This window comes from Motacilla alba, chromosome 20 (assembly GCF_015832195.1).
Source record: "Motacilla alba alba isolate MOTALB_02 chromosome 20, Motacilla_alba_V1.0_pri, whole genome shotgun sequence".
Classification (NCBI taxonomy): domain Eukaryota; kingdom Metazoa; phylum Chordata; class Aves; order Passeriformes; family Motacillidae; genus Motacilla; species Motacilla alba.
Genome location: NC_052035.1, coordinates 5,683,569 through 5,755,460, shown reverse-complemented (window position 1 = coordinate 5,755,460; position 71,892 = coordinate 5,683,569). Strand labels below are relative to the sequence as shown.

At 45.4% G+C, this 71,892-nt stretch overlaps 1 long non-coding RNA gene across 1 annotated transcript; it reads left to right on the top strand.

The window, feature by feature from the left end:
- The first annotated feature begins 44,516 nt into the window (after positions 1-44,516).
- LOC119710362 lies at positions 44,517-62,296 on the top strand. Its single transcript, XR_005259542.1, has 3 exons — positions 44,517-44,598; positions 53,840-54,051; positions 62,211-62,296. It is a non-coding gene; the product is annotated as an uncharacterized LOC119710362 (long non-coding RNA).
- Positions 62,297-71,892: the final 9,596 nt, after the last annotated feature.

Below are 71,892 nucleotides of genomic sequence, written 5' to 3'. Positions count from 1 at the left end.
TTGTCAGGACTATTCTGAGAGCCCTCTCCCCACGGACAATGACTGTGTAGAACAGGAAGCAGAAGGGGTGTACAGATATTCCCACCAGGCTTTTCATGTCATTAACGGGTGATCTTCCGACTCTGAAATAATATTTTTTCCCCCTCACATTTCTTATTTCATTATCCCCAGTTCAATACACATCAGTGCAGGATGAGGCAAACTAGTTAGATATATCAGGAATTATTTAAATTAGGGAGAGATGTATGGCTAGTTAAATACTTGGTCTTCTATTCTACCCTAATTATGTATCAAATTACACTCAAATTATACCCAAAAATAGATGTAGGGAGGTAGTTCTGAACTCTCCAGGAGATATCAGTGTAGAAAGGTGAAATGAAGCAGGTGTTGCAAGTAGATCTGAACTAATGCAATATGAAAACTGTGCAGGACCATCATTTTCCATTGTGTCCTGTTATTACCAACATTTGCTCAAAATTTCTTTGCAAACAAGACCCGGTAATGAATGAGTGCTCTCTGGGCCTGGAGGAAGCATTTTATTTTACTAATGCAAGAGAATTTTGCTCTTGATTTTAATGCTGTTCTGATTCTCATTTGTCTTCGTGACAACAAGAGTGTTCCGGTAATGGAGCAGGTTTGTCAGACTGTCCAGCCACAGGGGAGGTGGTGGGGTGGTGCCTCTTGGACTGGAAAGAGCTCAGGCTGCTTTCATGGCAGTGAACATTGCTTTCATGGCAATGCTGTAAGTCTGCACTGGCCCTGGCACTTTACAGGGGTTAAGCTAAGCTGTTGTTACACCCGTGTCCTGATTCACTTGGTAAAATGGTTTTCAAACACTTAAACTGCTTCTTAGAGGATTATAAAACTAACTGAGCTCTGAAAGTATTGCCCAGCCTGGAATTTCTTCTTTGAAAATCCTTTTTAGGTGGTGGACAAAAGCAGGAGGTCTGCACAGCAGCACAGTGCCAGCTTGGTTTGGGGAGCCTCCAGAGCCCATGGCCCTACCCCCTCTCACCCAAAGGATTGAGTGTCCTCAGTTCTCTGGGAAAGGACAGAACTGGGCTCCTGCACACCAGCCAAAGATGTCACTGCAGCCAGCAGTTGTACCTGGCCCATGTCCTGGCTCTTTACCTGCAGGCTGAGCTCAGACACCCACCCACTTCTCAGCTGGAGAGAGATTTCTGGCATCAGCTTTGGAAAAAACAGCAGATGGTCCCTGGAACCAGGTGTCCATCCAGGAGAAACAAGCAGCAAACTCCACAGCTGAGGGGAACATCATGGTTCCGTTACTTCTGTAAGAGGAAAAGCCTTCTGCAACCTGAAATAAAAACCCAAACAACCTCCCAAACCTGCCAGCATATTTATAGCCTTTGCAGAGCTCAGCATCCAACGTGCCCACTGTTATGATGTTAGGAATATCTCAGAGCTGGGGAGCAGTAACAGCAGGTCTGTGAGTGAATTGAGCAGATTCTCACTTTGTGTCTGAGGTGTCCCTCCCCATCAGCTGCTGCTGGAGAGACACATGAAAATATATCAAAAACAGGGGGATGGCCCCTACTTCTTTATTTTCTGGATCCAACATCAGGAGGAAGTGGAGAGTGGCCTATAAATAACAGCTGCTCTTCACTCAGCTGAGGTTACTGCAAGCCAGACCTCAGCACACGGTGGAACGTGTCACAGACACTTGTTTGCCACCCTGACAGAAGCACAAACTGTTTTCTGGGTAGAGCCCACATCTGTGGACTGCGGGGCATTCCTCTGGAGCATCAACAGATGCAGAATTGATTTTAGACTGCACAAATGTCTGTTGAGAGCAACAGAGGCAGGACTGACAGTGTGGCACGGAGGAAAGGACTGCAGGACATTTGGTGATGCCTTCCAGGTTATTTTCTGTGACTCTGGGAGTCTGTTTAGCTTGCACCTATTAGTTAGGTTCAGTGCCAAACTCTGAGGAATAGGTGGTGAGGGACCAGCCTAGGGCCTGGGGTGCAAAGCTGCACCCTGGAGGGAGGGCAGGGAAGCTGGCTGGGGAGCATCTCCAGCACGCCACTCACCATGGCAGATTTGAAAAGATTTTTTTTTCCATGAAGAAGCCAAAATCCCATTTATGAAGCTATGTAGATAGCAAGGCTCAAGTTCTCCAGGGGATCTGACTACCTGTGAGAATGATATCCAAAATAAAAGCAGCTGATGACTTAGATCTCAGAAATATTCAGGAAGCAGAACTGCTGTTAATATTACTGAGGCTGATTCAGAGCTGGAAGCTCATCTGGGCACTCTGGATCTTCCTGAATCTGTTTTTTCTTCACTTGTGTAAGCACTCAGAGAGATCAGCCCCTTTGGTGATGGACCATGACCTGACCTCCCTGGAAGCCCCACAGAGAAGCCAGAGAGGAGGTCACAGTGGGCTGAAGTCCTCTGCCCCACATTGCCTCTGAAAAGAGAGCAGCAGAAAGGACACAGACACTTAAAGCAATCTAGAAAACCCATGCTCTATTTCCAGCATCTCTTTCATAGGATAATTGCCACTAATCAGAAGTAAACATGCATACATATATTTATACATTCCTGTGCAAATTATATATTTACATGGAACTGACGGACTTAGACATCACCATTTTTCATGTCATTATGGAGCAACTCAGTCAGCAAATGCTAATAAATATTTGGCTTTTGCAAATGAAACATTTTTTATGTGCTGCACCAACAGGCAGGGTAAGAAATGCCTGCTGGCAGGGACCATGCCCTGCCTTGGCTTTTTAATCTGGCTCCCATTGGGCTGCATGGCTGGTGGGATGCGCTGTGTGGGACAAGCAGCAGTGGTGGGGTATAAATATTCTCATCAAAGCCAGGTTTATTGGTGGTTCCAGTCTGCACTAACATGAAAAAGATCCCAGTGGCATGAACTTATTGATGGGCAGAGCAGTAGCCTTGGACAGTCTGGTATATAGAAATATGACCCTGAAATTGGACTGATCAGCTGTGTCACTCTTCTCTTGGTGGGGAGGTCTGCAATGAGCACAGTGAGGTCATGTTTCACTCTGAGTTGTAGAGCCTTTTTGTTTGTTTATTTTGCACATGGCTCCTGGTCCATCTGCAGCAGTTTGTGGCTTGACATTTGAAATTCAACCTCTAAGTGGCAATGGCTGGGTTGATTGGACACTTAGGTCACATATAACAGCCTTATTTTCTTGTTGGACACACTTGGCTCCTAGAATTAGAGGCTTGCTTGGTCCACATAGTTACATTTTTATTTTTAGCATTTAGCAGTAAAATTTTAGGATGGGAGCTCCAGCTTTTGTTGTGTTTGTGCAGAGCTCAGCAAAGAGTCCTCATATGGCTCAGACTAATTTTTTGTGCTATAGTTCTAAAAGGAAACAGTTAATATACTGGTTCATTGTATATTATTTTAAAATACTTGATTAAGAAGAAAAGGGATTTGAATTCAAGTTATAGCAAATATGTTTAAAATATAAATTTTTAATAAAACCCCAATTTCTTTCCTACTAGAGTATTTTTCTAGCCCCTGCTATTTGTCCTTCTGCTCTGCCTGTCTCTGTCACGTGAAGCAGCAGCAGGAACTGGACACGTACACCACGTCCTGACATGCCAGACCTGACTTTTCACACTGATGTCCCTTTGCACACCACAGAGGCACTGCTCTAGAGGGGAAGAAAAAAAATCTATTTGCATCCAATCGACTGAGCTCTTTAAGTGCTGAAACTAGTAGACCAAATGAGTTTATTAGATTATCATTGCGGAAGTTAATAAAGAATTAATTTCTCTTCATGTGACATCCAAAGGCAGTTATTTCAGTGGCCTGTCCATTTACACAAAGCCAAGTATTTGTCAAGTGTCAAACTCAATTCCCATGACCCAGGCCTCCTCAATAATTCTGGATTAGGAATACCCTTAAATGACATTACAAAAATTTTATTCCAAGATGCATTGAGCTCCTGGGACTACTCAGGAATTTCAGGTTAGTGAAGGTTATGCAGTCAGCAAAAGCTTGTTGGATATAAGATCTGGAATGGAAGGATAGGGTGTGCAATGTTTTTGTGACAGTGGAAAGCAGCATGAAATTTTTCCAAAAAGGTGTCTTTTATTCTCTTTCTCTCCCCTGGAAATAATGCAAAGAGGGTTTATCTGCATTGCAAAGTAAGTGGCCAGTGTGATCTCCAGCACGGGAAATGCTGCAGTGCTGCTGCAGAAAGAACAGCCTGGGTGCCATGAGGGGGAGGAGGAGGGGGCAGAATTGAGCCATCAGTTGCTGCTCTGGGAATTGAAGGCTGTAAAACATCTTCATTCAGAGAAGGAGTCGAGAGTTTTGCACATTCCCGACTACCAAGTCAGACATGACATCAAAGAAAGAGGAATCTCTTTTATGTTTTCCTGTTCTCATTAGATTTAGACTAGAGATAAACTAGATGGAGACTAGGAATAGGGATAGTCTGGCTGTAAGGATAATCAGAAGGTGGGGTGGAAGATATCCCAATAGATAGACTAGATACAAGGAAGTAATTTTTTACAGTGAGCTTGGTGGAACACTGGAACAGATTTCCCAGAGAGTTGTGGATGCCCCATCCCTGGGAACATTCAAGGTCAGGTTGAGTGGGGCTCTGAGCAGCCTGGTCTGGTGGGACAAGTTGCTGCTCACTGCAGGGGGGCTGGACTGGGTGACCCTCAAATGTCCCAACCCAAACTGTTCTATAATTCTGTGATTTACCTCTGATGACCAGATACACAGAGTGGACACACAGCCTCCTGTCTTCCTCTGAAAGGGTAATGGTGTAGGGTGGGACTAGGATTATAGGCAAAGCATGGTAAAGGGAAAAAAAATCCATTTGCATCACTTGAGCCATCAGAAAAAGAGAATCCCTGTGCATACATTGACTTTATTGTATCTCAAGGTTATATGAAAATAGGAAGCTAGATGGTAATGAGTAGGGAGAGGTGCTGAGCACTGGACCCCTCTGGTTGGGATAATTGCACCTATAAAATGTAAACAGACACTCTCAAGCATTGTTTTAATCATTAGTAATTTTTCATTTGAAGGAGTCACTCCATCATCCCCACAATTGAATTTCCCTCCCTCCCCTCCATCTCCTCCATTTCTCCTTATTGCTAGGACATTGGGAGTGTTTCCACCCAATCTTCTGATTAATGCTGGAATAAATCTGCTTGAGAGTTGGGGTACAGGACCTTCAGCTGGAAATCTGTCCCTGCAAGTTTTTGCCTGTGGGGGAAACAAGGACCTGACAGTGTATTTCTTCTAATTCCACAGCTGTGTCTTCTTTAGTGATGTGTAGATGGCTGTGAGCAGAGCTTGGCTACAAGGGTAGGCACTTCCCACCCTGGTATTTCTTGGGAAATAACTGCCTAATAACTCACTGCAAGGCTTGTGTGGCTCTGAGAGTGAGACCTGGACTCATTTCACATACCCTTATGGTCTGAAAAATGTTGAGAGTGCAATGTTTTTTGCTGCTGAGAAGTTCAGTGACTAATCCAAGCTTACAGTCTAGACTTCCTCAGCTGCCCTGGGAAAAAGGCAAGGTTCTCCACAAACTGATTCATCTGCCCTAAAATGCTTGCCCCAGACAGAAAGGATGAATCCTCCTTCAGAGGTGGCCATTTCTGATCCTGATTACAGAAGAAACTGGAGCTACCAACTTAGACGAAGTGCCCAGCCTGGACATGTTATGTAGGGTGAGTTGAACCTGCTCAAAGGAGCTTGGCCACGTGAGTAAGACTGCCTTGTCAAGACTGCCAAGTCTTCCTTGTCAAAAACTTGTGGTTATTGTCACACAATGGTCTTAAGTAAAACAAAAAAGACATACACAACATTAATAAACATTTGAAACATAGATTTAAGTGACCACTCAAGTCTCACTTATTCACTAGTGTTGGGCTTAACCAGGTGCATGTTTGTGATGAAAACTAAGCACGTGTTTGATTGCTTTGATGAATTGTGACACTTTGTAAATCCTCATGTTGGAGTGGTTTCACCTTTGAAATTCAACCTGCTTATATGACATAACCTCAAACTTCCCTCCCCCAGGTGAAATCCCAGGCCGTGAACCCTTTGGCAACCGCTGAGCTCCAGCCCCTCATCCTCAGCGCTTGTGACCCGCACAGGGCGGGTCACCCATGCAGAGGGAGGGACAAGGGTGCCCTGGAGTCCCTGCCCTGCCTGCTGTCCTTGGCACAGCCCTGGGGAGGCTGATGAAAGGTTTGCACGGCAGCAGCCCCTGGGCTGGGTGGTGAAAGGCTTGCACAGCAGCTGGGCCTGGGCTGAGTTCGACCAGCTCGGCTCTGCGTCCCGCGGCGCTGTGACGTGGCAGTGACACAAAGGGCAGAGTGAGGACACACGCATGACACGGAAACAAGGGTTGTGCAGGAGGAAATGGGTTTGGAATAGCAGTGCTTTATTTTCTATGGCTGATTGTCTCTGGAAATGCCACTGTTCTGTAGGCACATTTCCAAGACAGAAGTAGGGATCCGAGGTATAACCTTTTCCTTTCTCTCTGGAGAGTCTCAAGAGGTGACTTTGATTTAGAGCTTGGCCAGCCTCCTCCGATTGAAAGCCCTTTAATAATCTACTTTTCCTTCTTTTCTTAGCAGAAAACCTTCTTGTCTTTTAATAGCCAATGAAGATGTTCAGGCAGCACAAATTCTGAAATTCCTCCCAGCCAGGAGCCTTCAGGATGAAAGTGTGGCTTGGAGTCTCAGGGCTGGAGATTAGCCTCAGGGTTTGCTTTGTTGCTTTGGGCTACCAAAGCCCAGAGTCTGGGCAATAATTCTGGGCACTGTTTGCAAGGACATTTGCATTGCCCACTAATGGTCACTGTGAGGTTCAGGAACAGGACTCTGTTGGAGCATCTAAAACACTTGTCTGGATAACCAGAGACAAGGATACTTTTACAGCAGTTCACTTTTTGCTTCATTTTTCTTCCTTTTCACACTGCTTCCTGCTGGATTTGAGCACTGTGTCCCTTGTCACCCTTCTCCAGCCCGGCGGGGCAGCAGGGAGGGGGTGAGCTGGGAGCTGTCAGGAGAGTGATGCACACGGGAGAAGGAGGGGCAGCTCGTGTTCCCAAGGCACAGCAGAGGCTGACACAGCTGGGGAGATGTTAAACTTTAACCAGCTGGGCTCAAACCCTTCCCAGGGCCAGCGAGCGCCTGCAGTGCCAAAGTGGAGCCGAGCAGGGAAGATGCTGAGCTGCTGGATGGTGTGTGGGTGAGAACAAGAAGGAGATGCTTTTCTGTATCTCTCCCCCTATCCTGCTGTGATGTTGCCTGGTGAGACAGCAGGAGCCCCCGGGAGGGTTTCTGCCCCATCCTGCCTGCTTGGGTGTGGTGCAGAGCTTCCTTGGAGAATGGCTTTGTTCCTGGGTCGTTTCTCTCCCTCCTGTCTCTGGAAGCTGCAGGACCCTGATGAATGACTCCCATATCCTGATCAAAAAGTCTCCCTAACAGTTTTACTGTGTTTGTGTCCCCCTAGTTAAGATAAATTAGACAGGCTAATGAGACTGATTAGTCTTTAGCTGCGACCCTTGGCCTTTAGGATGTACTTTGAGCTAATAGAGAGAATGGGGATTATAGGCTGTGATAATGTGCTTGTGTTGGCCTTTTAAAGGAAAACACATTTATTGCTGCTTAGAGGAAATTGATCTAACTGTGCTGGAAGCATTTCTATGGACTGAATATGGAATTTTTATTAAGTAGGTGACTCAGGTTCAGCCAAGATTGCCAGCTTGGAAATGAGCAGGAGATATTTTAGGAAGATTCCACCTGCTGGCTGCCTCTCCAACTGATAACAAGTTTCACTCATCCCAACTGGGATCTGCTGCTCTGCATGTCAGCTGTGGAGCTCTAGGAACTTGGACTGCAATCCCAGGTCCCCTGGCTCAGGTCCAAGCTAACAAATCATCAAAGACAACCAGTTGTGTTTGCATGTTTACTAAGAGTTCAACTATTTGATTCCCTTCTCAGTCTGCAAAGCCAAATGGCTCCCTGAGTTATCCTGGGATCCTGAGGCAAACAATGAACCATCACACAGCCAGTTCAGAGCACAGCAGGGTGCTCAGGGGCCCAATCCTGCCCTAAGGATAAGGTTTGATTCCATAGCCTAAAGCCTCACATTTTCTGCTTCGTGCACAATAGAAGCAGTTGTGTTCCTGAAAGTGTTCTCTGATAATATCAGCTGGACTTATAAAAAATACTCCTTCTTCCTGCAAGCCCTTATGGGCTCATGCTCTGGGTGGGTTTGTTCCTCCCTTCCTATGCATTTGGAGAGTTTAACTGGTTTTCAGCAAGCTCTGACCAAGCACTGCTCCCACATCCCCTCTAACAAGTCCCCAGGTTTGGGTTTGGGTGGGTGAAACTGTAAAACACTTTGTGCATCCTCACAAAGGATGATGCAAAGTGCTGCTGCACCACCCCAGTGGTGTTCTGCCTCCACCTGGACCAGGTGCAAATGGAAAAGGGTGCAGGGAAACCAAGGCAAGGTCCACTCCAACATCACACCTCACTGGGGCTGGGGAGAGCAGCTCTGCAAATCTTCTGAGTGGGGAAGAGCCCAGGTGAGCTGCACTGCAGCCAGTGCCTGCCTGGGCTCCCAGCAGAAATGCCCTGCTTGCTTTGCCTCTGGACTGTCACAGCACAGCTGGACTGGAGCTGGGAAAATAAATTTGGCTATAAATAAGAAACTCAATTTGCCTAGCTTAGTTTGGTAAGCATTTTTTGATAAACAATGATAGGATAGATTTGCTCAAACAGAGACCTCAGCCAACCCTGTTCAACCATGGCTGCAAACACATCACTGGGTGGTACAGAGATCCCAACCAATGGGCTATCCAGGCCCGGGAAATTCAAACCCCCTCTAAAAAGAAGTTCTAAACAATGAAACACTGTTGGCTAATGACCCTCCCGCCTAATACTGGACCATAGCTGATTTTTGTGAAAGCTGTTTGACCTTACTCACATCTCATCTCCACCCTCCATTTGCTGACCCAGGCTGAGCTGGTTGCCTGGTTTTCCAAAGCTTCATCTCCCAGTCACTGGAAGGTGTTCTGTGTCCATCTGACTCTACAAGGAACCAGAGGGGATTAGGTGTGCAAACCCCTGTGCAGTCTCCTGCCACATCTGATGTCCTAATACATTTTTTCTCCATTTCAGTGGAGTAGTGACTGAGGACCTGCTCTGTAAAGCTCAGCAGCTCAACGTGCACTTCCAGTCATGTAAAATCACAAAAGGGCTCTGAGCAAGTTGCAGCTTGTAACCCAAGTGAACCCATGCAAAAAAATCTGATTTATTATAAGCAGTGATACCCCCTCTGACATCACCTTGTCATTAATCAGGTGATCCTTGACACTTTCCATATTCAAGCACCTTGCAGTAAATAGTCTTATCAGTCTTTTACAGCCATCACAACTGAGGTCTGACTCAGACAAGGTCAATGTGGACCCACGGGAGCACTGGAGCTGCCACCTTCCCCACCTCTGCACTAGTCCCTCTTTTCTGAGAAGTGATACAGCTGGTCAAAGGTTCCAGCCACAGCCCCGAAGTCCTGGAAGGGCTCCCCAGCAGCCACAAATCACTTTATAATGCTCTATCACATGTGATAAGTCCTGAACTTTGCCACCTTTCCATGCAATGCTTCAGGATGCTGAGAAACCAGGGAGCAGCTGTAGGAGCACACAGCAGCTGAGGTTTGGAGCAGAGCTCTGACCATTAACATCAGCTGTCCTGGTGTTGTCCAAATGAAACAGAGAGAGAAGCCAGCTTCCAAATGCAGCTCTTTCAGTGAGGACAATGCTGAGATTCCTCAAACAGGATGGAAAATTGCAGCACCACAGCCCCTGGTTGTTGTCTTTGTTACAGACACCCAAGGAAAATGAATCTTGCAAAATGTTTCTCAGGTTTACAAGGGGGAAAAAAGCAGGAACAATATTTAGCAACAAATCTGTATTACTTCAGCACTGATCCTGCCCCAAACCATTGGAAAATGGCTGTATGAACGTTTTGCTGGGAAGGGCTGATCATGAATAAGGTTACTTGTGAAAGGGAGTTTCAAGGAGCAAGCCTTTTAGCAGATAAGCCAGAGTATTTTAAGTGGAAACATTCTTGTCTTTAATGAAAGATTTTCATTTTCTCCCTCAAATTCAGACTTTTATATTTGGGTCAAAAATTATGCCAAGTTTCAGTAACTTTTACTAAATGGGTGCTTTTATTTACTGAAATCCAGCCCATGGTAAATGTGCCCAGTGTCCCTACTGTTTAAATTCAAGGGGAACTTTCTAGATTCTTCCTTCCTGGTGACTTGCTCTTGTGTTTAAAGGTCTCTACTACCTTTATTTTAACCTGAGATTTCTCAAGGCAGGAACAGAACCTTCATAACATCTGCCATTCAGATGATGGCAGGCAAAGAATAGCCTCCAGCTGCCAGTAAATCAAATGGGGTTGCACCAGGGTTGATGTTGCTTGAAATTCTTGCATCAGTGCTCAAAAGCCAGAGTGGGGGGAAAAAAAAAGGCAAAAATGGAGATGAGGAAAGAAAGGAAAAGATGTGCTGCTGATCTGAGTGAGAACAGGTCACTTCCCTGCCCCTCACCGTCAGGACTGAGATAGAGGCTATTTTGGGGTGAGATAAAGAAGGATACTTATTTGTTATAGAATCATAGAATGGTTGGAAAAGACCTCAAAGTTCATCCAGTCCCACCCCTGCCATGGGCAGGGACGTCTTTCCCTGTCCCATGTTGCTCCCAGCACCATCCAGCCTGGCCTTGGGCACTGCCAGGGATCCAGGGACAGCCCCAGCTGCTCTGGGCACCCTGCGCCAGGGCCTCCCCACCTCTCCCCCTGATAGGAAGGAATTCCTTCCCAATATCCCATCTAACCCTGCCCTCTGGCAGTTTAAAGTCACTGCCTCTTGTCCTGTCACTCCATGTCTTTGTCCCAAGTCCCTCTCCAGCTCTCTTGGAGCCCCTTTAGGCACTGGAAGGGGCTCTAAGGTCTCCCTGGAGACTTCTCTCTCCCAGGCTGAACAATTCCCACTCTCTCACCCTGTCTCCATAAGATAAGAAGCTTTTTCACTCCTGTTTCACTCTGAGCACTGAGGGAAAGGCAGTGGAAGCCCAGCAGCCTCTCCACCAGCAGAAGGTTCCCTTTAGGAGCCGTTTTCAGCTGCACACATTCAGATTCACTGCACTTTATTAAAGACTGGAGAAAGAAATGGCCAAATCCACATAAATAAATAAACCAGAATGGCTGCCATGACGGGCACTAATTTGGGTGGTTCTGTGTTGTTGTCTCTCTATATACAGTCACTGGAGGGAAAAGGAGATATTTTAAGTCAGAAACTGAGTGTCTGTGGCAGACAATTCGGGTTCAGGGAAGAGCAAAGCTCTCTGCTAAGGGGCTGGGGGAGAAAAAGCCATCCTGTGAAGAGATGAATATTTGAAAATGCCAACTGCTACAGCTACTGCAGGCTTATTTACCAGCACTCTGAGCCTGGCTGGAATTGATCTGTGGGGATAGGTTTGCTGCAAAGGAAACAAAAACAAATGGGGCTTCTGCTTCTGGGATGACACTGCTCACTTGTCAGGAACAACTGGTTGTGTCCTCCCTTGGCAGGGGCAGCGGGACAAGCTGTTAAACACAGACCCAGAGCCTGTGGCCCAAGGGCTCAGGAGAAAATGTGTGGCATTTCACTGGGATTCCTGGTGCAGGGACTAAAACAATATTAATTGTGGAGAACTGATTTATTCAGCACAAAGCCACACAGGGAATTTGAGTTTTGGGCGTCTGAGAGCAGAAAGCACTTACAAGAAAGTTTAGAAATAAACTTTCTAAATTTACTTTGCTCTCCTATGAACCTGTCATTTGTGCCTTCAGGTACCAAGGTGTATTTTCCCTTCATCACTCTTCCTAGTCCACTGGTGGGGAAACTACACAGAGAACAGCAATATCTCTGCAGAAGGACTGTGCACTTGCTCAAGCTTCCATCAGCCCATGGAGGCAGAACAAGAGCAGCCTGCAAAGCGGTTTTACTGACACACCTGTTCCTGTCCAGGTTTGCTTTACTCTTTTAAACAGTCCCAATTTTAAGGCAGAATGGTCAGAAACCACCCCTAAGGCACTTCTGTAATTGGCAGTTTGTTGTATTAAGATGCTGCTACCAATGCACTGTGTAGCTTTTCCTATGGAATTAGTGCCCAGTGTGAGGGATACACAGGGTTGCACTGGTGTAATCATAAAAAAAAAAAAAAAGAAAAAAAAGAAAAAAAAAATTTAAAATTGCACTTCTGAAAGCTCATTAGCAAACAGCCCCCACCTGAACCCAGGATCTGAGCCTGAATGAGGACTGGGGTGACATGGAAAGGTCACTGTGGAGAGCCCTGGCCATGAGCTGAGCTGAGCTTTGAGCAAGGATGTAGCTTTGAGTAATTCTGGCATCCTAAGGTCTCAAGCAATTCCCACTTGTGTTTGCTTGTATTTTTACTGTCTGTCTTTTGCACTTCTGCCTCTCAGATTACTAGGGCTGGTGACAAGGAAATATGGGAATAGCCACCCAATCAAATTAAAAAACATTAGAAAGGTCAAGCGCATACAGGTTGCTTTCACACCATGAGTGAGAATCAGATTTCCTGGTATCAGTAAAAGTGCCAGATAGTGTTAACCAGATAAGGAAATGGGAGCTTCTAAGTCTAAAACCAGGAGTAATTTGCCAGGGGATCTCTTTTCAAGGAAAAGTGTGTGGTGGTTAGGTTTCTTTGACATTTCTACCCCGCGGATGAAAACAGCCCGACTGTGCTTTTGTGTTTTTCCCTGCCCAGTGTGGTCCTGGTACCACAGGCATGAGAGTTCCTGCAGACCTGCTGATGCTGTAGGAAGTTGGAAGAGCAGCAGTAAATAAATTCCAGTATTTGTCCTGGAAAACATTACTGGTAAATACCTTTATCTGGGAGGGAATCAAGGTGCTGAAGCCTCATCTCACAGCTGAAGCCCCGACAGATGCTACCCTGATGGTCCCTTCCACACATAACTGAATCTCCAGCAGCCTGTAGACTTAATATCCACATAGTTTTATACAAGAGTTCTAGGTGTTGTAACTACCAGAACTATCTAATGAAAACTCCACAGAGCAGCATGTCCTCAGCAGACAGACACCTTCTCCTCTTGAAGCACCACCTAAGGACAATTTTAACATGGATTTTTGGAGACACAATTGGAAGTTTAGACATTTTAAGGTATAGACATCCCGGGAGAGTTCTGCTACCAGGCAAGACCAATTTTGTCTTTGCTTGACCAGATGGGCAGCAACCACCATACACTGGGAAACATCCTGCTCTGCTTTTCTTGGTGATCTGTTTTAGATTTGTAATGACTGTGGGCTGTTTCTCAAAGGTCTTGCTTCCACTTTATCCCAGAATCAGTGGTTCATTCAGGATTTTGAAGACTGTTGCACTGGAACAACCTTCATTTTTGAAGACAGCAACTCCTGAAATAATGAGTAAATAAACCCTGTCACCTTGACAGGCTAACATTTCCATCTCCCCCTTCATTATTTATTTATGTATGGTTCCTGAAACCCATTTCCCAAATTCTCCACCCTCACCCTCCTCCCCCTACTTTGTTTTAATGAATTGAGGATTGAATTCTAGAGCACAAGTTTGAGTCAGAGATGATAAAGCACCCAGTCTTCTGGCAGTCCTGTAAATGCTACGGTGGCTTCCAAAGAGTTAATTCATTATGGTCCATTGTCCAGTCAACTTTATAGCTAGCAGCAGATTGGAGCCAACTTGAAATGCTGAAGTGGGAATGAAAAATGAGCAGAGCCTTGGTGTGCATTAAATATTTAATATTCTCTCAGTGGGAGGTGTCAGGAAAAGGACCATATAATAAATACTACAAGAGACAATTCCATCACTGACTCGTCTGTTAATGACCTCATTTGCTTTGACAGAAACATTACAGATGCAGCCTCTTCGCTCCTGTGGCCCTAATAAGCAAGCACATTCCAGTTGGAAAGCAAATTCCTGCTCCTGCAACGCAGAGGAGTGGGTTGGAGCTATGATTGCCTCCTTCTCCCTCTCTCTGTCTCCCCCCACTCCACAGATCTGGGGCATTTAGAAAGAATTCTGTGTGGCATGAAAAGTATTTGTGGCAGCTGTGTGATTTTGGCAGGAAAAGCGACAATTTTATCAAACTACCTGGAAAACACGAACTCAAAAAAATGTTCCCTTCCCTTAGAGTAGAAAAGTGCTTCCCATCTCCTTCTTAAAATCACCAGCTTGTAAACTGTGGGAGCTTGGCAATGGTGTTTGAGGCTGTGGTGGTGACCACCTCCAGTTTAACCCCATAGATTTCTTGTGCCAGGAACGAAAGAATCCTCAGGAGGATCTATCCAGATGCCTCCTGGTGAGTGTGTCCCACCTCAGCATGGAGATCTTGGATCCCATTGCATTCCTGGACCACATGTTTGCCAGATCACAGGATTTTCTACGAGTGCTGTGACCCTGCTGGTCCCACAGAGGGATGTTCTGCCTGAGCCCCCATATTACAGGGTCTTTGGCTTCAAACTAAGTGTGAGCAGCATGTTTTCTCTCTTCCACTATTTATGTTTGAAGGGTCTTCAAAAGCATCCCTGCTCTGATGGCTGGAAGCCAGCTCTACATGTATTCATATCCAGTTCCTGTGGAGTTGATCTTTGCCAGGTTTCCCCTTCAACTCAATTAATTCTTTTCCTGCCTGGGCAGATAGATCCTGGGATGTTTGTGTCACTTCTCAGTCTCTTTTTAAATCCTGGTTGAGCAAATCTCTTTGTTTTTCTAGAAAGGTTCCTGAGGGCTCTCAGCATAAACTTTTTCTTCTTCTGTCCCTGCTTCAGTTTCTCTTCTTGAATAGCAATAACCGATGAGGTTTGAAACGCTGTGTAAAATTATGTACATTCCAGCTTTTCTCTAGTGGGAATTCCTCCCATTCAGTCTCTGCATTACCCTGTAGGGCCAGCTTGAGAGCTCACTTCTCCTCTCCATGGACAACTGCTGGGTTAAATTTGAAGATCTCCGTATTAGTAGTCTGGAATGCATCCAAATTCTAACACACTTCCTTTCCTTCCTACTGCAGTGTAAAATCATGTTGAATTTCTCTGAACTTCTCATTTACCTCCAGTATTAACTTATTCTCTCCTCCAAACTTTCTTCTAAGGCCTTTTGCCTGACTGCAAAATTTCAACCATTTTCCTGTATTTGTCTAGGCTCTTATTCCTTCTCTTTTTTTAAAAAAATACTCAATTTCCTCAGAGAACTGCAGTATTTTTTGTAGGACAGTATGGATAGTAAACAAAACTCAGACTGTAAAAATGAAGAGTGAAAATAGCTATTTGTCTTCTGCTCAGGTCAAGTACATACTGGGAGGCTCAGACTCTGCTTTGGACATCTGAAGTTGACAATACTCTTTCCTTCTCCTTTAAACTAGCAGTTTTCTGCCTCAAAGTGAAACTTGAATATAAGCACATTAAAAACTGTAAAGATGATGAGGTGGTGACAGGGGCCTTAGAGACACCTTATAGTTCAGTGCCAGAGGCCTGGACAGCTGAGCTGCTAGGGTAGGACTCCAGAGTCCAAGCTCAAATGTCAGCATCTTTGATTAGAATCTGCTTTTTGGGATGGATTCTAGCCCTGTCATCTCCCTCCTTCCCTAACACTGCCTGGGCTGAGGCCAGTGATGAGGGAAGAGACGTCCATTGTGCTCCCTGCTGGGGTCAGGGTGGAAGGGGCCGTTTGCTGTGCATGCCATGGGCTAGAGGAGGTTTGGCAGAGTGGAAGGTTGGGGTCAGGGTGGAAGGGGCCGTTTGCTGTGCATTCATGGGCTAGAGGAGGTTTGGCAGAGTGGAAGGTGAGGCTCCTTCCCCTGCTGCTGCCTACAGGGATCCGGGACTGCGCTTCAGCAGGGTGCAGGGGGAGGATGCTGAACACAAACCAGCTCACTGCAGGCTCCAGGAGGAAGAGGGAGAAGGAATGAAAAGAAAAAACTGGCCAGAAACGGGAAGGGAATGTGGCTCCCGCTCCCTCTGGCCCTGTGTAGGCTGCCTCAGATGCCTCACATTCTGTGCATTACAACAAGGCAGTTGTTTGTAGCGCTGGATCCGTGCAGCAGGGAGATAAGGTTCTGCCTTTGTATCAGAAGCAGCTGCAAAGGAGCAAAAAGGTCTTAGAACAAGAAATTAGTTCATTTGAATTCTCCCACTCTCTCTCTTTTCCTTCTTCAAGCCAGACAGTGACAGCACCTCCCTCCTCTGGTGCTGTGCAGGCGGTTTTGCACCAGCGTGTGACACCAGCAGGAATTTGTCCCTCTGCCTCTGGACACTGTGCAGGGTGGGTCCCTGGCTGGGGTCCTGTCCCAAGGGACTTGGGCCTGGGCCTGGGCTCACAGGGCAGGCAGTGGTGTGGCTAACAGAGGAGAGCTCCTGGCTGTGAAGGTGTGGAGGTAGCACAGACATTCACACCAGCCAGGGCTGGAGCGCTGCTGGGCTGTGGTTGAACGAGCCCATGGCTACAGCAATAAGACAATAACAGGCTAGAGGAAGCTCTAAGATGGCACAAGTCATCCATTCCATGTCCAGCATGAGGAGAAGGAGAAAATACCTGGACTATATACTATTAGCCTGTGCCATGGCACATTCACAGGCTGGATGCATTCAGATGAACCTGGGCAGGCAGCCTTGAGCATGACATAGCTACTGTCTGAGTGCTTGGCTCTGCAGTCTTAATGATGTTCTTTTAATGTAGCTTTTAAAAGTGCATAATATAATATACATTGTCTGTCCTGTCTGTCTTTTATAGCTTTAAAAAATGGATCAGGTATATGCTCTGACATATGGATCCATTCCACCCCCACACACAGACAGACACTCTGCCACCTTCCTGCACTTGCTGAAACACCCTGCAAGGTTTACATTTGCTCTTAAATAATTATCCCCCCATGCAATAAAGAAATAACCCTTTTTGCCTTCAAAACTTTGCACTAGTAATTTCTGTGTTTCCCAGGAGCTGGGCAGTTCCCTGGCTGTTTCTCTGCAGTTCATTTCTGGCCATGCAGGCTGGAAAGCTGTGAGTAAATCTGGACAGGGCTGCACAAACTGCTCAGTGTGTGAGGGGTGTAAAAGGAGGAAACTCACAGTCCAGGTGGAAGAAGAAGGAGGGTACAAGGCAGAGAGGAGATGAAATGGCCCTCAGAGCCCCGCCTGGGACTCCAGAGATGTGTCCCCTCTTCCCCAGCCTGCTCTGCCCATGAGTTACAGTCTCTGAGCTGGCAGTGCTGCTGCTGCTGCAGGGCTGTGGAGGCTCCAGCCCTCCTGGCAATGTCCCCAGGGCTGATTTAGAGAGGTCACCTGTCACTTGTGTAAAGGTCACCAGAGGTCTGTGCTGTGGACAGTCCCCACATTCCCGGGATGTCACATAATCATTTTATTTTACATCGCCTGGGCCCTGCCAGGGGAGGGGAGGAGGAGGAGGGATGAGACTGCGAGGTCAGCAGCATCTTTATGGATGGCAGAGTGAATGTGAGGTGAAAGGGATCGTTGCTTTTGCCTCCCCAATAAACCCCTTTTCTCTGCCTGAACGGAAGCGACGAGGAGCTGTTCGGCTAATTTATATTAATTCAACTCCATTAATGATGAGATATCATCTCTTCTCTCAGCAGGAGAACCATCAAAAGGATTTAATGCTGAGCTGCTCTTCTGACAAGCCCACGTTACAGCCACAGCCACTCCATGGCCGGACTGAAGCTTCCCCAGCCAGCAGCTTTTCCCAGGGCCTCGTTAAGAAGGGCAGCCTCACACTGTTAGGATTATTTTGGGGTGAGTCCTCACTGCTCAGGCACAGAGGAGCAGGAAAGCTCTGTGGACATGGCACCTGTGCCCTGTCTTTCCCAGGTGCTGATGAACATGGCACATTTCAAGTGCTATGCAGCCACAACCAGCATGAGCCGCTGCCTGCTCTCCTTGGGTGCTGCAGGGTAGAAAAAATCCATTTTCTGGAGCCAGGAGTGGCTGTAGGAGCCTCCTGCCCTGCTCCTGGGCAGCATTGGCAGCAGTGCTGTGTGATGCAGAACAGCCCTGCCCGCTCCCCTTGGATGTAGGGAGTCCATTGTCCTCACCAGGGATATGCCGGGGGAAAAAGCACCTGGACCATCAGAAAGGTTTCATGGAGTTCCATGAAGCCAGTTGTGTGGGGTTTCCTGCTCTTTCACCATGGGGATTCTGAGGGACAGGCACTGTGGCACCAGGCTGGTGGAAATCAGGCTGTGGTGTTAGGAGGGACTGAGATCCCCACTGGGACCAGAGGGTCAGGGGTGCTGCACAGCAGAGAGCAGCACTTTGGGGTCCCTGCAGAGAGGGGGAAACTGAGGCACAGGTGGGGGAGGCTCATGTCCCCTCAGTGGGGGCAGCTTTGGGAGCAGGCACTGGCCCTGGGGAGCCACAGCAAGGACCAGCTGTCAGTTCTGCCCATGGAGGGCTGGACAGTGCCCCACGGATGGCCATGCAGGTCATGGTGGCCAGAGTGGTTTTCCAGTGGCCACAGGGCCTGGATCCAGCAGGGCTGCAGAGGAGTCTCTTGTTCCCTCATCCATGTCCTGGCAGCAGGAGACAAGACTTCTTGCTAGTCATGTAATTTAATTTCTCTCTTTGCTTCTGGCTGATAGTATTAAACTCCTGGCCTCCGAAACACACATACAAATATCTTTTTTTTTTCCCCTTTTATAAAAAAAATATTTTTTATATTAACATATTTCCTTTTGAAACTGTGTGAGGCTTTTCTCAAAACTAATGGATTTTTTTTTCTCCCCTTGTCTGGGCCAAATGTATTCAAATCTTAACTGAGTTAAGTCAGAAGATTCCTATCGTCTCAGCAGGGAATCCCACCCTTTATTCCACAAATCAGCATCCTTTTTATTTGACTTTCTGATCTCCAAAGGAAAAGGGATGCTTTTTTTTAGAGGTTCTTTTTTTTTTTAAGTTTAACTCTGACGCTGATGTTGCAATGCTCTTTGATAGCTGAGAACACAAGGACTGACTTCAGGAGCAGCTGAAACTTCATCAGGAACCAAAATATAAGAAGAAGGGATTCAGAGTGGGAAATGGTAGAAAGTGATACTGTTGAAACAACCCTTTGAAATTTCCCAAATGATGTTTGATCTGTGAGTCCCTTAAAGCTGCTGCAATACCTTTAGTATCAAAATGATCTCTTTTTTATTAAGGGGGAGGGCAGGAAGGAGAGGTATTTAAATTTTTTTAGTGACACTCAGAAGAAATAAGTTTAATTTTAACCTGTAATGGTTCCACCTGGAATTATTTTTTTACATATGTTTATCTGGGATTTAGTAGGATTCTTTCATAATTTTTTTTTTCTTCTCTTCTGCTTGAATAATACTTTATTTCAAAGAAGCAGCAGAAGAGACACGAGGGACTGAATGCTGAGGAACAGATTACTCCTGAAACATGCTGTATCCTCCCTTATCCTCCCCCAAAATGAAAACATGAAATGGAAACTCTTTGAGGTGAAGGAAGGAAGGGCCCAAGAGCAAAACCAGTGCTGTGGCATCGAGCTGCTGGCAGGGTTCTGTGAGCCCTGAGGCTGCCCCAGCCCTCCCATCGCAGCTGCAGTGCTGCCCCTGGAGCCCCACCTGGGCTGATCCCTCAGCAGGGACACAGGGAAAGGAAAAGGAAGAGGTGAAAATCCCCAGGGAGAAACAGATCTGGAGGGAATGACATAGGGCATGTCCAGGCTCTAGAGAAAACAAGCCTGAGGGGGAAAAGTGGCTGCCTTGGTTGGTGGGATCTACCTGGGAGATATTCACCTTGTAGTTTGTTCTGTGTGAAGGGCCCAGCTGTAGGTTTGGGTGGTCAGAAAAGAAAATAAAATACCTCATTAGTGTCAATCCTCTACATAGCAAGGGCAGGATTTTGTCAGATCCATCCAGGTCAACATCTGTGCCACGATCTTCCCTGGGTTATAATTTCCCCACATTAATTTTGGGCATGTACTTTAGGAGCTGTTCAACCAAGTGTCTGCATAACTCCAGGTCATGCTGAGGAAAAGACACACATTTTTCTGGTGCAGTAGAAAAACCTGCTGTCTAAAGTGAGCCAAAAAGCAGGGCACTGGGTGCAATTAGCATAGTTTCATTTCAGAAAGCAACAATTTGAGCAGGTCACCTCCTTTGCAGATTGCTCAGGGAATGGGCTGCACCCACACTATTCATGCCAGCTCCTTAGTCTTGTAGGAAAGCAGCACATAAAAGATTGTGTGGATGAGATGGGAAGGAGCATGCCTGTTTCTTCTGCAATTAATATCATATGCAAATGAAATGTTTCCACTGGAAGTTTGCAGAAAGGGAAATGCTGCCACTTACTACCATCTCTGCTGAGCTAAAAGGTTTCTTGCAGATAGCATTTTTCATGCAGTGCTGGTGTGCTTTACAGTTATTGAGCCCTGGCAAAATGTCTGTAAATCAAGCCTGTATGGATTCGGCATACATCCAGCCTGCAGGAACCAGCAAGTCACAGGGATTAATGGAATAGTGTGGGACCTGCTTGACTGACAGCATGGGAGAGATGGATGCAGGTTCTGCTCTCCCTGCAGCTCCCACTCACTGCAATGGGTTTTTCTCCCTCCATTTGGCGTCTCCAGAAGTGCCAGGCTGCTGCTCCGAGATGCTGAAGGGCTGCTGTGCCCCTGCAGAGAAGGGCACATTTCATGGGAGGTGAGAACTGCCTTTCACAGCAAGCGCAGTGAGTGCAGAGTGGCCACAGCACCCCTGAACACAGACCAGCTCTCTTTCTAATGTGGGATGCTGTTAAACTTTGGTGAGGACCCTGCAGAGCAGTTCTCCTCACTGTGTTTTCAACTCCAGAGGGACACTGAGCCCCAGGGCAGTGAAACCCTCAGTGCAGCTGAAGGTCTGTGACCCATGGGTTCTTCTCCAGAAGCTGGCAGCTTGCCCAGGGCATTAACAATGTGCTAAAAGAGCCCGAGGAGGAGGGGGCAAAGCTGTTCTCTGCCTGTCTCCTGTGAGCTGTCACCCCCCCAACACCACACACACCCCACAGGCAACTTTTCATGGCACTTGAGTAGAATAAAAATGATTGAAACCATCTGCCCTCTCCATCAGTGGGGTCTTGCACCCAGGTTACTCTCTATTAGACTTTACCATGAGAAAGTTTTAGCCAGGGCACTAAAAATTAATATTAAACCAGAAATCTGCATTTCTAAACCAGGACCTCATGCCCTCCTTTGGAGAAGAGGCATTTTCCCTGCTCCTGTCTCTAGCAGTGATGTACCCTTTGAGGTTTCCATTTCTTCCTTTGCTAATTTTGGTTCTTCTAGTGAATACCAAACATTTAAGAAAACCTGCTTGTTTTGAACAGCATATTGAGAGTGCAGTAGGAGAGATGGGTAACTCTCCTAGGCACAGTTATGTGCAAGAAGCAGAAAACTGCTCAAGAACTGATTCTAGCTGAGAATCAAAGTGCATGGCATCCACAGATGTTACAAAGTAGGGTGGGAGTTTCTGGGCTCAGCCCGAAGCTACAATATTAAGAAGATGATTTAATATCTTAAATCAGTACCAGGGAAGGCAGACATTGAAACAGAGCATTTCCTAAAGAAGTGCCACAATTAAGAGCCATTGCATAACCCCTCACAGTGTCAGAATGGGGCTGGTTTCCCAACCCTCAGTGGTTGTGAAAAGACTCTCACACAGTTATGGTAGTCCTGGGGTGGTCAAATGGGGCTGCCTGAATGGGTGGGAATGAGCCTTGATGCAAGTTTGAACAGAGATCCCTTTGTTCAGGATTTGAAAATCAGTGCTATGGCAAGTTTACTTACAGCTGCTCTGGCTTTGCCCATGGTGGCCATGGGAGTTGTCTGTAGTGTCAATAAACCAGGCCTGGATATGACATCCTCAGCTCTTACCCATCCATCCTCTCCTAACAAGGACTCACCCCAGGTCTACCAAAACCTTGGGCAATAGTATCAGAGAGAGAGAGATTATTATGAAGAAATAAATAAAGAAGTCTAATTTATGAAGCAAACCTTTCAAAGCGTTAAACCATTCATAGCTTTATGACTACATATTAATCTGCTCTCATTTATTGCTTTGTAAGGCTATTTTGACAAAAGTTCATTATCAAGACTGCTAAATGCTTTTAAAGCATTGATTGGGGGAATTATTACATCACAGTGATAGACACAGTGTGTTAAGATGGATTGTAAGGCTTGGACCATCTGAAATTTCCCCCCTTTTAATTGGATCGATCCCCAGAATAAACGAAGTTTAATTGAATTTTCAGGAAAATTGAGCAGTTGTTTTCAAGTCTCTGTCAATACACGTTATTTCAATTACATGATGATAAGCATAGAGAGAGTTTGCAAACAGCCTGCACGGAGGCGGAGGCTGCACACCAGAGAGGCTCCCTGCCCAGCCTTGGCTTTTACTTTCTCTTTCCAGGATGAGCTACATTTCCCAAAAGCACATCAGCAAGGGCAGGGGCCCTGCTCCTGCTGTTTGGATTTCAGAGGGTGATTACTGCTTGTCCCTGCTTTTCCCAGCTCTGCTTGTCTCCTGTCTAGAACTCATTCTCCAGGGTTCCAATAGCCTCTTCCTTACAATGCAAACAATTTTTCATATGAAACCCAGGCTTTTTGTTGCAAGACCTCAAAATTACTTGGAAACATTGGCCAAGATGTGCTGGCTCAGGAAGCTTTGCTGAAGTGAGGTTAAGAAGAAGTTGCCCCTTGCTGTCTGTCCTGCTCCACTTCCAAGCAACGGGCACTTGTCTCCCAAACCTTGCAGCTTCCCTGCAAATGGGAACTGGAAAGTGCTGGTGAAGGTATGCTGGAGTTCATGTCAGGAACGTGCTCCCTTTTGAGGACAGGAGCCATTATTTAGGGAGTGGGGCAGAAAGCTGGAGGCAAGGGCGCAAGTTCACCTGCCAGGTTTCATCACCTCGACCTGCAAGGCTGCCAGAGGGGCAGGGAGGCTGAGCACCTTTCTACTTACACTGGTACACCTCTTTTAAAAGAAACAAATGCCATTAGCCTGAGACCTTTGGGAAATTTCTGGGCTCCTTGGAAATCTTTCCTCAACTCAGAAATATTCCTTCCTCCTCACAACCATTGGGTCTCTGCAAAAAATACGGAAACCTTGAGCAGAGGAAGAATTCAGGATCCCTTGGAGATGAGCAGTGTCGATGTAGCAATGCAGAATAAAGCATTCTCCTGATTCTCTATGTGTTTCTTTGAGCATCCAATTAGCAGAAATTCTTTGGTACATTGTTTTCCTCTTTCTTGTTGGTAGAAACCTGGTGATGGTTTGATATCATCTGCAGTGTCCTGAGATGCTCCCTGGCAGGGTGGTCCTCATGCCTTCCTGCTCCAAGGCTCCCTTGCCTGACACAGCTGCAGTAGTTTGAGAAGCCTCTTAGCTGAGTCATTGTCTTTTGTATTTTCTTTCCTTGAATAGCCACCCAAAAAATTAACATCCTCTGCTAAGGAACACAATACCATATAAAACCTCTCCATAGTAACAAAAGCTCCTTTCCCCCACTTCTTTCACAATCCCAACTCACTGAATCTTGTGTGAGTTATGGCGAGTCCCACCAGTGAAACACAAGGTGCAAACTCCTTGCAGAGGAAGGTGTTTCTCTTCTTTTTTCCCTCCTTCAACAACACCTTTCTGTGTTCACCAGGAACACACTTCCCCAGAGCACAGGATCAGTCCAAACCATCATGAGACACTTGCATCCTCTGGGATGGATCAGAGTGGATGGATCAGATGCTTGATGCAGCAGTTATGGGTGATAATAGATGGGTTTCACTCTGATAACACCATCAGATAGGCAGGACTCAACAGCAGCAATGCTGGGATACCCTGGAACAAGCAGCAGGATGTGGCTCCAGCTGCAGCTTGGCCCTGTGGAGTCCAGGCAGGAGGTTCTGAGGCTCAGGGGTTGGTGGTTGTGCCCTACTCCTGCAATTCACCTGCAACATCCTGTTTGAGTCCCCTCTCCATCCACCTGCCCTGCTCCCCTAACCCTGAGCAATCCAGGTGACAGCAGCTTCCCTTAGAGCTGCAATTAGAGGCTGGCACGGGGCAAAGTGTGCTGGCCTCGGGGTCAGGATAGCTCCCTCCAGGGCTCCCTGCTGCAGCTGCCAGCCAGGCATAAAGGATATGGCTGTTGTTATAGATTCGTTAGTTATTCATTGTAACAGCCTTGATCCTAATGAATTCATTTGGTATTCATTGGCTGTCACGCACAGTTTTGTAAGTCTTCAGCTCTAATTTAGGACAATTAAAATGAAGTGTTAGCAAGCAATGTTTCCCCTGCATTGCACAATCTATAATATTTTCTTTTCAGGGGAGGGATGCAGACTAACCCCGCTCACGCTGCTGATGTTATCGGCGAGTGAGATCTTACAGCTTGATCCTGCAATGCTTAATGAATTAATACAGCAGATATAATTTTCATGGGTCAGTGTGTTGTGCTGGCCTGCAGATCTGTCTAGATTAGGCCTAGGGAAAGACTAATTGAAAAATACATGTCTTGGTTTGCTTAAAAACAATAAGCAGATATCTACCAGGGAGAAACGTACAAACAAGATGCATAAAAGCAAGCCAGCGATTTGTCATATGCTTCATAGTTCATGCTGTAAATTAGACAATCTTTCATAATCACAGGGCTGGGGGAGGGGGAGAACCCAATCAATTTGCCTGTAAAATTCTAAGTCCTTTTGAAAACACAATTGAAATATAATTCCTCTGTGTTTCCCAGTTAATTATCATTTACAATATTTCTGGCATCAAAGCTTTACTAGCATGGAGGGATCATTTCTTCATCACAATACCACTTTCAGGATTCATTTATCTTGTCTTTTAGACTAATTATCCCCAAATTCACCAATAGACTGTCACACTTACATGCTCCAATAAATGTAGTTTTAAATCAGCAGCTTACTTTGCTGCAGTGGTACAAGCTTTCCTGAATTGTGTCTAACTAGAGTCATTCATCTGTGATCACAACACTAAAGGGAGAACAACAACATTAAGGTTTGTATGAATGATCATGCTTATTTATATGCAAATACGTCTGACAAATCAATAATGTATGATTTAGCTGTTCACTGTGCATTAGTAGAAGTGCTGCCAGTCCCAGGTGGCGGCCTCAAAAGGGTCCTCAGCTCTTCCCCCTCCCTGTCTGGGTCCCAATTCAACCAACATCTCTGGTCAAGTGGCTGTGAAATCAGCTGCTGCCTCCTCGCTGTGTGCTGGTGGCACTGGCAGCCACCGCTGCTGCCGAGGGGATGGAGCTGGGAGAGGCTTCTGGGGAGGGGAGGGGACGGAGCCACCATGGGCACCCTGGGATGGGAGGCAGTGGGAGTGGGGATGGCAGTATCTGACTGTCCACGGGCTATCACAGGCTTGTTCCTCCCGATTTCAAGCTGATGTGGAGCATAATAACACCCCAAGTGGGGTCAGTCCTGCCTGTCAGCCTTTCCGTACTCTGTCCTGCTCCCTTTTCCCATCCAGAGAGCAGATGTCCATAAGAGCCACCTCCATTTGCTGCAGAGGGTCTGTCACCCTCTCCAGGCTGTCCCTGTGGTCCAGCCTTTCTGCACAGCCCAGCCTGGGCCTGCTCCCCAGAGAGGGCTCCTCACTCACCCCAGCCTCATCCCCTCTGCTGTCCGTGGCTTTCAGTGAGCAGCACTGAGCCATGGGGTTTTCTGCACCATAATTCCTCTCAGAGAGGTGCTTTTCCTCCTTTCCCAAGGTCTCAAAAACTCTCTTTTCTCGGAAGGAAAAGGGGCAGGAACCCTAAGGGGTGTATGGAGCTGTGTTGTCCATGCCCTACACTGCTTGTGCACACCATGATGTATCTGAACCTGCCTTGGGGACCAGCTGTCAGGGTCTAAGTGACAACCAAAATAAGTAAATATTAAATATCTCTATCATGTACCTGTGTAAATGTGGACACTGGGCTGGCTAAATGTTAGCATGGTGTGAATTCCTGCCTTTCTTCTGAGTTGTGCTTATGGCTGTGGTGAGTTGGCCTTTCAGCTAAGGCCAGAACTGGGTTGTGAGTAAAAAAATCCTCAACCTTGTGCTCAGCTATTATTATTCTTGCTCTACACTTCAGGTAGTCAAAGATGTAGTCATGACCAAGGCAGACTGAAATCCCTCTTATTCAGTTGGCCAGAAACATCTTGGTGCTGTGGAGAAATAGAAATAGTTCTTGTTCCCCCTACAGACCCCTAGTACACCTCCAGAAAAGGGTGAGACAGGGTGGAGAAGGCTGTGTGTGTGGTCCCATGCAAAGGGAAAGGGCAGTACCTGCACAGGGCAACTGTCTGGGATGGGGGGATGATTTATATCCACTGAACAGGACTCCCTGTCTCATCCTGGCATCACTTGATGTCCATCTCCATTTTCTCTCCTCTGGCTAAGGATACCCCCATCTGATACAGGCGAGTGCAGGCTGTCTGTCCTGGAGTTCTCATTAGCTGTGACAGGTGAAGAGAAGTGCAACTTGAACAAATGCTGTGCTGTACACTCTGTCCCAGGGAGAAATTGCTCAGCTGTTGCCAGCTTTGGAGCAGCTACTCAGAAAGCTGTGAAAGCAAGCAAGAAATCCCAGCCTACACAATGCTGGGTGGACGAGGGGAGGAGTAAGTTTAATGGCCTGCATGAATTGTCAAGCAAACCCTCTGCAGACTTCAGCATCTTCAGTGGCACATTCCCATTCGGACACGGAAGCGACATTTATAGGTTGTAACTCTTAGGAGCAGTTGGTCTCTCTGGCACTATTACACTTAAATGTGAAGGGCTTCATCTGCTGACTATCACAGTGGAAAAGGCAAGTTGAGCAGTTAAAGTAACAGTTCAGGAGGATCCCCCAGGGATGGAGTGAGCAAAAGAGAATAATCAGGCGTTTCCACAACTTGCCCCAGTAGTGTATTCGTTTCTGGCGACTAAGCTGCTTTTGGCTTTCCCAGTTTATTTTTAATCGTGTCTATACAATATACTGCTGGTATTCCCATTGCATTTATAATTATAATTGGCTATCTAACTAAATAGCCTGTGGATCTGTGTGCTGGGAAACACGCTGTGCAGATGTGTTGGGCTGTGTGCACACGCACACAAACCCGCACATCCTCACTCCCCTGCCCTCACACATCCCGCCTCAAAAAAACAGTCAGAGATTGAATTAGCTTAGAAATGGAGCATCTGCACAACCAGTAATTTCATTACTGGGGAAAGCAGGAAACTGTGTTTCTCAATGAAGCCCAGATTATGAATCCGGTCATTTGCATTGGAATTTTAATAGGTTTGTACAAAAAAGGGCTGGTACACATCAGTTCCTCTTTGAATGAGGCATAATGTGAGGAAGATGCTGCATGCTGCCACCAGATGCTGGGCAGAGAAGGAAGCTGTGGTGGGCAGGCACATCCCCACCAGCCCTGCAGAAAAGATGGAGATGGAGAATTGGTACCTGTGCTCTGCTGGGCCATTCTTTCCATGGAGGGTGCAGATTGCTACTTTAAAGAATTTAACATCCTTGCCATGTTTTGTCACTGGAACTCTTTGCTATGAGGGGACAAGAGTGATGGCCAACATCCCAGGGCTTGGACCAGTCCCCTGGGCAGGGCCTTTTTGGGATGAGATCCCCGGGGCTTTCATGAAGGACAAAGGATTTCATATGGGATTCAAGTGTGAATGCTTGGGTCATCTGCTTCAGAAAGAGGATCCATACCCTGAGATACAGTCCCATATACACTGTGATGTACAAGCCACACTATTTGCAGGGAAGAAGTAATTCTTGCTTTCATATATTGTTTTCCCCTTCTATCAACGCAGACTTGTTGACACAGGAAGTATCATCAGCTGTTGCAATAGTTTGCATTTTGGATGATGATTTTTCTATGAGGTCTAAGCCTCCTTGCAATCCTAGCAGGTTGATGAGGCTTTATGGGTGGCCTCCCTATGAGCAGAAAATCCTTGCAGCTCTCTCCAGAATGATAGAGAGGAAGACTACATCTCCCAGCAGCCCCAGGAAGGAACAGGATGAGATTTTAAGGGTGGGTTTGATGCTCTCCCCAAACAAATGGCACCTGGAAAGTCAATCTCTGATTAGCAGTCGGTACCCTTTGTTTTCAATAATGCTGAAGAAGTTCAAAAGAATGGGAAAAGACATTTGTTGCATCTGTTTTGCAAGAGATTTTCTCAGAGGGAGACATGCACTCACAGAAATCAGGCAGATCATCTCTCACCTCTGCCTGCCGAGGCTCTTCCTGCAGGGTGCTTGCTAATATGAAACATTAAAAGTGCCGTGTTCTTTCCTTCACAAATTTCTTCATATTCAGCCTGGCCACTCAGTTGATGTGTAAATAAAGTGTACCACCACTCTATAAAATTCAGCTACCCTGCATTATTTAAGCTGTGAAGGTGATGCATCATCCGTTATGTGGCTCATTGGGGGAGCCCCGCTGTGTATTTGGCAATAAAGCCTCAGAGCGCCTCATCAGAAACAGCAGTTGGTCCAGGGGAAGTTCATTTATGCATGAAATATTCACAGAGCAACAATGCAAACCTTAAACATCAGTAATTGTTAGATTTCTATTGCCGCTAACTAGTGTCTCTAAATTATTGCAAAAGACCAGCCAATTTGCAAATTACATATATTTGTCATGCTCTTGTACCTTTAGTGAAGAGCCCATAATGGTGATAGCATTTTTAATGTACACAGTCACTGAGCCTCCTTTGGAGAGCTAGCCAAAGACTAGCTCTAATGGGAAGGGCTGGCCAGGTTTCTGGAGAAGGGCCCTGCTGTATTAACTGACTCATTGCATGCAATTTTTTTCCCCCAAATGTTTATCTCCAGCTTTCAGAGTAAGAAGAATCTCCATCCAAGATGGTCCTTCCGCTCTCTGTGCACCTTGGAGAAATTCTGTCTGATCATGGCACCAGTAACACCTGGGGCCATGACATGAACCAGCCAAGCTCATACTTTTTCAGGGTTTCTGCCACTCAGTCCCTGCTACAGGACAATTACTTAGTCCTTGGTCTAAGTAATTGGGCTCACAATCAGGGAGCAGGACCTCTGGAAAATGCAGCCTGAGGTTCTGTGTTGAAATCAAGGCAAAACAAACGCCTGGTGTAACCCTCTCAGAGGGTGCAGAGCTGCTCCAGGGATACAGATACCTGGGGAAATTTGACCAGGTCCATCTGTACCACCCTCCTGGTGGGCTCTGAAAGGAGGAAGGTGATAAAGATCCCCTGGCACTGAGCTGTGCTGCAATTAGGAGTGACACTGATCCAAGAGTTTGTGAAATGCTCTTGGTTTCAAGCTGCGGAGTTTTCCACTCCCTTTAGTCAGGCAGGGCATGGAGACTGTCTGTAAACTACAGCCGGGTGCTCTCCTCCTGCCACGCAGTCCTTGTGCCTCTGTCTCCACCCCTTTGAGAGCTCCAGCCAGAGCAGGGCCAGCCCAAAGGGATCCTCTCTGCTGGGAGCCAAATGCTGCCACAGCAAGCGAGGAATTCATTTAATAACCTCAGATTCATTAATATCCCTCCCTGCAAGGCCCAAAATAACAACTGGGAGATCAAAGGGTCAGTTAACACGCACAGTCTCTAATCTATCAGCAGATTAATTTCAGAGTTGCTTTGACTGTGTGCTCCCTACAAAAGTTGGACAAGGAAAATGCTCTGTCCCCATCTTTCCTCTTCCTGGTTAATATTTAACATTAGTCTATTAATGTGCTCTTCCATTCAATACAGTAATAAAATATAGCATCACCTTTGACAAATCTCTTCCTTTCCACAGAGGAAAGGGTGTATTTCCCCAGCTGGCACCGTGCTACTTTGTCTTTTACACCGTGTGTCTCTCTGGGAACAGAGACTGCTCCATCAGGTTGATAAAACACAAACTCCTTTCCCCAGGCATATTGGTCCCTCAGGAGGAGTCATTAGCTTTGCAGAGGATGGGGGCCAAGAGCATCATTTCCTGGCTGTGAGTAGTGGGCAGTGCTGGCTTTCAGAGTGTCTGGTTATCCCAGAAGAGGTTAATGGCTGTCCTGGCACCTCCTCCTCCCCCATGGATCTCAGAGTAATCTCCAAGAGGGATTTGATCCCTTCTACATACAAATTGTTGTTTGCTCACAACAGGGGGATGTAAGGAGAGCTTTTTTTGCACCTTTAAATATCCTACAGTCATCCCAGACACGAAGGGCAGAGGGGGGATGAAGCTCTGGATGTGCTTTCAGAGAAAGGGCAAGGCCCTCTCTGGGAAGTTCACTTTGGCTTCAGACAGTGACCTCTGTGCCAATTTTGCAAGTGACAGTTTTAGGTTTGCCTTGTCCCTATGGCCTTGTCTTTGTGAGGGGGCAAAGAGGAGCCTGGCAAGCAGGTGTGAGCTCAGAGACCAGCACCTTCTCCATCTGCTCTGCTCGCTCCATCTCAGACCCTCAATGCTGCCCTTGCAAGAGCAGAGCTTGAGGCACGAGCTGTGTGCTGGGCTGGTGGCTCTGGACTGCAGGAGTGAGACCTTCCCTTCACACCAAGGTCCTCAGCATCCTCATTGCTGCCCGTCCAGAGCCTGGGCTGAGCAGCAGCTCCAAAAGCAGAGTGAGTTAAAATGCACCTGTTGAACATGCAATTTGAACTGCCTCAGCCACCCAGCTATAAACTGGGACAGCAGCATGTCTGTACTTCCTGGGGAGGAAAGACAGATATCCCAGACATTTTGCAGCACACCAATACTACAGGAAAAGGCACCATGAGTAGGTGAGGTGAGTGGCTTCCTCCTGGCTCTGCTTGGAGGAAGGAATTACATCCTCATCAATCTTGTGCAAGGAGGCAGCTCAAAACCAGAACCTGGGCAGCAAAATGGCACCTTTTGGCCACTCAGCAGGAGGTGACAATAAAAGCTAATTTAAAAAAAAAAAAAAGAAAGAAAGAAGTGCTCTGGAGTTTTTAGTCACTTAACAAAATGAATTTCTGTGCCAGTTCTGAAGCTGAACTCTCTCAAAGGCGATCACTCCTGACTTCAGGTTTCTCTTTGACTTGTTTTATGATGTTTGCTGAAAGTTCAGAAAATTAAATCTTTTGCAGTTTCAGAAATGCACATGATGGATGTGTTTTGGGATTCAAATCAAGAGAGGGAAAAAGCTTCTTTAAATTATTAGTTTGGCTTCCCTCCACCATGCTGCCGCTCTGTTAATTAAACAGCGGACATATGTTAAGGCTGTTTTACAAGCATCTGGAAAGAAAAATTAACATTTTTTATCACTGTCACTGTAATTTCTTAACTGTATGTATATGTGGGCAATATGAAAATTAGTTTCATTTAAAAGTTGGAGTGGTTTCCTTTGATTAGAAGACAAGCAAGGGAATGAAGGGGAAGTCTGATAACTGAAGAAGAATCTGGCCTGGAGAATGCAATGCAAAATGTGATGCTCAGTGACTCTGGGCAGCCTAGGTGGAAACTTAATAGTGTATATTTGTATTAAAACCACTCTGCTGTGCATTTCTGTTGGTGTATTCACGGTAATTTACAAACACAGCAAACATCCCTCTGTGGAGCAGGTTTCAGATGGTCATTCTGGACTTTGTGCTGCACTCCAGGCTGGTTGACTTCTCTCACCCTGCAGCTCAGAACTCCCAGAGCCTGGGTGCACCAGCACAGGGGCTTGAGTGTGGAGCTGGCACTTCAGGACAATCATTATGGCCTCAAGCTGACAGAGGACAGGCTTAGATTGGATGTTAGGAAGAAATTCTTCCCTGTGAAGGTGGTCAGCCACCAGCACAGGTGGACCAGAGCATGTCTCAATGACCAGAGACGTGGCTGCCACATCCCTGAAGTGTCCAAGGCCAGGCTGGATGGCCCTTGGAGCAACCTGGGATACTGGAAGGTGTCTCTGTCCATGGTGGGAGTGTTGGAACTAAGATGGTCTTTAGGGTCCCTTCCAACCCAAACCATCCTATGATTCTATGACTGAGTCTCTGATTCTATGATTGAGTCCATGATTCTGTGATTTGGACTCTACTGTCTCCCTCACAACACTCCTTGCACAAAGTCTTCCAGAAGGGGAGAATTTTCTTCTGGAAAAATGAGGATCCTCAGGGTTTGGCTGTAATAACAGCTTGGCAGTGGTTGTACAGGAACTGTGCGTGGCCTCTTTCAGTCTTTTCAGCCCCTTTCACTTTCAGCCTAGATGAAGAGGCCAAGAGGAAGAAGAAGGGTGTCAAAATTGCCCTCTGAAGCTGAAAGCTGCGTTCCAAAGTTGGAGGCAGCAACAAGCCCTGCTCTGGCCCAGGCTGGGGGAGCCTTCTCAGGTTGCACAATGTGCTGCACTGTGTAAATTAAACAATATGTTCCTAAATTGACAGATTGGACAGAATCCATTTCCAGGATTCCCAGTCCACACTTGCTAATTATAGCAATATGTTGTTTATCAGTGAAGAATTGTCCAAATCCAAATTTCCCTGAGTAATGAGGTACACTTAACTGCAGCTGGATGGGATAGACTGCACAGCAGAACAGGACAGGGATTTCTGCCTGTTCCCAGGGCTAGGGAAGTCACAGACTTGGGGCCAAATTGGGGCCAGTATACTCACATAAACAGGCCAAATCAAATTAATGGGGCTATCCCTAAGAGCAAGGATCTGATCCAACAGCCACTAAAATCAATGGCCCCTTCATGGGTTTCTAGAGGCCCATAGGTGGTGCATGAGGTGAGCAGGATTTGGTCATAATTCTGCAAGAAAAATGAGCAGTGAGATACCTGTATAGAAAATAGAGAGTACAGAAGGTTATTTGGGGTTTCCAGCGCCTGACTGACTTACATTAATGCTTTTGCTTTTTCTTGAAAACCAAAAAAATTTGTCTCTTAAAACTTTTATTTTCAGCCAGAGAAAATTGAAAGGCAGAAGCCATCAGAGAGCAGGCTGGGAGCAGAGTATTGTCTTTATCCATGCTGGATAAAGAAATCCCAATGAAATCATTAACACAGCTTCCTCAAGGCAGCACTGAGCCTTGTAAGAGTGGCAGAACCAGGGTGTGTGACCAGCCATTGGGACCAGCAGTGGGGCTAACCCAAAACTGCCAATTTACTCCATCTCTCCATAACCCCCCCTCTCTATCTGCTTTCTTACAGCAGTAAAAAGGATAATCTGGTCATGTGTCCTGCTCACAAGTCAGCTGGGATTTTTGCTGTAACCCAGGTGCCTGTAGGGGATCTGGGTGAGGGTGTGTTGCCTGCCTGGTTAATGTGTGCATTGGGGTCCTGTTGCTAAAATAATGAGTGCAGGAGACTGGACTGTCAAACAAATTAATCTCAGGCTCCTGATGATATCACAAACCACCAGGGCTTCACTCTCACAGGTTGCAGTTTCATCAACCCCCCTCGTTTATTGATTTATACCTACAGAATCCATCCTTCTCCTTATCCATTATCCTAAATGCAATGTTAACGTACCAGAGAAAATCTATTTGAGTTCATTTGAATTTTTTTTTTTAGCTCCTGAATTAATGTTTTCTAAAAGGCTGTTTTAATCAGGCACTTTTTTATTAAAAGAAGTATTAGGAGAATAAAACACCAGCCCCCAAGGTTGAGTCAGTTATGGCAAAATGGCAGATTTGGCTCCTGCTATCCCACTGTGCTTTTTCCCCCTTTGCAAAATTAGCAGTGTGAATTAGATACAAGAGTTTTAACCCTATTTGACCAGTGAGAGTTAACTGATGAATATAGTTAATTTATTTGATGAATCAGTGTCAGGGGGGTTCGTGATGGGTTTTTTTATTCCTTCTAATAACATAAAACTGCAAAATTGCAGGTTATATTATTTATATTATTAGCTTGAGTTATCTGCTACCATGATTAGTGAGATTTACCTTTTTTTCTGCTTTTATTGACAAGATGTTTCTGAAAATAAGCTTTTGTGTATCTGCATGAGATAAAACATTATGTTTTAGATGTGGTGTCTGGCATCATTGTCAAAGCAAGTGGAGAAATCAGCTCAAGGTTATGAGTTTGCTTGTTCACTGCTCCACATAAACTTTTAAATCCTGTCTTGTTTGCAAGATTCCTGCTTCCATTTAAATCCCATTTTCCCATACACAGAAATTTTACCAACCTGTTTCATTTTGTTTTTAAATGCAAGGTTTCTAGACAGTCATTTGTTTCCAGAAATTAGGGCTTAAAGGAAATCACTATCTGTCCATCTCTCACAATCTGCAGCAGTGTCATGAGACATGTCAACATGGTTTACCCTGAAATGTTTGCAATATATATACACCAACCCAAACCATACAAATCTGAAGTTTCAAATGCTGCTTTTCCCAAATGGCAAAGACACACCCAGAGTGCAATCCCTTGCCTTTGTAAATAAAAGGATACAATTGATTTTATCTTACTCATCTTTCAGGTGGCCTTAGAAAGATAAAGTTCACCAGCACCACAGTATGTAGCTCTACATTCTGAGATGTCTAAGAATATAATATATGTCACACAACACATACACACACACACACATGTGTACTGGCATTTTTGGGGGGTTCACCTTAAATGCAGGCTCAGAGAGAGTGTGGGGAAACCACATTGCTCACAAAAAACCAAAAGAAATTCAGCTTAAAGCAAGTGGAGAGCAAGGACAGGGGAAAATGAAGGGCATCCCTGGATGCCCAAAAGCAGCCCCGTCACTTCCCAGGTGTCAGCCACTGGCTGCTGTAGACAAAGCCTTTTTTTGGAAAAGAAGGAGTAGGGACATGTTCCTCTGTCTATATCTGGTGTCAGTTCTCTGGGAGCTTCAGCACAGGAATCCTAGAATCCTGGGAAATGGAAAACCAGTAAGGATTTATTGCATTTGACTATTTTTGGAAGGCTGGAGACAGAAAGGATTGTCCCTACTCAGCTGGAACTACATGTGGATACAGACCAAACCCCGAAATATAGCATCCAAAAATTCCAGTTTGGCTCTAGACTTTGCCCTAGCATTTGTTGGAGCAAAGTCCTGCCTGCAGGTGGCTGCTAGGTGGGAGGCTGGAAGGAGAAAGAATTTGAGAAGAAAAAACAGCTGTGGGAACTAGTTAGTGAATTAATGAATGAATTTGTCTTTAATTCATGAATGACTTAGAAGAATTCTTTGTGATTATTTCTATTAAAACAGATTTCCATTTTCCTTAAACTTATTTGCAAAGCACAGTCTGGCTACAGTTTCTACAAAGCCTCCTACTTGCAGGAATTTCTGCTATTGGAGATCAGTTCATCACAGATTTGTACAATGGTTTGGGTTGGAAGGGAACTTAAAGCTCATCTCATTCCAACCCCCTGCCATGGGCAGGGACACTTTCCACTATCCCAGGTTGCTCCAAGCCCTGTCCAGCCTGGCCTTGGACACTTCCAGGGTTAGGACATCCACACCTTCTCTGGCACCCTGTTCCAGGGCCTCAGCACCTTCACAGGGAAGAATTTCTTCCTAACATCCAATCTAAGCCTCCTCTCTTTCCATCTGTCCTGCTGTTGGAGATGCCATATCACCTGTGGTCCTTGTTTTACTTATTTTGCCCAGAGCTATCTGGGGGAATGTGTCCATCTCGAGATGTGTAACATTTTCTTCTTCCATGTGTCCGGTCCCTGCTGCAACCACGGGCTGGGAAAAGTAAGGAGCAGGCTTGTAAGGTTTTCAGGATACTTTCTGCCTGTGTAAAAGAGTCCCTTGCTGTCACAGTCTTTGCCTGTGTGGGTTAGTACAACCATCTATCACACTTCCTGATGACAGATGTCTACATGTCCCAATAATACCCAGCATGGAGAGCTATGTGCTCTGACAGCCAGAATCAGGTTTCAGGAGAGATTGAGACAACTCCAGAAGTGAATGGAATGCACAGATGTTAGCAAGCCTGTCCTTCTGATTAAGTTTGCTGCAATGCAGAAGGTATAAATATGTTCAGATGCTCAGAAGGCCATGGGAAATGAGAGACTGCATTTTAGCACCCAGCACTTTTGAGTCCTGGGGTAATCCTGATTTTAAGTACACCTTTTATAGACCAATCTGGCTGAATTGTTCTACAAGTTAAATGAAGCAAAGACTTTGTAGAAGTATTCTGGCAAACAATATAATGTATCACTTAAAGAGCTATAACCAAGCAAGTGGAAAATGCAGCTCTTGTTGCAATTTAAGGCAGAGTAACACTAGTTCATATTTAGCATTTTATTGTGGAAAATGAAAACAAATATTAGCAAGCAAATAGGCATTGTACCCCAGTGCACTCTGCTACCCAGAAATCAATGTGTGGAGTTGGGTAACCATCCTCCAGGCAGCTTCTAATGCTTAGGAGCTGCAATCCCAGCACTTTTTTCCCTGAGGAAGGAGGCCCTTATTCCCACACAGCGGTGCTTCAGTTTTTGGTGCAAAGCAGTCACATCTCTGTGGAGTCTCCTGCAGCCCACAGGTAACACTGAGGCTTGGCAACAGCTTGATCAGATAAGAGCAAGGACATGTCTCAGACTCACACTCCACCACCTGCCCTGACTGTGAGCACCTCAGGTCGGGTCTGAGCATTATGGGTTTCACAGCTTTCCCATCCCTGTGACTTCACCAAGCACAGCTTTCCAAGGAGAAGTGACTTTGGAGAAGTTTGTCATGCTAGACTTTGATAAACTGTGGTACAATTTGTGTTAATTGCATTGTCAGCCTCTGGGAGCAGGTGTCTGTGAAACACAAAGAAGTCCTGCACTGAGGAACCCTATCCCCACTAATGAATAAAATCAGCCTTGAGAAACTTCCCCAGCAAAGAAATCCCAGCAGAGGAGATGATAAAGCAGAGATAAGGGATCTTCTCTTCAATACTTTGTGCTTCTCCCTCTGTTCCAGGGCTGCACCAGCACATCCTCTTTGGTTGCTTCCCAGAGTCTCACAGAATTCCCAGGGGGCTGGTTCCAGCTGCCATGTGTCTCTCAGCAGCCCGTCCTCGGGCAGGGAAAGCTGACACTGCACAGACACAGACCCCAGAGTGTCCCTGCATGGAGCAGGAATCCTGCACAGCCCAGCCAACACTCCACAAAGTGCTGCCTCAGAGTCACTCTGAGGAGGGGAAGTATCACATTGATTATTCCTGAATCTATGGCCAATTACATTATTTTATTCAAAATTATACCAGCAAAGGCATAACGTTTATGGGACTGGAAATGTCTTGTGAGTGACTGTGCCGGATGTTGGAAGTGCTTACTGCCCTGGGTGTCTCAGGGGTCTCTGCCAGGCTGGTAAATCTGAAATCCCTCATTCATTCAGGGCTGGAAAGTGCTTTAGTCCTGAATGAAGTGTCGGAAGAGATTTTTACACCTGGGTTTTTATAGCCTGATCTTAGCAGAGGAAAGGAATAACTCTGAGTTTCCATTTGAAATGACCTCAGGAACAGCTTGTCACAGCAAAGCTGTTTGGTTTACAGTTATTCCTTTGGCTGCTCACTTGGGCTGTGTTTGCTGTAAAAATCACAACTGGCAGTAGCCACTAGCCCTTGTGTCCCTGAGTCCACGGAGAGATGTGACTCTGACCTCTGCTCTCCTCATCTCCCTTCCCTCTCCTGTGAGTGCTCTGCCTCTCCTTTGCTGTTCTCCCAGAACTGCCTGATGTCCAACCCTGACAGCACGTGTGTTTCTGTGTGTGTGTGTGTTTCACTGTGTGTTTGTGGGTGTTCCTGTGTGTATTAGTGTGTGTTCCTGTGTGTGTGTTCCTGTGTTTGTGTGTGTTCCTGGGTGTTTGTATGTGTGTTCCTGTGTGTGTGTTCCTGGTTTCTGTGTGTTCCTGGGTGTTTGTATGTGTGTTCCTCTGTGTGTGTTCCTGGGTGTTTATGTGTGTGTTCCTGGGTGTTTGTATGTGTGTTCCTGTGTGTTTGTTCCTGTGTTTGTGTGTGTTTCTGGGTGTTTGTCTGTGTGCTCCTATGTGTTCCTGTTTGTGTGTGTGTGTTTGTGTGTGCTCCTGTGTGTTTGTGTGTCTGTTCCTGTGTGTTTGTGTGTGCTCCTGTGTGTTCCTGTGTGTATTTATGTATGTTCCTGTGTGTTCCTGTGTGTATTCATGAGTGTTCCTGCGTGTGCTCCTGTGTGTTCCTGTGTGTTCCTGCGTGTGCTCCTGTGTGTTCCTGTGTGTTTGTGTGTGCTCCTGTGTGTTCCTGTGTTTCCCTGAGCATATTCATGTGTGTTTGTGTGTGCTCACACAAACAGGGAGCTGCTGCACAGCCACTTTCTGCAGACCTTGGCACAAGGGACACACAGCCGACCTTGCCACGCAGGGATGGAGACACATCTCCAGCACACAGAGGGTTAACAGCTCTAAATCTAAAGTACTCATCTGCAATCTCAATTTGCTCAGAGTCCAGCAGCTGCATTAGTTGAGATAATTCTGTCAGTGAGTGCTGTTTGTACCCAGAACATGCCTGCTAAATTTGTTAAAGAATACCCCAGACTAACGCATCATTACACTCACAAAGTCATCTATCTTTTACTTCAGATTAATTCTTTTTTTTCCCTCTCTCTTCACCTCCTCCATAAATCCTGGTGCACTTAATTAATTTCAGTTCCAGTGTAAGGTCCATAATACAGAATTGTTCAAGCAAACACAAAATTAATTATTCTATTTACAGCCTTCTCATTGAAAGGAGCATTTCATCTTTCATAATTACATTTTGGAACGTCCAATTATGAATTCAGACTTCTGCTGTTTTGTATACTGTGATTGTATGCAAGTGTCTCCATGCCAATGAGAACCAAGATTTGGGTCTCGCATTTCCTTCCAATTAGACTAAATTCAAGTACAGTTCCAGTCTGAAAAACCTTTTCAAGAGGTGACAGAGGGAGAAGGTGGGAGATGCTCAAAGAATCAGGTTAAAAATGCCTCTATGAATGCACGTTATCATTTCTTCTCCAGCGACAGAGATGTCTTTATAACACAGCACAAGGCTGCTGTAGCTGGTTCAGTAACCCTACCAGCTGCTACAGGCTTAATTCTACAAGCAAAAGACTTTATCAAGCTCTTTTTGAGATAATGGAAAAATTCCTTGGCTTTTATGGCTTTAAAAAGAGCTTTTGAACTCATGCACTAGTTGATGCATATTATACCCTTGATTTGTGTTAATTATATCAATTTTTAATGCCTTCGATCACAGTAGCTGTTTTCCTCAGAGCTGATTTGTAAGTGAAATCTGAAACTGCAAAGGTTTTCTGCCTGCTCCAAACCTGGGGCAGGTTCAAGGAAGGTTCCTTGTGTTTTTTGAGAATTCTGGCCTTGACCCGTGAAGCAGGGAAAGAAAACCTGGGCTCAGCAGTTCTGGGTTTTGCCTGTCCACAGTTCCTCCTGGAATGGAGGTCTGTGGTGGGTGCTTGGTTCCCTTTGGAGCTGCGATGCTGTGGGAAGTGAGGGTTGTAGGAAAGGCTTGACCTGAGTGCTCACCCTCCAGCAGCTGGCAGCTCTGGGAGGGGACTCAGGAGACCTGGGCAGTCCCAGCTTTGTCACAAAGCTGTGGGTGATCCTGAGCTGGGGTTTCAGGCCTGACCTGCAGGCTGCAGGTGGGAGCTGTGAGCTGGATGAGGCTATTGGAGGTTGCTGGATGAACAAGGGGAGCACAGCTGCCTCCTGTCATCCCGGCACAAAATCCAACTGTGACAGTCAGCTTGGCTGCACAGGAACATGGCTGCAGCTCTTCTTTCTCTCATGCCTGGAGCTCCTGACCTCCAAAAGCACCCAGAGCTGCCTTTGCACTCAGGAGAGAGCAGGACTGACATCTGGCTGAAGATGTCACCCAGGAAATCCAAGGCTTTTTATGCTCTCCCTCTTTGCATACTTGAGAAACAGCCACAGTTGATCTGACCTTTTAGGATATCTGGTTTAAAAATTCCTACCCAGTACAGGTTGAAATGTGCTGTTATAAGAGCTGCAAAATAGCTCTAGAGTCTGCCTGTCAAGTTTGATCATGCCCTGAAAAGCCAAAATGTGCCCATCTCCTTTAGAAACTCAAATAAATTGCTTTAGCCTTATCTAGAGCTTTGCAGTGACTGCTGTCCTAATGGGATGAAGCACGGTAATCAACTTTATAGAGCATATTTCCATGGCACACCCGTTATGTCATGCCTTGTTTACACAATTGGAATTAGGGATTAGGAAGTACACATACTGGGCAGGGGGCCAAAAATACTTTTACAGCCCTGATTTACTGGCTAGTCCATGCAGGACTTGGGAACTGTGCGTGCATTGGCTGCGGGGGGAATGTGACTGGTGTTGGAGTGCAGGACTCAGCAAAGTGCAGGGTCACATCACAGTGGCTGAAAATAAACCTGAGGGCTGGGCAGGTGGGCCCTGAGTGTCGCCACGTGAGCCCTGGCAGGGCGGGTGGATGGGACAACTGCTGCTGCTGCACTGGTGTCTGTCCCCCTCCAAACACATCTTCAGGTGCTGACCCGGTACCTGGGAGTTAAAAGCCCCCAGCACAGAGCCTGGGTAGCTGGTGGGAGATACATGAATAGTGATTGAGAAAAAAACGGGTTTAACGTGTCAGGATGTGCAGCTGACAGCAGGGCTGGGCAACCTGTGCCCGTGGGCACTGCCAAGTCCTGGTTTGATACCTGCTCCAACAGAAGCACAATACTTGCAAAGAAAACTCAGACTTGAGAGCAAACTAGATTTTCCAAAGAGTTATCTTTATTATTATCCCAGAAACAGAATCACAGATTGATTTATGTTGGAAGGAACCTTAAAGATCATCTTGTTCCAACCCTCTGCCATGGCAGGGACACATTCTGCTAGGACAGGTTGCTCAATGTCCTGTCCAACCTGGCCTTGAACACTTCCAGGGATGGGGCAAGGAACATCTCTGTACTAATAAGAATGATGTTCCTTGCCTAACAACTGTACAGTTCTAGGAACAGAAAAAGTTCTTAACTTTAAATATCATTAATGTGTCATTTATGGCCAGAGAGCAGGAGAGGTTGACCCTGCTCTTTGCCCACTTGCAGAACTCTCCCTGGAGAGGATCCATCCCTGCCTTGCTGAGTATGAACCAGGGCTGGTGCTCTTTACACTCACATGCCCAAACCCAGGGAGGGTGGGCTGAGAGCAGAACCACTCTGAAAGCTCTGAGGCCAGGGGTATTTCCCAGACAGAGTGCTTCAGATTCAGAGAAAATGGGGCAAGGTCAGCAGGGGGATGGATTTGGGCACTTCCCCATTGCCAATTTCACAGGAGGATGCAGAGGGAATAGGAGGACTGAGTCCTGCTGCAGAGCCAGCCTGCTGCAGCCACCTTCTCTGGGCTCCACTGATGGGCACGGGCACTGATTTACCCTGCAAAGACACAACGTGCACCAAGCTCGTGTCTAAAGCAGCCAAACCCCATGAGCTGAACCTCACTTGGAGCTCAAGCACACCTTCACTCAAGTTGGGAACAGTGAAGATATTTTTTATCCTCCACAGATGTCGTTGTTAATTTGTTAGCCGTGTACAAGTGTGAGGTTTGCCGGAGGAAGGCAATTTGTGCAGTTTTTAGCTCATTCAGTGGTGAAGTCTGCTTTGTCTCTTGTGGGAGCAACTTCGCGGCTCACAAAGAGACAGAAATAATCTGTTTTAAAAGTTGTTGGAAGGACAGTGGATTTATGCTCCTGTTGTCAGAAGGGAATGATAATGACCCCCTGGTCCAGCCCTGGCCTACCATAAGCAATTTCTGACTCAGAACCCACATCTTGCACTTGAACTGGAGCTGGTTTATTTTATTTTTACAAACACATCCAACCCTGGCAGGAGGGCTTTATTCAATAGCAAAATATTTTTCTCACTGTCCTTAGCTGGCAGGAGTTAATTGTTCCCTTTGTGAGCTGTGAATGGGTTTGTGCTGTTCCACCTGGCATCTCTGCTTTTGTTTGTTAATTAGGTATTAATTGCAGAGGCTGTTGGGGATTTGTAGGTGAAAAGAGCATGTGTTTATTGGTCCTGCATGGAAGGGGCTGAAATGAATCGAATTTGGTAACAACAGACCTTGTAACATCCCTAATACATATTTTCTAGGGGGTGTTATGGTCTGATGTTCAGTGAGACACGGAGAGGTGAGGGAAAGTTTTTGGTTATTGATTCTCTGAATGTTGCAGCTCAGCTCGTGCATTGCTGGTTAATGAAATACAGTGGTGAGGGAAGGAGAGAGGCAGAGGGCTGGTTTTTAAAATATCAAAGTTGCTATAAAATATAAAGTGAAATTGTGGAAGGTGGGTTAGCAATGAACCAGCTCCTCATTTTACGAGTTTCATGACAAAGCTAGGAAAAACCATGTAAAACTGATCCTTGGGGTAGCTGGCATTGTTATAGGCTGCTGAGAACTACTGGAGAACTGAAATGGATAGCCAGGGATTTTATACCTTTTGAAATAAAATTACAGAATAAGGTTTTCTACATGGAAAAGAGAACAAGACAACTGGAATTGAGGAAATAATACTGAGGAGGGCAAGACACTTCAGGTATATAAAGGATTATTTTAATGTTCTTTCCTAAAAACTTTCAGCAAATCAAAATATTGAGGTATAATTATTTCAATTCCTTCTGATTGAAGAATATATTAAAAACATAAAAAGAGAAGGCTACAGTTTGGAAAATGGATATACCTGAGGTAATTGCTTGACCTACAGGTTACAAGGCAAAGGTTGTTACTGAGAAACTCCTTAGGGGAACTAGAAAATAAAAATATTCACTTCTCCACAGCAGACTCATCACAATCTACAAGGTGTCAGATATGGCAGGAAGGGATAGTGTGGGGCTGCAGACCCCTTCATCTGCCTTTCTCCTTGAGAGCTGCATTTGCCAAGACTATCTGCTGTGGCCATCTTGAGAGCGCCTAAAAATTCAATTTCCAGAATGATGAAGAGCGCAAAAGAATGCGGAAAATGAGGTGGGAAGAGATTTTCAGTGGAGAGCTGCACAATTTCCTGTTTAATACTGTATTTTAAAGCCTCTGTTCTTTTGTTGTGCTGCCAAAGATGTCTCAGAATCCAAAAACCTTGCATGGATTTTTAAAGTGATTTTAAGTCAGTTAAATGAATGTGTAACTCCCGATAAGGCAGCTCGTGCAGAATCACGCTGCATTTCTCCAGCAGTCTTGCTGAACCAATGTTTTTCTCCACAAAACTCAGGCTCTAACCTCCCTTGCTGACCCTTGTGCTTACCTGTGCTCTCCTATCAACCTCCTGGATCAGGACAATGTGCTTTTCCTACCCTCAGCACCCCTATTTACCCTGTTCTTCCCCAGGTTGCCAGGGGGATGCTCAGTATCTGTCATCTACACAAACGTCACAAAGTCATCGGGACAAACTAAACCCATGGATTCTCTGTGAAAGGAGAAGGATTTTGTAACTTGGATGGGAGTTGTGGGATTTCCACCCTTTGCCGTCTACTCCAATGCAGAAACCCTGGGCAATAGGCATGTGAGCCTGTGATTTGGAAAACAAAATCAGGGACTGTAGGCTGTCATTTGTTTGCCATCTTAAATTAATCCTATGTGATAATTTTTGTGGTTCCTCCACTTCCCATCACGTGGGCCTGTTCTGCTCATCATCAGCAGCAGCTGGACAAAGCAGTGCATTCCTCTGCCTTGTTTAATGTATTGCCTTCCCACTCTTCTCTCTGTCCTTCATCTCTGCCTTCAATAGAAGGTTTTACTGTCCTTGAGAGTTTGCTTGTCCTGCCCTCTCCTTCCACACATCCCACAGATTTCTCTGGTTACCTGCATGAAGAGGGAATGTTCCCATGTTTGTGTGAGCAATGGCATATTCTCTGGACACCCCAGTGGATCAGGGACAGTGGCAGTTTTACAAATGTAGATTTTTTCTTTTTTAATAATGAAACCAAGTTTTTTCTTCTAGACCAGTGTATTTAAGTTGATGGTGTTGCAATGGCAATGTGACTCCAGAAGACTCTGCTCCCTTACCTCATGTCAGCCCATGTGAGACAGCACCAAGGAGTGGTTTGGCCATCTGAGGATGTGCAGAGTGCCCAGAGGGGTGTGCTAGACAAGATGATGATGGTGAGGCCTTCCAGATGAAGCTGGCTCCCAGCAGATAAGTGTTCACAGGGCTATTTTCAAAGTCCTTCACCCTGCCTTGTTGCTTGTTTTAACTCCTGACAAAGGGTCATGGCACTGCCCAATGGGTTCTCATCTGTGCATTGGCTTTCAGAGAGTTTAATAATCAGCAGGTGATGGTTGTATCTGGGCTGGGAAGGTGCTGCCTTGGACTGTGACGTTCCTGTTGGGCTGCATCCACTGATTATGATGATTATTTTCAGCAGCTTTATTGCATTGATGATAAATTCAGACGTTCCTCTTATAAACAACAAGAAACTTTGAACCTTTGAAACACTCCCTGAACTGTGGAGAACTTGTTAAGCTGGATTACCCTCAGTGAGGAAGCAAAGTGCAAAGTGCTGCCAGCCTTGTGTTACTCACAGGTCCTTGCAGGTGGCCTCAGAGAATTTTCCTGGTTCCCCAATGACCAGTGAGGGGTGCTCTGAAGGTAGGGGCACTGTCTTCTTTGGCCACAGTGGGAATTTGGTACTGTTCACCCCAGGAAAACAGGGGTCTTTGATAAATATTTCTTGCTGATTGTGTGTGATACTGCTTTGCTTCCTGAATCATTTCCCCTCTCCTTTCCTCCAAGGCTGGAAGTTGATTTCATTCAGGCTTTTCTCTTCTGATGAGAAGCTTTGAGGTCTGTAAGAGTTTTGAGAATATTTCATCCCCTGCCTGTTCTTTCTTCTGCTTACCCAGTCTTTTGCTGGGGATGGGAAGACAGGGAAACTCCAGAAGAAGGTGAAAAAGAAAGCTGTGATTGGATATTTAGTGCTAGCTGGAAGGAAACTCTTGCTCACTTCTCTCCCTTACTCTTCCTCCTCCCAGGATGCTTTTAAAAATAGGAAGGATCTCAAATTGATGTCAAAACAATTCATTCTTGAACTACTCTGCAGAACACAGCAGCTGAGCATCACCTTCAACACCCAAAAAGGGACAAAAAGCCCATGAACACTTTTCTTGAGTTTTTGATTTGTCTCATCACTCTTGGGGCGTTGTTGAAAGGTTGTGGCTGTGAGTTGAGTACTGAGTGTGCAAGACTGGCTACAGGAATGGGGCAGGAAGTTGTGCTAAAGTTATCAGACACAGCAGAGCCCATGGTAGCTGTGTAGGATCTGCCTCCTACAAACAGCCCAGAGCTAATTCAGACTGTCTTGGTATCACAACAGGCTCTAAACTCTAATGACAGTGACCAAAGGAACTTCCTGCAGGAATATGAGATGGTCTCAAATCTCCAGAACCATAAGCAAGGCTATATTTCCTAGGGCAATAATTATTAAATAAATAATTAAGATATGTTTAATAGAAAATGTAAATGATGTATTTATTCCAGAATATGTTTTGCTCTGTAATACACAAGGGACACTTGTTAGAACAATATCCTCAAGAGGAGCAAGTGTTTCACCAGCCAAGGAAAAAAAGACCTCCATGAAACAACACTTTTCTTTTTCTTCCCTCCAGCCCTATCCAAATACTGTGGTGAAAGTCATCTGCTTGGACTTGGGAGGTTTGTTTGCAAACAACTGCACTTCTTTTCCTGCAGAGCTTAACTGCAAGTTTGCTCCTTGAAACCAGACAAAGTCACTGGCTAGTCAATGCCTGCCTTGAACAGATTAGTTTGAATTCCTGTGTATGTAGTAGTTTAAGCTCAGCTATTGGTTTCACTATACTTCTGTTTGTGTTAGCAATGAATTGATTTTTTTTTTTTTTACTGTCCTAGTATTTTAAAAGACCCAAAATTCTCCCTTGCTGCCAAACCAGGATGGTTATTAAAGGATTCTAATATTCTTTCCTTTTTATTGCCAGAACTGCTTTTAGAATAAACTGACTATGTGAAAAGTAATTCCTTTATGCCCTTCACTCTGCACTTCAAGAAATGGAAGGAAGAGGAGAACATAAGGCCTTGCACACCCAAAGGAAAGAAAATCTTTTCTTTAGCACAATCTTATTCTGAAGGAAAACTCTCTTGTCTTATCCAGGTGTAGTCTCAGGCTCTTGGGATGTCAGAGAGCACCTGGTTCCTTGCAGGCTCTCTGTCCATTCTTAGGGTATTTACTGGATATAATAGGGTTTGTTTTTCTGATTTTTAACAGGTATTTTCTGTTGCCATCAAGTTGGTGGGGAAGTCCAACCTGCCAAAAGCAGCAAGGAGCTTCTTGTCAGAGGCGAGTCTGATCTTTGGGAGTTGCAGAGGAAGGGACGACACACTCCTTGGGCTTGTCCTCAGGACCGGTGTTGGGGCTCTTCTGCCAGGATTGGTGGCCAGCCTTTGACAGTCAGTGAAGCTCCTGGCAGGACGGAGAGGGAAGCCTTGAGTCAAAGGAATATTGTCCTAAAACAAGTGTCAAAGCTACCACGGGCAGATGCTTTCAGGGCACAGTTTATTTCCCAGCACTGGGGAGCAGGGAGTGGGTCAGGTGAGTGTCTGCAGCCTGGCAGGAGCAGTGTCAGTCAGAGCTGGATCTTGGGAAAGCCTCGGTGGAATCGTGAGCAGAGCTGATCAGTGTGAGCATGTGGCTTTAGTAGGTTGGTTGCTGCTGCTCTTTTCCTTATGTGCAAGTTTTAAATGATGAACTGGACTTTTCTTTCACCAGTCTAAGTGAAGTCACCATACTTAGGAAGACACAGCAAGTTAGTCCCTTCTCAAATAGAGATTTTTACACCTAAAAGTAAACTCAAAATTGTATGTGTGAGATGGAGTAAAGCAGTGCCACTCTTGGTTCTGGAGCTTGGTTTTTGAAAAGACATCAGGCCAGTATTTTGTGATCTCTAAATTCTTCCTGTCCAGATAACAGGGACAAAAAAGGCAAAAGCAAAGATACAGTGTTCACAACTCACAGGCTGCTCCCACTGTATATTTTTCTCCTGTCTTTCCCAGAGGGCTTGGATTTTCTCAGTGACAGCCAGAGCAAGAAGTGCCAAGGAGACTGAGCAGGACTGAGAGTGCAGCAAGGTCTACTTGTCATTCCTGGGGAAGACTCATTTCAAGGAGCAGGCTGACAAAGTTTAGCCTGATTTAGGTGGTCAAGAGGGACCTGGCTTAGCTTTGCAAGGCAGAAAAAGGGGATGCATTTCCCAGCATCAGGTTATGCAAACCACTGAGGTGGAGGTGGGAGGGGCAGGCTGGCTTCGAGTCATTTTGTATCTGCATGAAAATGGAATTCAAAACATTCCCTCTAGAGTGGTATCCAATACCAAAATTGGATTTGGGAACTCAGAGTACATGAATATTTGTGCTGTCAATAAGAGTTATCTGTATACAGACCCCTTTCCTTGTCTGCTTTCTCTACCATGCTTCCTTCTTAATTCATTTTCAGTCTTTAATGTACTGTTGTGTAGCATCCTCTCCCATTAGGCCCTGTAATGTGCTCCGATTGCCTTCAGCTTGACTGCACTTAATAGCCAGCGTAAATAGAACTTAGTGTAGCATGCACTAACATCTCTATCCATTGTCCAGAGATTAAATACATGCCACAAATGGTTTACGCATCATCAGCCTCGAGCCCTCGTTTCATAGCTCCCAACCAAAAGAGGATATTAAATTAATTTGCAGGTTGCTTTAGCAAGGCCTAACAAAAAGAGGGGGGGAAAAAAATCCTGAGGGTCACTCTGCATATAATATCCATCAATCAAAAAAGAGGGGTGGAAAATGATAATAGCAGGTCATTATAAGGGGACAGGTGCACACATATTTAGCTCTATGTCTAGTTCAGGTCAAAGCTTAATGGTGTTAACGGCGAGGAATGCAGGCTATGTGAGCAGTGTGGATCTGTGAGGAAGAGGCAAAAGGGCAGCTCTGTGACAGGACAGCACTGCCTCTTCCAGATCTTCATGATTAACCCTTTACTCTGCCTGGGCAAGAGCTGTTCAGGAACACTGAGCTTATGAGAGGAAGGAAAGGAGCAAAGCAGAGATCTCCAACTCTTGTGCTGCAGCAGCTTGTAGCATTGAGAGTCAGCAAGGAGGCAGGTTTGGGGTAGGGCAGTGAAAATGAAATTGCAGAGTGCAGGGCTCAGGCTGCCACAACCTGGATGTACTGTTATCATGGGCAGGGGTTTTGTCAAGCAGCAGGAAATGCAAATGCTCCTCGTGGAAAAGCAGGAAGGAGATCTGTGTTCAGCAGGGAACATGGGCTAACAGAGATGAACAATGGTCTTCACAAGGGCCAGGACTGGGAGAACTGGATAAACAATGGCTAGGCCACATCTCATCTACTAAAACAAGAACTGTGACTAAAGTAGTGAGATGGATTTAAAGTGAAGTGAGGTTGACAAGTTTGAGAGGATAGGACAGAGTCCTTGACTTATGATTATGAAGGAAGGTGCTACACAGCTGTGGCTGCACACAGACACTGTGTGCCAGCCCTTCTGGTCAGTCTATGCTTTTAGCTCAGTGGCTGGGACAGACATGGAAAATGAGAAAGCTTCAGTCACACTTGTGGTTCCAATAAACAACTGGGAAGACACAGTTAGGTTTGAAGGACCTAGCTGAAAATTAGGCTTTGTGCCTGTGGTGAGTAATGTCACCCATGTATGCAAATCTTTTCTCTTTGTTTTAAGTTTGATAGCAATCCATGGAGGTGAAGGAAAATATCAGTGATTATGACTGTGTTTTAGATGCCGGCATCAGGGTTCTGCAAGGTCTTGTTGATGAATAATAAATCACTGCATCATCTGGAGTGATGTGGTTCAGTGGCACGTTCCCCTGCTTTCTGGACAAGTGTGTTTTCAGGTGCTGCATTCTGTAGTCTTCATGAGGAAATGATCCAAATCCTCCCTCAAGCCCACAAAAACACACTTTGACTGACATGGATCATTTTTCTGAGGCTCAGTAAGAACCATCCATACCCTGAGAAGTGATATACTGGGAACTAGAATAATTAAGTAAGGAAATACCCTTTACCACAAGAGTTTAAATGCCCAAGGACTGCTGTCATAGAAATCAAGAACTTACAGTCTGTCAGTTGATATTTTAAATGCTGTTATTCCATGCCAATTTTCCCAGGCTGGAGCCATGAAAGTGAAGAAAGGCAAAGCAACACTGCATGTTAGCAAGGGTTCAGCAGAAGTTGGAAGAAAGAAATTTGCTAGTTAAGATACAAATAAGAAGCCAATTTCAAGCTCTGTTTAAGGGTAGAAGATTGGTTTGAGTGCATTTGGGAAGGAAAAAAATACATGAAATAAATGACTTTTTTAAAAAAAAGATTAATTTTGGGAGCAGGAGGATCTGTTTGGGAAAGTGTTCGTTCTCGATGGAGTGGCCCACACAAAAGCAGAGGTGCAATTTCCCCAAAGCCTTGGTGAGCTTGGTTGCCCCATGGTCAGCCCAAGAGTTGCTTACAGATGTGGTGGTCTGTATTCTCTCATGCTCCATTCTTCCCCCCCATTTTTTCCCCATCTTGTAAACAGCAGAAGCTGCTTCTCTTGGGGCTGGATGGATGGGGAAAGATACGAATTTCATCCTGACCTGCTACAGAGCAACTTCAGCCAGCTCCTGCTCCAATTCTCACTCCAGGCAGATGCTCAATCCACGTGTTCCTGGGAGTGAGGGCCAGGGAAGGGAGAGGGAGGCGAGAGGGAAGAGCCTGATGGGGCTGTGCCGTGTGCTCCAGAACAATAGATGATCACTCTTAATTATGGCAGCCTGAATGAGCATCGCTCTGCCGGCCCCTCTCCTCCTGCTAGCTGATCAATACGGTCTTAATTGCCGAAGAAAGGCAGTATCCTACACAATCACAGCACAATGGTTTAATCACTTGGACGCTTAAAGTTAATTTCAGGCAGTTCATTTCTCATTGCCTCTCCCTCTGTCAGGCATGGCTTGTCTCCTTGCACACACAGGTGCACGCGTGCTCGCAGCTAAAGGTGGGTTATCAATAGCTGTTAGTGGGATTATTTGAGCTAATTGAAAATGTGGGGAATGTTATTATCATACATAAGCTTAGAAGGGATTTTCTTTTTGGAGGGGGGGTACGCTAAAAGCGTTTATTGAGACACTTCTTGAGGGAAGGAATAAAATGCTCTTCTTTTCTGGGCAATCCCCTCTACTGCTTTCATGCTGACCTGTCCAGATACTCTGGGGACCCTTAAATTGGTGGTCAGGTGATGGAGCAGGATTGGAACCTTATGAACAGCTGGAGTGGAAATTCACCCAGTCCTCTCCAGCTTTTAGGGATCCTCAGGCTCGTGGGCTGTGTCTCTGCTGGGTTGTTTTTGTGGCTGGCAGAGCGTGGCCACTCGAGAAGGTGTTGTTGAGATCCAATGTGATCCTTGGCTTCAAATAAGGGCATATCTGGCCCACCGTCGGCAGAACTTCTGCTGTTTCAGATGTGCAGGTTGTGCTTGGATCACATTTTATAGATGAGGGTCTGCTGCAGCACCTTAATCCAGTTTTGAATATTGCCCAATAGATCCAGGTGGAAGCCTCAGGTTTGGGGGCTGTGAGATGCTGCCCACAAGAGGGAAATTTGGTTGTCCCTTCCTCCTTAACAGAGCTGAGCATCACCACAGCAAAAGTACAGGCTTTTCAAAAGCCTCTTGTGATGCTGAGTGCAGTTTCTGACCTTCACTTTGAGACTCCTGCAAAATCCTCTCCTTTTCTTCTTTCCCCTACCCAGCCAGAAATTAAGCCCCAAAGCTGACTGCTGGTTTTGTAAATTCTTTGAATGCTGCTGACTTGTGGCTGCCTTAGAAAACCTAGATCAAGAAAACACAGGTAGAAATGAGTTCTGACCCAGGGGAACCTGGTCCAGTGGAGCTCTCAGGCATCACTTTGGCTTGTGAGTCCAGGCATCTTTTATCTTGGTGTCAGAGAGAGGGGCTGCCCCTTGCTGGCTGCCTGTGCTGCATTAAGGAGAATTCTCACCCTTACCTGGGCACTGAGAGCTGGGAAATCTGCTCTCACAGGATCCAGGACACCAAGGAATATCTGAGAATATCTGAGCAAACACTTGCTCTGCGTGTAGGATAAGGCAGCGTGGCAGCCAGTGCCATACATGTAAAGGACCTGATGGAAGGTGAACAGAGCTTTTCAGAGCTGTGAGAGATTCATCCTTAGCAACAAAAATATTCTGTGAAGCATATTGCTGATGATGGGAGATGGGATGGAAAGAAGACTTTCTTGAAAATTTATCTCACAGCCATTTTAGTCACCTCCATCTTTGTTCTGTATTGGACTATTGCCTACTGGGACAAAGCTTCTGGCTGGAGGCAGCCAGAAGTTTCTTCTGAATGCTGGTCAGATAAGAATGAAGTTCACAGGCTACACTGACATTTTTTTTTTCCCCAGAAAATAATTTTCAGGATAAAAATGGTATCCTGTGTTTTTGTTATTATTTTCTGGCTACTGCATATCTGAAGTTGCAGCTCTCTCTACATCCTGCAGATCATTTTTCCATGAAGAATAGCAGGCAATGTTAGAAATTTGATAAGAGTGGCTTTCTCCTTTGATGAGTTCCTGCCCAAAATCTTAGGCAGAAGATGAGGAATTCAGCATGAAGGATACAGACCAAGAGAAAGGACCTGACAGAAGCACAGTCACTCCCTTTGTTGCAATGCTTTAGGCTAACCATTATTCACAGCCCTTTCCTCATATTGCATCTTTCATGATTTGCTTAAGCGATTTTAAATTGCTTTTGTGATTTCATTTAGCAGAGACCACAATAAAAGTGACCCTTGAGTTTATGAAATGAAACAGCCTACACAAAGGGACTGAGGGCCTCAGCAGTGTGTGGGGTGACAGGTTTCTGTGCTGCACGGGGTGTGCTTGCCTGGGACAAAGGGATGATAAAGGGCTTGCAATGAAATGGTGCAAGAAAGGAACATTTCTACCAGAGCAGCTGGTGTGAAACCAGTGCTGACCAGCCCTTTGCCTGTGCAAATGAAGGGAAGAACTTTGCCAGACATTCCAGAGCATGGCCATCACCCAGATTTTTTTTGTTAAAAATAAGGTTTTGGGGTTTTTTTGTTCCCCCCTTAATGTTTTTCTTGATGAGGGAGGCAGCAGGCAAATCGCTGAAGGTTTTTTTTTTCAGCAGACCTCTTCAACAGGGGAGTTCATTTAGCACAATGTCCAGGGCTCTGAGCTTATGGCCAGGAGGAAAGCTGATCTCACTTTCCAGATGCTGTCCAAGGTGTAGCTCTTGTACCTCACCCTGCCCCGAGGTGGTTTGAAGCAGTGCTGAGATCATAGGCTTGGATTGATGTAACACTGCAAGTCAGTAGAAATCATTGGGAGAGAGAAGGGAGGTGGAATATTGCTAAAAAAAAAAATCCTTTGTCCCTGCAAAATCTTCTCTGAGAAAGGCAAAGGCAAAAACTGTCTTTGGAGCTAATATTCCAGTCTCTATTTTTTTTTGTATCCAGTGCCCAGGTATTTGGGAAGTGATTTCCAACACCCTGCCTGTGCATCCCCAGACATGTTAGCCTGCTGGAGTGATGCCTCTTGATAACACCGTGATGTTTTTGACTGCCCAGAAATACAGCTGGGCCTCTCCAGAGCTGAATGAGGCGCAAATGAAACAAGCATCAGCAAAGTTGGTGCATTTTAGCACAGCTGCTTTGCTGGGCTGCTCTCTGCTGTGCCAGGGAGCAAAGCAGCTCCTGGGAGCACTGCAAGGGAGGAATCCCAAGTCTGACCTCTGATTTCTCTCTGGGATTGCCTTCTGCTATCTGAGACAAAGAGTTAAGGAGAACATACAGAGGAAATGATAAAAAAGTGACCTATTTTCATGCTGTTTGCCTGCTCTTTACTGTAGATGACAAGTGGTCTGGTGATCTTAGATGACTCCCAGGGGGATGAAGGGCAGGATTTGAAGTGCGTTATTGGTGACACCTCATTTAAGGTATTACTCCCACTTCCCACCACCTTGCAGGGAAGTCATGTCTGGAAAGCCCTTGGGAAGAGGCTGCCTGCAACTTCCCTGCCTGGTTCCCTGTGGTTCCCCTAGCCAGGGAAAAGCAGGATAGTTTTTATTCCAGCTGCAGAGCCCCCTGTGTTTTAGCAGGAGCCAGAGGCTGTGCTGTCGTGCTGCAGCCTGGCTTGTTTCTGCTCTGAGCTTCTCCAGGGGCTTCAGTGAGTATTTGCAGAAAGAACAGCCTCCCTTCCTCTCTGCTCCCCAAGAAAAACAGTTAAAAAACCCCCAATAACCCCAAAGCAAACTTTTTTAAAGGAAGGAAGGAGAAGGCAACGGGAAGCTGAAGCACTGGGGGAAATCTGATTTTGAGATTTTTGTCGCTGTGGTGGCACAATTTCCTCTGATGCAGCTGTGTAATGAGTTCACATCTGTTAATGCCACATGTTGCTCTGCCTTGCACAGATGCAAAGTCTCAATTTTTCTAATTAGCAACAACATGAAGTATATCTTAATTTTCTGTCCCCCTTCCCTGTAATAAACGTGATATTAACAAGGTTACATGCCTGCTTTCACGGGGTTTAATCCAATGAGGAGCGAGATTGGGTTAGATCACACTGTTCTTTTCAGGTGGGGTCTGCCCAGCCACAGAGACATCCATTCATTACAACAAGCAGAAAGCACAGGACAGGGGATGGGGCCACACTCCCCCCTTTTTGCAGCAGCTGTATCAGTCACAACCACTGTCACCTGTGTCTGTGATGCTTCAGCCCTCTCTGGACCACGCTGCATGTTTGTGTTGTACATTTATTTATTTATTTATTTTTTTTTACAGTGTGAGTGCCCAGGAAGGCCTGTAACACCAGATCCAGCTGCATTTCTGGTCTGAGGGGATGGAAGACACAGCCCACATCCAGGCAGGACAGGAGCAGGAGATGCTGGAGGCTCCCAAAGCCGTGAGAAGCTGCAAAGCAGCTGAATCTGCAGAGAACAAAAGGGGCAGCCCTGTGCCTCTTCATGCCCTGAAGTGCTCAGTGGCACCTCTGGGTGAGGCTGAGTGACTTTCCCCACTCCTGGCTGCAGAAATGCTCAGCTGGGGCTGTTGGGGACCCTGAGAGCACAAGCTGGGGGGCTCTGCCTGTGGTCCCCACGACACTGATCAGAGCAGGACAGGGACTAGTGTGGATGGAGCTCTCCCTGAGCAGGATGCAGCCCTCCCTGGACAGGCTGCATTCATATTCCACCTGACTCTGCTGGGAGGAATCCATGGGGACCCCAACAGCGATTACTTGTGTGATTTAATTGGCATTATCATTTTAGTGGCTTGACAGAGATAAATCGCCCTATTGGGTAAGGCTGCTACTGTGACAGCAAAAGCAGAAGGAAAGACTTTCCTCTTCTCTCTGGAATAGGAGATGACTACCAGTGTATCTTAATAATTAGTGCTGTTATAATTAATCGGGCTATTTGAGAGTCAATCTAACAAACAAATGGAGGGCTTGATTGTTCAGTAATTGACAATTTGTTTCCAATATGGTATCACTTGCTTCTGCTTGTGCAAAGAAGGAAAAAGACACAAAACTGAGATTACTGGAGGGCTGGGGCTTGGCCACAGTGAGGACAAGTGACTGTGTGAGAGAGCATGGAGGAAAAGAGTGTTCCCAGACACTGAATGTCCCAGGGACCCATTTGTCTTGGAAATACACACACACACACACAGAGTTATGATTCCTTCTGTTTCCCTGCTTTTCAAACAGTTGCAGCCAGCTGTCACTGCCTGTGTGGGTAGTTTTACAGAACAGTAGAGTTTTCAGGCCTTGGCCTTTCCATACAGTTTTCACCCTGGTTATATTCCTGGATTGGCTCAGTCCAGACTGTGTTTATTTCTTTGTCTTGTCTCAATTTCCCCTTTCTCTCTGTCTTACCCTCTGCTCTGCAGTGCCATGGGTGCTCTGGAACCTGCAGTAAGTTGTTTGTTGATGCTTTGGATGGAAGAACAATGTGTGGCCATGGCAAAGAGTGTGTGGGTGGACCAGGCACTGCAGCACTGGGCTGGTGCTCTCTGCATTCAGACCATACTGTGTGTGCTGCTCCCATTCCTGCCTCCAAAGAAGGCAAACAGAATAAGAGAGTGGGCAAACAATTTTTTAAATTAGAATTTCCATTATTTGAGGGAAGCAAGATACAACTATTTTGCTGGTAAAATATCTCTGTGATGATATCAGGTTTTGAAAAATGGTTAAGAGTCTGCTGTTCTCCAGGAGATTCTCTGCTGCTGGCTGCAGGAGAGCTTTTTTCTTTCTTTCTTTCATGTAAGACCTAATACATCTGAGTTCTGTACGTCTCAGTGCTCCTGCAGCACATGCTCAACTCCCATGGGCTTCTGAGCTCCTGTTGGTGCTGGCCTGGAGGATGCTTTGTATCACAATTAAAAGGTAGCAATAATCATGGCTGAGGAGGCTCTGCAGGGAGTTCCAAACTCTTACAGTTCTCTGGAATTGGCCTTGGACACCAAATGTGTATGGATGGATATCCATATGGTCTGGGGAATATAATTTTGGGCATGGCTTTTGCTCCCAATACAGTTCCTTCCTGTTGCAGCAGAATTGTTGCTGCACCCAGAGAGGCTGTGAACAGCTCTGTCAAGTGGCAGCGCTTCTCCCCCGACCCAGTTTAAATGAGATATGAATAATTGATTTGCCTCCTGAATAATTAATTGGATATTCAATAATGAAAGTAATTGTTTGGCTCATTCCCCCATTGATAATCAAGCTAATCTTCCCCTTCAATATGTGGGCCATACAGATATGTAAAGCAGAGAGACAGTTTAGAGGCTGATAATGCAGCTAATGTGCTCGGTGCGGGGTCACCTTCTCCAAATATTCCAGCAGCTCCCAGGGCTGCTCTTCGCTGGGTTATCCACTGCACAGCCAAGCTGTGTGCAGCAAGGGTTTGTTTTTTTCCTCCTCGTTCTGATTGCTGAACATCTCCCACCAGGGAGGAGTCTTCTTTTACAGTTTAAACAAAAATCGTCAGATGCCACTCGCTCCAATTAAGGCTTCCAAGGAGGTTTGCTCTTCCTCCAGTCAATAGTGCAGGGATTAAAGGGAGCAAGCAGTGCTCTGAACTCATGGGGCTGCTCTCTTCTGCAGGAATTAGAGCTCAGCTCCACAGAGAGCCTCAGAGCTTCTTTTTGCCATCAGCCCTTTAGAAATCAAAATCAAACCAAAACGTGTTAATGCTGATTTTGCAGCTGCTGCATTTGGGTTTGAGTTTCTAATGTTGCAAGTCCCAGGAAGCCTGGGTGTCAGAGCTGACACTGCTGTGGCACAAAGTAGATGTGCCCTTTGGAGAGGAGTTCAGCACTGACAGTGTGTGAGCGGATGACACAGTCTCAGGTTATCCCAGAAGCACCTTGGGAATGTCCATCTGAGGTGCCCCCATGCACTGGGCACTTACCAGATGTGTTTTGGGGACCTGGGGTTGAACCCCAACATAACATCACAAAATCAAGTGGTGTGAGGAGATCCACATGGCTGGGCCTGGGTCAGATACTGAAGGGTTTCAATACTGGCACTTACAAGCTGGAAGCTCAGAAAGCCTTGCCTGCATCCCCTCATGTCCCACCTGACCTCTGATTCCTGCACATTTCTATTGGGTCTCAGAAGAGCTTGAGGTCCTGGCAGGTAATGCAAGTCACAGAGTGTGGAAGACATTCCCAGGAGGTGCTGTCCCAGAGGTGCCAGTTCTGACTGGTAAATAAATCCTCTGCCACTGTTGTAGGCTTGATGGCAGAAAAGGGCATTGAGGAATCTATGAGCTCCGTGGGTTTCATCTTGGGCTTGTTTCTAATGAAATTAAGGGCTGAGAGAAGCCTGTTCTCACCACATTGTGTGTTCAAAGTTCTGCACTAATGACAGAGCTTATCAACATTACTGGGGCAGAAAAGCATAAAAAGCTCCTTGAGACACCATGTACAGGAAGGTGAGGGCTGGGACAGTCTGGAGCGAGGGGGAGAGGGAGCTGTGCTGCTCTTGCTCCTGAGATACCTCCTGGATGCCCAGTCTCCCACCCTCCCTGGGCTCTGTGACTGATCCATGCCCTGCAGAGATGTGACTCTCAAATGGTCTCTGCCCTGGGTCTCTGCTCTAGATGTTCTGAGTGGAAGTTTCCTATGAGAGGCTTTTGCACTGGCTGGGACGTGGCTAGGAGCTTTCAAGCATCTTTCATTGAGTCCTGAGCCCCTGCTCTGAAGGCAGAGTTCCACTGTGGTGGGCATTCTCAGCAAGAATTCCTTAAGCCTGGAACACAGGGGATTTATCTCATTGTACAAACCCTCACTTCCTGAGGTGTCTGTCTGGAGGGCAGGAGATGAAGATGTCATTTGGGAATACCAAAGCACTACAGCTCCAGAATAATTTATTTTGCTCTTAGGCCAAAACCTCCAGGACAGTGAGCAGCCCTTGAGGCAGGGAGAGCTACGTGTGACTGGTACTTCTGACTCCCTGAGGTTTCAGCCTCTTGGTCCCTCCTTCTCGTGGCAGCAGCACTGAGCAGAAGCAGTTACCTGGAGATTGGAGGACTCTTATTATTAATGTGTATATGGGAACCATTTAAAACAAGGAAGGAAAGCAGCAGAGTGTTCCTGGAGAAGGATGTACGTGACATGACAGTGCAATCTGGGAAACCCTCCCTTGCAAAAGCTACTTGAATTTAGATACTTTTTCATTTTAACCAGTTTAATTTCTTTATGAGGGCTTTCATTTGAAAAAGTGGCAGCACCGACAGGGCTTGGAAAGATTCGTCTTCAGCCAATTTACTCTGCAGCAGATTTATCATTTCATCAGTAATTTAAGCAGAGACACTTGATTGTGCATTCATTTATACAGCTCAGAGCTGCTTGGTTGTGCGTTACTCGTGGAAAGTGTGAGGACAGATCAACATGGAAGGGGCAATGCCAGGAGTGCTCCTGAGAAACCTCTGCAAAGGTGACTGTCTGTGGAGAGGGGAAAATGGCAGGAGCCCATCAGTAAAACCAATAAAACCCAACTTCATGTGAAGCTTTTTCTCATCACAGGCTAATTTAGTGTGAAGATGGCAGCACCACCCTTCTCTTCCCCTCCCTTCTCCAAGCTATTAAGGGGTTTGTGAGGGCTCCCAAGATCAAAGCTCCCTCGGTGATTTAATTGATGTGCAGCTGCTGCCTGTGAGTGGAGGGAGGCAGGGGCTCTGGGGAGGGAAGGGGAGCACGGGGACACACCACAGCCCTGCCAGAAGAAATAGTGCAGAAAGCCCCCTGCCTCTGCCTGGCAATCCCAGCGTTATTTATGCACACACATAAAGGGTTCCATGCATCCCACTGAAATCTCCATTATTTGTCAGTGAGATCCCCCCTCCCTCCTGCCTTAGCTAACATTTACAGTAAATCTGTTACACTGACCATTAAATCTGGAGCTGCCCTGAGCGATAGTTTCAATGGGTGTGTTGACAGCCCGAGTGTTAATAATGATGCAAACACTAACCTGTTTATTGATTTGCTTTTTGTACCCTTCATTCTAGCTCACTCCTTCTCACTCTCGGAGGAGAAATCCTAGAATTAGTAATCAGGTGACAGCTCAGAGCCCCCGTCTGTTCCCAGCAGTGTCATCCAGCCCAAACTCCCGGAGATAAATCACAGGTGCCTTATTCTGCCTCTGCCAGCCATTCAATATACTGTTACTCAATGCAAGATGTAGTATTTGTCATTGGTGCCAGCAGACAGGAGGGAAAAAAAAAGAAAAAAAGAAACATTAACACAGACGTGAAAAGCTTTTAACTTTGACAAGAGAAGCATAGGGGAGTTTTACATTTAGCCCCTCCACGGAAGGCCAGTGCCCATCCATTAATGCAGCTTGTCAGACAGTGGGTGGGGTAGAATGGAGCTGGGATCAGGATGCTGAGAGGAAACCTGAGGTGCTCATGGTGCTTCCTCCTCCTGCTGCTAAGTGGATGCCTGCCTACAGCACTCAGGAGCATGGAATTGGTGAAAGGCTTTTTGGGTTCCTACAAAAAATGTGTCTATTCATGAGCCTCCTTGAAGCTGAGACGTAGGTGTGTTTGTAGAGGGGGTGCAAACAGCAGTTTTGATTTATGCCCTGGGGGCCTGAGAGCCTGTTCAGACCATGGGGGACACAAGGTGAGCAGTGACACAGCCCCGAGGCCCTGCTTGTCCTCTGCTGAGAAGCAGCTTGGCCAACTTAGAGTGCTCCCAAACCACTGTCCCCAAACCACTCCCATCTGAGCTACCCAGCAAGGTCCTCCAGGCTGTAAAGGGTGAAGAGCTTTGCAAGAGCCTGAGCAGGAGGCAGGAGCTCACATCTGCAGGGGATCAGTCCTACACGAAGCCAGGAGCTGCAGATGCCCTCCCTGTGCCTGGCTTGGTGTGACACCCAGCACAGGCAGCACAGCTTTGCTGATGAGCTGCACAGGCTTGTGAAAGAGGAAGCTGGAACTGACTGAAATCTAGGCTTTGTTTTCCCATCTAGCAGGGCTTTTTGACCTGTGCTTTTTATGGTCAGGAGAGAAACCTGCCCGTAAATAGGCAGAATTTATAGACCCTGCAGGGGCTCTGATATATTCCCCAGGAGCTGGGGCCCCAAAAGGCTTTCAGTGACATTTATAAGCTTCACTCAGTTGTCAGACCCCTCAGCTCCTTTTATTTCTGCTAAGTTTATAAGCTCTGAAAGAGCAGTGTGCAGTGTTTATTAACTGCACTGCAGAGCTGAGGAAAAGCAGCTGATCCACAAGAAACACAATTCTACCTGTACCAGTTGAACATGGTTCAAACCAAAGCTCCACGTTCTGTCTGTTTGATCCTCTTCTAATATGCACCCATCACCAAACAGATGGATGTGTGTCATTATAGAAAATAAAATTACACCAGTGGTAAAAGTCCTCATTGATGCCTTAATTCATTAGGAGGAACCAGAATGGAACATAACAACCAAGCACTAAAAATGGTGGTTTGTCAACCCTTAAATATTAGTATCTATGTGATCACGTAACTGTGTCCATAAGGAGAAGCTAAAATCCAAAGAAAATAAAATATATTTATATATTATATTATAAAATATTAAATATAAAAAATGGTATCATGCAGGTTTCAAAAGGACTAACATTTTAAAATTAGGATCCTTCAGCTCTGTGAAACATTGAGTTTCCCAGGGACAGGGGAACCTGTGGTGGCAGCCAGCAGTTTGGAAAAAAAGTGCTGTAGTACATGGAAGTAGCCTCAGGACAGCAGGATCAGCCACTGGTTTTGACATATATAAAATAACTGTGCTCAAATTATAAATCCCAGGGTATTTTAGACTACATGGTATGTCTGCAGTGATTCTGAGGAAAACAGAGCTCTTTCCACAGTGGAATTGACATGCAGGTTTACTCCAGCTATTGGTGCAGAACAAAGCAGTGGCAGACACCTTGTCTCAATTTCAATAAATCTAAAGAGTGAAATGCTGCCTACAAGATTAAGCAAAGTTTAATTAAGTACTACTACTACTACTACTACTACTATTACTACTTCTTCTTCTTCTTCTTCTATTTTATTTTTAAAGATTAATTGAATTAAGGATACCCATGTAAGATTTCAGGACTCCTTTTTTAAACTTTTCAATATTTTGTTTTTAGTTTCTTTTCACTTTTTTTTCCTAATAGGACAATATCCTAAATTTTATTCATCACGTTTCCAAAACTGTAGAGTTGATCATATTTGGGCTGGGCAGTTGTGAAGGAAAATATAACATTTCTGATTTAATTAAACATTTAAATGTGCTTGGACCCCACCTTTTGAATGTGGATGAGAGTTAAAATTATTGTCTTGGCTGACCAGTGTTTTCCCTGTAGGAGCTCAGGTTTGGAGTTCTCAGGTTGGTAACAAAAATCATGTGATTTTAACAGAACAGAGGCAAAGGAAGAAGAAACAGTCCAGAAGCTGGGGACTGGGAGGGATGATGAAATAACAGGGGTATTTGTAGACAGAACTACTAGAAGTGGGAAAAGCACAGAAATAAAAGCAAAGCCCAAGAGGAACAGAAAGCACATGAAATTAGTGAAAAGGAGAACAAAACCTCATCCTGTGAGACACAGGAGAAGGCCAATCTTAAATAATTATAGCAACAGTTTGACTTTAAAATCAGGATGTGTATTGGTCGTGGCTCCTCCAACAGTGCAAGTCTCTCCTCCTCCCTTTCTTTGCACAGATTTCCCCAGACAATTCACAGTCCTTTCCTTCCTTTATTTATGTGGTTTCATATTTCATGGCTTTTGGTTACTGTATTCCCATCATGATTTATGACCAAAGGGAAGAATTGCATCCAGGTGATGATCCAGTCCATTATCTCTGGGGAGATGCTGACCACTGTAGTGGAGCACAGAGACCTGTTGTACCACGTGATGGAGAACAAGCAGAAAAAGAAGGATTCCAGCTTACGAGGGAAAAGCACATTCTTTTTTTTAATTTGGACCGTTGGATACAAAGAAAAAAGAATCCTTTTTTCCTATTTTTCATCTTCCTGAATGGGATGTATTATTTAAAAAAATACAGGAGACCAAATATATTCAATGTGCTAACACACAGCTGCCTTAGCTGAAATGACCCATTTTAAATGCATGATACAACGGGGTAAATCTGTCTCGATACCACCCTTGGCTGGGCTGGAATTTTTTTTTCCACTTTTTCCTTCCAGTTTTCTGCTTTGCCATTAATAAATCAAGATTTCTTGGCCCTGCTCTGCACCTTCACAGCTTTTGCAGGTCATTAAAACCAAGACAGGGCTGTTAATCTCTTGGTCCCAAGGTGCATCGACCCACTGGCAGAGAGGGAGGCTGGGACACTGGTGGGACCATGCCCTTGGTCACAGAGCAGGGGATGCACCCCAGGGCCACATTCATTCCAGGAATGTCACCCTGAGGCCAGGCCTGCCCATCCTGCTCTGACAGCAGCCCTTGTTTTGGGGTGTGGACCTCAGGATAAATCTCAGTGTCCCTCTGCTCTGAGCCCCAGCACTTTCACTGCCTGTGCCCTGCTTTAGCAGTGGCTTTGCCAAGGAATATCTCCTTCTCTGCTATTATTGAGGTCTTATTCCCACTTGGGTTTCTTATCCAATTCAGCCCTTCTATCCCTAGTGGCATGTAGGAGAGGCTAGCACCCTTGCTTTATTTTTCAGGTCTCTTCCCATCAGTGAAGGGCAGGAACAAAGCCTGGCAATGAAAGGCAATTTCTCCTAACCCAGTGGGCGAGCACAGTGTGGTAAGAGTGCTTTTAAACAAAAACAACAAAAAAAAATCCAATAACTTCCATATAAATTGTCCAGGAGAGAAAACTTTGTGTTTTTGACATTTGTAGCTGTTTCAGCATTTTTCCGTGCAAGATGAAAAACTTTTGCATTGAGCAAAACACAGATTTATGATCAATAAAGTGAAGTTTAACAGTTTATAGGGACCATACATTCTTTTTTTAAAAATCTGATATTAAAAACTATTTTTCCCTCCCAGCCATGTGAGAAAGCCTCTCTGGTGTCAGAGTTTCAGCATAGTAAAGCAGCTGGCAGAGTGCTGAGGATAATCACTGGATGGGGTTTCCTGCAGGATGAGTTGCCATCCCCCTCTTGCCTTCATGGAGTCATGTACAGGAGGACCCCATGAACACCTGGGTGTGGGCCTCGAGCTCTGGGGCTGGGCTTGCCCTGTGCTTCAGAGAGTTTAGGAACACAAGGCTTTTGCATGTCCCTTTCTGGACCATAAAATAAACCCATTCCTAATAACTCGCCCACAAGGCTCTGCAAGCCCTCCCACAGCACAAGATGCAGGCAGAGAACAGGCAGCTGCTGCCAGACAGAGTCCCACAGGTGGTTTGGGAACTGCTTGGGAGGACTGGGTGTGTGTGAGATTTCATTGGCACTGCCCCATATCAGGCTGAAGTCACTCAAGGAGTGCTGGGCTGGCTTCTTCCCATCTCTGCTCTGGTCCCCAGGAGTGTGGAGCAGGCAAATCTTTTGGTATTGCCCTCTTACCTTTACCTCTCACCAGCAATGCTCACCTCCAAAAATGTTCTCATAACAGCAGCACAGAATGGTTTGGTCAGAAGGGACCTTAAAGCTCACCCAGTTCCACCCCAGCCATGGGCAGGGACACGTTCCAGCACATTCAGTTGCTACAAGCCCTGTCCAACGTGGCCTTGAACATTCCCAGGGTTGGGGCAGCCACATCTTCCCTGGGAAGCCTGAACCAGGGCCTCACCACCCTCATGGGGAAGAATTTATCCCTTGTATCTAATCTAAATCTACTCTCTTTGTCCCTTGTGCTTTCCATGATAACAAATGTGCCAGGTTCTGTTGCAGGGATGCTGAACATAGTAGAAAACAGAAAAGACTTATTCTCCAATGAAAAGACCACTTCAACTGATTGTTTTATATAGTCTACCAGAAAATCACATCCACAGGCTGCCTGATAAAAGCTATTTGAACTCATTTTTTTGCATAAAAGTTGAGGTGTAATTTTGAGTATAAAATTATGGAGTATAGAGCAAATTTGGTTGCTATTAAAACCAACAAGGATGATTAGATTTATTGTAGAGCTAGAGAGGTGAGATAGTTCTTGTTTTATGCTCCTGAATCCCTGATTATGCAGTTTAGGATTTCCTAAACCTGAAGAAATGTGGAAGTGCTTGTGTTGCCCTTATCTATTCCAAGTGTTCCTCTCTGTAAAGGAATATCTCAACAGAAGATCAGCAGTGAGAAAATAGGAAAGTGTCCATTTCCTGAAGAAGGCAGGGATTTAGCCTTTTGGTTTTTTGTTTTTGTTTTTTTTTTTCCTACAGAGCATCTGACTAAGCCAATAAATTTGTTGAGGAGGTAAATTGGACTAACTAATCCCCAGGTTCTGCATGAAGGATGGTGTTGCAGCACAGCCACACTGACCGTGTCCCCTTCTTCCCACAATTTGCCTTGAAATTTATCACCCAGTAGTGAGCTTTTTGTGCAAATCCCCTGTGAATTGATGGGAGAAGGGAATCTGGCTGAGGTTTATACTCTGGGTCTTAAACCCTTAAACACTGGTGGCAGCACGGTCTCCAGAAAGCTGGGCCTTGGGGAATTTATTTACACATGGGGAGCTGGGACATGTGGAGAATTGGACTGAGGCAAGTGGGAGCTCAGAGCTGAGCAGTGGAACTTGTCTGCCAAGAGCATGCCATGATTTCTGTGGAGTGCTCAGCCATTTTCTCTTGATTAAATAAACTCAGTTCTTGGAAGATCTGAAAAGCGGCTGTTAGACGTTTCTGTCTAAGAGCTTGCAAGTTTTTGCATTTCTTCTGAAGAGAAATTTACACTCAGAAAATTAAAGGATCTACAGAGTGATGTTTTCTGAAGCAAATACTGCCATTATGAGTGTCTTAAGCACTTGCACTGAGTATCTGAGCTAAACAGCATCTCCTGACTGACAAAGCCGTCACCCGCTAAAAGCAACTGTTGTAGAATTATGACTGGAGCATATATAATGTTTGTGTTTAACAAGATGACAGAAATGCCACCTTAGTAAAAACTGATTATGGTTACAGCTGAACAATTCACATCATGCAAGATTTATAATATTAAGGTTATGCAATCATCTAATCGGAGAGACAAGCCTTGAGTAATAATATGAAATGCATGTACTTCAATCTGCAGCAGTGGATTCATTGCTGTTTTCTTATTAGCTCATGCCAGCATTAGGGCTGCATTATCCATTTCACCATAGTCTAATTCAGCATTTCCATCTGAAAACATATGCACAATAAGTGATCTATGCCAAACAGGGAAATGGAGACAAAGCCATTTGAGTGACTTCACGGCTATAAAAACATACATAATCTGTATGTCTTTCAGCAATTCTCAATACTTTTTACTACATTTCTTTGCATGAAAAGTTTTCTCAAAATAGAGAAAAAAATAGAAATTGCTCCTTCCCTTCCCTAAAGAACAATACTTTGGAGGTGGAACCAGAATGGAAATCCAATCTGTGAATTTCTCATCTTGGAAGTGGGAATATAAGATCATCTTATTAGAGCTCTGCCAGCTCACTGGGAAGTGGCTCAGGATAGGAGAGAATTACTTGAAATGTGCATCTTCCAGCCCAGATAAAATTGGTAATATTTATATGGAAAAGGAATCTCTGTTTTTTCTTAGAAGTGACATATCTCAGATACTTTGTAAACATCAGATATTTTCATCCAACAAATAGCAGCACACACATGCACACATATATAACAATATATGTACATTTAAACTCTAACTGGTAAAAGACTGTACAGGGAAGTCCCAGTGTACTTCAGGTTAAAAAATAGGCTATTTCAGGGCTGACGAGTTCAGGCATCATATTTCAAAAGCACATATTATAAAAGTTGACAAGTGTTTATAATGCAATAATCAGACTAATCGACTGAGTTCCCTGATTAAAAAGAGGCTTTTCATGCAAAGCTCAGACTGAGATTCCCTCTGAGCTGAGTTAATTTTCCAGACCCTGTGCAGACTTTGGTCCTGTGAGGCCCTGGGGTCTTGGGACATCAGGCAGTCCTGGGAGGATGGGGATTTCACTGAACCAAAAGGTTCTGGTAATTTGGTATTCAGATCCCTGTACATGTAGGTGGATTCATCAGACTCCTGCAACAATCACAGTTCTCAGGGAAAAAAAAAAAAAAAAGAGTATTTCAAAGGTAAACAGAAGACATTTGTGTGCTGGGGCCTGATTTATTATACACACTATATATAGCTGTCATTAAATGAGCAGGCTAACGTGCAACTATTCATCATGGGGGGAAATGAACAGGCTATTCTCTGCCTGCCTGGAATTGTTCATATTTCTGGAAACTAAAAGCAGTGTCTAGGAAAGGAAAGAATGCTTAAAATGCCGTAAGGTATTTGATTTATTCTCTTCAGGCATTGCCTCTCTCTCTTCTCTGTGTCCCAGAGTATTATTCAAGTCAATCGATCTTAGAAACTATTTCTAGCAATCCCAGTTTTTCCCCAAACTCCCTGCTAAAGATCTTAATCTGCCTCCTTTTGTTGTCATTGTCATTAAAATAGGCTCAAATCAGTCCACAGTTTTTGTTTTTACTTTGAAGGTGCATTTTGATCTAAGGAAAACAATTCATCTCCTCACTTGTGTTACCAGCAATTCGCTTATGAGTCTGCATACGGTAAACTGCAATATCCTTTCGGGTGCCAGCTACAGCAATTGTCAGCTTGCTGTTTAGTTACACAAGAAACAGAAAATAAGTGATGCTGCCTGACCAAAGCAGCTCTCTGAGTGCTGATTCAGGGGTATGACTAGAAATATTCAGATTCTTCTCAGCAACAAATAATTGCTGAAGAAAACCAGGAATAATTTTAATTAGTTAATCAATATGATTTTGAACTATTTGTGGCTACAAAGTGACACATGATTTAATGAACTAGGAGAAATGGCTAATGCAACCCAAAAATTGCAATCAAAATGGTTGTTTCAACAGAAAATTGGAATTTAGTTAGGTTATGCCTTGCACGACACGGCTCCCTTGCCACAGATGCATGGTTTTCCTCACCAAAATATGCAATGCTTCTGGCTGAAATGAAATGAAATATTTCAGTTTTCAGGAGAAAAAATGTTCAGTATGTTAAGCTGAAAACTCAACGTTTTCCAGGTCTTTTTCTAAATCCCCGTTCCCAATTCTGGCTGTCAATTCACTTATCATTCAGTTGTGCAATTTAAATAAAATCCTCTCTGGAATGAGAGTGGGATCTGTGCTAACACTGCAGGGTTTCACATGGGGCAGGATGAGGAGCCCCCACCCCATGGCAGCAGGGCAGGATCCTGAAGGGCCTCACCCCATCCCAGCTTCTCCAGCAGCTCCCTGGAGCAGCCAGCCCAGCTCAGCATGCAGAGTTGTGCTGATGAGAAGAAATTTTGGTGTCACCCAGCCAGCAAGAATTGGGGGACATCACACTCCAAGCACTGGCAACCCCGTGAATAATCAACTCTGATTTTTCCTGACAGCCCTGTCCAACACACAGCCTCTGCTTCAGGGCTTTGGGGTTGTTTTTGTCTTTTCCAGCTTGGGGAAGCTAAGGGAGAGGAAGGGGGGACAAGGAAACCCTCTAAAAGACAAAGTGCCCCTCCCCAGGGATGTCCATCCCAGGCAGGGGGATGAAAGGGCACTTTGGATGTTGGACAATGGGGGTGTGTGGGTGTCTCTCATCAAACCCGCTGACACCCAGTGCTGAGCTGCACAAAATCCCCGAGGTCGGCAGGGATAAAAGCAGCCATGGCCCTCAGGGCTCTGCTTTCTGCCCTGTGCCCTGCTGGATGAGTTAAAGGCAGGTGAGGCACAGGCAGGAATAGCTTCCCCCATGGCTTCTCAGAGTTCTGCTCCTGTTTCCTCCTTCTGTCGGTGAGGAAGAGTCTCAGGTGCCACTTGGCACCGGCTCTGGATCCTCCACCCAAACCTTTCCAGCCTCCCCTAAGTGCCCTTCAAAGAGAAATCTCTGCTGTGCCTTTTCTAGAATAGAAAATTTTTAATTTCCTTGTTCTTGACAGTGCGACTTCTTTGTTTCACTCCGGTGTCATCTGGTGACCTAAAACACACACCTGAACAGCTCAGCCTACACAGGCAAGGATACATGTGGAGGAAGGTGTGTGATTTAATTGCAATTAGGGTCTTTCCTGCAGCTTCACAGACCTTTCCTGGCTGTACATGCACGTAGACACACACAAACTCATCCCAGGAAGGGCTCCAGAGAGACCACAGTGGAATCGCTTATCAGGAACAAAAATCCAGACAGAAAAAATCAAGGTGTTTTGTTCAGGGCTTGGGTTGGGAAAAGAAAAGGTCAGGACGCTGACTAACTGACTATTTTAGGACATAACTGATGCCATTAGAAGTGTGTTCCACCCTTCCCTATTCTATTCTCTCACCCACACGCACTAAATACAAAATAACCTGCAATCCAATTAGTGCTGAGTGTGTACAAAGCAATCACATTTAATAAACAGAGCTGGTAGGTTTTAAAAAATAAAGCCTTGTCCATGACCTTTTCTTAATTTTGTTGGATGTAATCTGAAATTCTGCTCTATTTATTTACACTTGCAGTTTAATTAGGGCCGGTTGTTTTACCCCAGCTACCTGCTCACATGCACATAAGGGAGCTCACACACTCACGGTGCTTCTGCACAGCTCCTCTGCTATCCCCAGGAGCTGCTGGGCTGAACTCCTGTCACACACACCCTCCGCAGATTAACAATGACAGAGTCAGTGTGAGTGAGTGTGAATAACATGCCCTGGTAACAAGTCAGGGGCATGGAGAGGGATTTGTGTCTTTTCAATGGATTTGGGACAGCAGCGTGTAGTTTTCTTTTTTTTCTTTTTTTTTTTTAATTTTCTCCAGTTTCAGTTCTGATTTGCTCTTCTTCCACAGCCATCACTTCATTCCATGGAGAGGTGCCACAGAACGCTCTCTACTTGCTATACAAAGAGGAGTGATCCCCTCTGAGCCCTCTTTTTAATTCTTTCAGAGTAGACAAAGCAGAAAAGAACTGACAGAAGCAGCATGAACAATTAGCTGTGTTTTCCAGAATCAATAGTGAAAACCAGGAAGTTTTTGGCTGAAGCAAGGGGTAGAAGAGGAAAAAAAGGAAGAAGAAGAAGAATAAGAATAAGAAGAAGAAGAAGAAGAAGAAGAAGAAGAAGAAGAAGAAGAAGAAGAAGAAGGTGGCTTTGAAGAGCGGCCAGAGACAGGATTTTGCCTGGAGTCTTTAGGAGGTAGAAGACAGAATTAAATATCACGTTGAGAGGTGCTGGGTCCAGTGGTTAAATCTGTCATGTTCCAACATGGAATCATGGATCATAGAATGGTTTGGTTTGGGCTGGGAGACACCTTACAGGTCATCTTGTTCCAGGTGAAAATTTAGGATTATCTCTGAGCAAATGAATTCTTTGTGGAGCACCAAATAAAACCAATGCCCCAAATGTCCTCCTTGCTTTCTCACATTGCACCTCTAGGTTATGCTGCTTTTGGTGGCAAAAGTGGTGTAAGAAATCCTGACTATCTGTTTACTCACAGATTGCCTCTCAGATTGCCTCTCCTTTCATCTATCAGGGGTAAAAACACTCCCTCCCATCCCCCAAAAAGCCAGCCACAGGTTGGCAAGGCTAGCTGAAACTGGCTCCTCTACCAGAGGCAGCACAGCACAGACCTGCCAGCTCCTCACCTCACATTGCCCAAGTGCCAGACTTCCCGTTTCACCCAAAAGTGCACCTGAAAGGGTTTGAAGTTTGCTTGCTGCTGCCTGACTGCAGCACTGGATTAACAAGTGAGGGGAGCACGTGGAACCCAGTTCAAGAGTTGGCAGATTCATTTGCATACGAGAGGCCAAAATAAGCAAATAAAAACTGCCACACAAAACGAACCAGAATTGGAATTGGCTAAACACTTCCCCGTGAAATGGATTTTCGAAGTGACTCTTGAACTCTTCAGTGGAAAGACAGATTCATTTTCAATGGAGTTTGATCTTGCTCTTCAGCTTCATTTGTAAGACCAATTACAGAGCATTTTGTACAACAATTACGGGCATTAAAACCACTCTGTTCCATTTGATGAATTTTAATAGTAATTGAACAGAAGAAGCCATCAACTGAAAGATTGTCCAATCAAGTATGCCCACATACTGAACTGTAATTTCCACTCCACAAATGTGCAATGCCATTTGAAACTACCAAAATGTCCTCTCCCCACCAACACCCAAGCAGATTTGAGGATTTGTTCCAAAACAACTTTATTCCCTGAGGCTCCAAGTACACAGAAAACACACTGACCACAGTCCTGTGTTAATTCCTGTGTGCAACTTCGTCCTGCAAAGCTCCCTGGAGCTCATTCTTGCACAGGCATTTGCAGAGGGCTGATGACCATAAATGTTTGTGGGTAGCACCCTACAAGTCACTGTACAAAGTCCCCTCTTTGTGAAGAAAGGCATTTTTGGAGTACGTGCTCTGAGGAACTTTGTTAGATATTGTAAGAGCTGGGTGGCTGCTTTGTGTGAGTGTAGGGAGTGGAATCCATCCCCTGGACACTGCTCTGGTATTTACATTTGAGCTGGGTTCAGCTTCTTCCCTTGAAAAGAAAGAATGTGCAGAATGTTGGGCTGAAGAAATATAGGCCTGAAACAGATCATTTGGTTGTGAGGAGAAGCCCCTCACAGCCACTAAAGAATAGATATTTGGGCTAGAAGAGTCCAGATGGTTTCCACAAGACCCAAACAGATTTTGACTTCTGTTACAAGTCCAAAAGCCACAAAAGCAATGCAGTATGGCAGAGCAGAGGAGATCAAAGGCCTCACCAGTGTCCTGGGTCTCAGAAGAATGCTAATGCATTTCTTATTCTTTGTTGTGAACATTTTGTTGTTATTTTTTTCTTGCTAAACCTACCCTTTCTGTCTGAGGTCGGCCTGTGCTGTACTGAAAATTCCTTGAGGGAAGTTGTGTTCTTCGTTGGATTTGCTGTAAATTAGAAGAACAAAAGAACTATTTTGATGAACTTGCTCTCAATGGGATTTCCAGGCTCACTTGGGAAACAAAAAGAGATTTTGATAGTTTAGATCAGTGGGAGATAAGTGTCCAACTGTCAGAGCCTCCCTTTGAAGTGGGTTTTCCCTTGCCAGTGCTCACTACAACTGTAAGTTCAATTTAAAGACAAAAGATGAAGTCTTGGCCTTTCTGAAGTCAGTAAGAGTTTTATCACTGACAACTCAGAGGCCAGGATTTCACCCAAAATGTTTGTACAGGCACTAACTTTAGCATCTTGTTGAGAGCCACATGAAATATTTATGTTGAAGAGTGAAACTGTATTGTTTTCTTGCATCTCATTCTGAACACAAAAATGACCCCTTCTCACTGGAAAATCACTCTTTTATGAAAATCATACAGTTTCAGTTGTGAGATGCCTTATCCTGGCGTGGTCAAACTGAGGGCTGCAATGTGTGATTTTAAAAGCAGTTAAAAGCAATATTTCTTCATGCAATAGATCAGATTTTTTTCCTGTTGGGTTTCATTTTGGTTTAGAACAGGTTAATTACGACCAGTAGAAGTTTTCATGTGAATGGGAAGATCTGTTTTCTCCCCAGCTAAAATTTCCATCCATGATTTCACGTATTTAAAAAATATTTGTCAAATCCTGCCTTTAAAAGCCCAGAACACAGCTTCCCCTCAAAGTGCTGGAGGTTCCATATTTCTGTAAGTGGTGCCAGTCAATCAGCCAGTGGGTGCAAAGTTTTACAGAAAAAGCTCAGCTTTACTAAATGAACTGCAGAAAACCTCTGCCTGGTAACAAACCTATCCAAGCTTCTGAAATGCAGGCAAACACAAACTTGGCATAAATCAATTTTTTTCAAGACTTCTTCCCTCTTTCCCCCAAGATAGAAACAAGATCCAAACGAGTGAAATCTGGGAAAAATACAAAGGGAGTGGGGGCTGATAAATGCTGAGATACTAACAGAGATCCTTTTGAAAACAAACTGTGCAAATTAAAAGCCAGAGAATTTTTCCTTGCTTGTCTCTTAGTCCCCTCCCCCTTTCAAACATTGTCTCTTGTTTCTTTCATTTTATGTATTTTAGTGTTTCAGTCCCTGGCTGCTGCATCGAGGTTTTTTTCACCCTTCACACACCATCACATACTGCCTGCCTTTCTTTGACCACACTCCGTGTTATAATAATAATAATAATAAAAAAACTGGGCCTGATTTTAATTTGTGTAATGTTTTTGTTGAAAAAAATAAAAACTCTACAGCCTAATTAGGAAACCCGTTAAATGGCTGCAATTCAAATATAATTCTATTAAATTCTCC